The sequence below is a fragment of the Musca autumnalis genome, unplaced genomic scaffold (assembly GCF_047663935.1).
Source record: "Musca autumnalis isolate F117 unplaced genomic scaffold, ASM4766393v1 scaffold_5, whole genome shotgun sequence".
NCBI lineage: Eukaryota > Metazoa > Arthropoda > Insecta > Diptera > Muscidae > Musca > Musca autumnalis.
Window position 1 is genome coordinate 205,688,360 of NW_027412088.1, and position 71,523 is coordinate 205,759,882.

General features: G+C 36.1%; 5 protein-coding genes and 1 long non-coding RNA gene across 19 annotated transcripts; 4 read left to right on the forward strand and 2 right to left on the reverse strand.

Moving 5' to 3' along the window:
- Window positions 1-1,341: 1,341 nt before the first annotated feature.
- On the reverse strand, window positions 1,342-10,398 carry LOC141404886 (uncharacterized). 4 transcript variants are annotated; one of them, XR_012413106.1, is made up of 4 exons: window positions 9,777-10,052; window positions 3,935-4,171; window positions 3,778-3,872; window positions 1,342-1,656 (listed from the first exon to the last, which is right to left on the reverse strand). It is a non-coding gene; the product is annotated as an uncharacterized lncRNA (long non-coding RNA). The 4 variants fall into 4 exon arrangements; XR_012413105.1 differs by lacking the exon at window positions 9,777-10,052 and adding an exon at window positions 4,820-5,216; XR_012413104.1 differs by lacking the exon at window positions 9,777-10,052 and adding an exon at window positions 6,865-7,271 and having other exon boundaries at window positions 1,343-1,656.
- Window positions 10,399-22,063: 11,665 nt separating this feature from the next.
- On the forward strand, window positions 22,064-26,086 carry LOC141404675 (tubulin beta-1 chain). Its single transcript, XM_073988250.1, has 2 exons — window positions 22,064-22,367; window positions 24,686-26,086. The coding sequence occupies exons 1-2, from the start codon at window positions 22,311-22,313 to the stop codon at window positions 25,970-25,972; spliced, it is 1,344 nt and encodes a 447-aa protein (XP_073844351.1). The 5' UTR covers window positions 22,064-22,310; the 3' UTR covers window positions 25,973-26,086.
- Window positions 26,087-36,683: 10,597 nt separating this feature from the next.
- Window positions 36,684-37,743, forward strand: LOC141386498 (uncharacterized). The gene is made up of 3 exons (XM_073955075.1): window positions 36,684-36,794; window positions 36,851-37,025; window positions 37,082-37,743. Exon 3 carries the CDS (start codon window positions 37,096-37,098, stop codon window positions 37,711-37,713), a length of 618 nt encoding a protein of 205 aa, XP_073811176.1. The 5' UTR covers window positions 36,684-36,794; window positions 36,851-37,025; window positions 37,082-37,095; the 3' UTR covers window positions 37,714-37,743.
- A 3,524-nt stretch (window positions 37,744-41,267) lies between these two features.
- Cpes (Ceramide phosphoethanolamine synthase) lies at window positions 41,268-50,849 on the forward strand. 6 transcript variants are annotated; one of them, XM_073992895.1, is made up of 6 exons: window positions 41,300-41,777; window positions 42,362-42,504; window positions 44,376-44,507; window positions 44,578-45,184; window positions 45,251-45,580; window positions 50,151-50,849. In XM_073992895.1, the coding sequence occupies exons 1-6, from the start codon at window positions 41,744-41,746 to the stop codon at window positions 50,828-50,830; spliced, it is 1,926 nt and encodes a 641-aa protein (XP_073848996.1). In that variant the 5' UTR covers window positions 41,300-41,743; the 3' UTR covers window positions 50,831-50,849. The 6 variants fall into 6 exon arrangements, with proteins under 6 accessions (XP_073849000.1, XP_073849001.1, XP_073848996.1 ...); XM_073992897.1 differs by lacking the exon at window positions 41,300-41,777 and adding an exon at window positions 41,964-42,184; XM_073992896.1 differs by lacking the exon at window positions 41,300-41,777 and adding an exon at window positions 42,072-42,306.
- Window positions 50,850-52,708: 1,859 nt separating this feature from the next.
- p120ctn (adherens junction protein p120) lies at window positions 52,709-56,901 on the reverse strand. Of its 5 annotated transcripts, none has more exons than XM_073992902.1 (7): window positions 56,710-56,901; window positions 56,005-56,055; window positions 55,001-55,942; window positions 54,792-54,931; window positions 54,310-54,723; window positions 53,280-54,241; window positions 52,709-53,212 (listed from the first exon to the last, which is right to left on the reverse strand). In XM_073992902.1, exons 3-7 carry the CDS (start codon window positions 55,876-55,878, stop codon window positions 53,084-53,086), a joined length of 2,523 nt encoding a protein of 840 aa, XP_073849003.1. In that variant the 5' UTR covers window positions 55,879-55,942; window positions 56,005-56,055; window positions 56,710-56,901; the 3' UTR covers window positions 52,709-53,083. The 5 variants fall into 5 exon arrangements, with proteins under 5 accessions (XP_073849003.1, XP_073849005.1, XP_073849004.1 ...); XM_073992904.1 differs by having other exon boundaries at window positions 56,584-56,845; XM_073992903.1 differs by having other exon boundaries at window positions 56,539-56,842.
- Window positions 56,902-65,646: 8,745 nt separating this feature from the next.
- On the forward strand, window positions 65,647-69,730 carry LOC141404679 (protein BCL9 homolog). Of its 2 annotated transcripts, none has more exons than XM_073988270.1 (2): window positions 65,647-65,843; window positions 65,912-69,730. In XM_073988270.1, the coding sequence occupies exon 2, from the start codon at window positions 65,952-65,954 to the stop codon at window positions 69,369-69,371; it is 3,420 nt and encodes a 1,139-aa protein (XP_073844371.1). In that variant the 5' UTR covers window positions 65,647-65,843; window positions 65,912-65,951; the 3' UTR covers window positions 69,372-69,730. The 2 variants fall into 2 exon arrangements, with proteins under 2 accessions (XP_073844371.1, XP_073844372.1); XM_073988271.1 differs by having other exon boundaries at window positions 65,657-65,843; window positions 65,917-69,730.
- The last annotated feature ends 1,793 nt before the right edge of the window (window positions 69,731-71,523 follow it).

Below are 71,523 nucleotides of genomic sequence, written 5' to 3' on the forward strand. Positions count from 1 at the left end.
GTTTTGTGGGTTGGATTCACGGTAGGACATATTATTGGACAAGAAATTGTTATGGGCTGTCCCACTTGATTTTACCTCCAATCCAAGCTTTATTCGGGGTAGTTGGCCTTTCCGTTGGCTTGATGGTCAACCTTTTTGGTGGACAGGCTATTTATGTACATGGCCCGGCTTTTGAGTGAGTGGCCGGTTTTATTCATTGCCCGTACCAATTATAGTTTATTTTTTAGTTTTCTCCATAGGAAAAGCTTGTATTTCTTTAGATTTTGTTGAATTGTTTGTTCTTTTTTTTTTGTTTTCGGGAGAAAATACAAAACGTGTTGATACCTCCAGTGCCAAGTGGAGGTATGAGATCAGCTGTTTTGTGGAACTCGTTTGGTTGACAAGGCAGGGCTGGAAAAGTGTAATCGTATGTTCAGGGTTGTATTTAAGAGTGCACCGTAAGAGAGTTTTACGCTCGTTAAAGGAGCGTAAAATGAATGTTTTTCAAGGCCAGGCGTACAATGAACCTGACCGTTGTTCAAGCATGGATATTTTGTTGGTAGTAGAGAGACAAGTTTAAAGGTACCGGAGAACAACTGCAGGCTAATGAAATGATTGGTGGATGAACATATTATGAGAGCCATGACGTTTATTTCTGATGTTAATGGTATTAGAATGATTAAAAGTGTTTCAGCGATGAAGAGTGTCTCACATACAGTGTATTTCTTTTAAGTAAAATAAAGCTCAAAGTTCAGACTTTATAATTTGAAAATTTATAACCGAAGTTTTTTTTTCGGATTATAAAAGAAAGGATATAAGTGATAAAAATTAAGTTAATTGCTTTGTCTCCTTGAACGATAATTGCCGATAAATAAGTTTTAATAAAAAACTGATGAAATTCAAAAATTCTTTTTGCTGAAGTTTGGTACAATAGCAGTCGAATGTAAGTTTGTGCGTGTGTGTGTTTTAACAAAAAAGTGGTACTAATGGTTTTCTTTATTATAGTGCTCTTTGATTTCCAATTAACTTGGCTATTTTGAAAATCGTACGTGGTGTTTTGCAAAAGTGGTCGGCGACGTGTCGTAATATTTACGTAAGGCGCATTTGCCATTTAGCCACCGACACCGGATCAGCCTGTACAGTAGTTGTGGAATTTTTGTGGGACTTCGTTAGTGAAGACTCAAATCGCCATCCAATTCCCACTTGACATCCAACTCTGTGGAACTCGTGTGGAAACAGATCAAACATCAAGCTAAGTTGTAGCATAAGCTAAGGAGCTGTCCAGAAATTGAATTTTGTGTTTGTCTGTGTGTTGTAGCTAGTTTTTAGTAATAAGTTTTTTTAGTTCTTTATTTAAATATGTATTTTTTTCATTGTTAGGGGTCTATCCTAAGCAAACGACCAAGGTATTAGTCCGGTAGGGATTCCTGCTAGAAAGAGCTCAATCTAGGTAGGGGTTTCTGATCTTTAAGGACAATAGTTGTACCAAAGATAATACCCTGAGGCTAGATCCTAATAGTATTTTCACTTTTGATAATTTTTTCTAATTTTTTTTTTGTTTTCCATTTTAAGTAAAACGTAACAAAGGTTAATTTAATAGTTTTTTTATTATATTTATTACTTTTTTTTTATAAGTTAAATTTTTTTTATTGTATTTAAGGAATAATTTTAAAGAAGCTGAAAAGAGAAGAGAAAAAAAATTTAAAATATTAATTAGTTTTTTTTTTATAATTTTAATTATGTTTTTTATATAATATGTAATAAATGTTAAGTTGTTAAATGAATATGTTGTGCTAAGATTATTTGGAGGGAAGGGGAAGAAGGATAAGGGGGATATGTCGGGAAGGTAAAATGTAATAATGGTTGGTGGCGTTGTAAAAGGGGTTCCTGGTAACCCAGGAGCGTAAGGATGGGAGGGTAATGAAGGGGACCGGTATCCCGGAGTCCCCGAATCAAGTGTTGGTTGCTTAATCCCATTGTCAGTGTTATTAGTCCCTGTATGTATCCGTTGAATTTACTTGTTGTGCCCTCAGGTGACATAGGGTTGAGAAACCACGACCCATACCAGAGTAGCCAGGGCGGTCACGGTGTGAAGGGGGTAACACAACAGTAATGGCGCCCAATAAAATATATCCAGAGCCTTAATCACTATGTGATTTTGGCAATATAATAGAAAATTAGAAGTTTTTGTAATGACCGTCAATATGATCAAAATTATGACGAGATAACATGAGACAAAATCGTATAAAGTACACTTTTAATTGTTTTGTTTATGTTAATTACAAAAGCTACTATTAATTGTGATCCAGTGAGAGAAATCGAGACCCATTTATACATAATGAGACTGTTGCTCGATTTCTGTCCATGAAACAGTAAAATGAAGCCCAAATAGTTTTAGTTTTGGATGTTCGTTGATACTTGTGTATATATGTAGTATAGAATGGGGATGAATAACCAACACTTAGCCACCAACGAAACGACATATCCTCAGAAAACTTACCCTTTGAAACCTTCCTAAATGTTTATTGTTGTAGTGTGTGTATACATTTGGCTATATTGTGTATCCAACCTTATCGATTTTTTTATATTACCACAAGTTAAATTGATCTTGGTCATTCTATATCGATTTACATTCGCCAATCATTTTGCTATACAGTTTTGAAACCCATTTTGAATCAGGTCAATTAGTATTGTTGTTTCTCTTTACCAACAAGATGCCCCTTGACCGGTCTCCCCCATGCACGTCTGGGGCAGGAAAAAACTTGGCTCAAAAACCAAGTTTGTCCGGTCCTTTTAATGCAGCATCAGGACATTCTGCAGAGGAAAATCGGTCAGCCATAAACAGCCCAATGTTTGATTTTTCACATCCACCACCATCTTTTTCCACAACATCACAACGACAGAAAAGTAGTCCAGAGAAGTATGCTTCAATGGTAACAGCTTTAATCAAAGATGCTAATAATGAATATAGGTCTCAGTTGGAAGAAAAGATGGAAAGGAAAATCGAAAAGAGTATTCAGGTAGGATTTGAGAAGATCATAAGGGAACTAAACAGGCTAGACATTGGAAATAGGCAGTCGGAATCAGAATTGGAGAATTCTACTTTAGGTTCCCCTAGACTAGATGGTTTAGTGGGGGGTAAAGACAACGTTAGCGGAGCCCCAACCAAGTCCAAGTCAAAGTCTGAGAATAAAGCTCAGAAGAAGTTGGACTTTGGTATACCCACTCAGGAAAGTAACCATCCAGTACCAAATTTTCATCCCGAATCTAGCAATAGGCACCGTATTGTTGTAGACAAATGGAACCTATGCTTCGATGGGAAATCTGATGGGTTAGACGTAGAAGATTTTGTCTTTAGAATTGAGCATCTTCAGCGTATGTATGGTTGTCCATGGAGTGAGGTCATTAGGGACTTTCAACTTCTTCTTAAGGGAGATGCCAAAGAGTGGTTTTGGGTGTTAATTGGAACCCATCAAATTAATCATTGGACAGATCTTAAAGAAGCCCTAATCCAGCAATATAGATCCAGCCGAAGTGAATATGAATACCTTCGTGATCTGGAAGAGAGGAAACAGCGGAATGGGGAATCAATTGATGAGTATTTTCACTCGATGAAAAAACTAAGGGCCAAATTAAGAACACCATTGCCCGAACCGGAAATGATCAGAATAGTTAAGAGGAATTTAAGGCCAGACCTGTCCCACATAATTTATTCCATGAAGATATATACCATTGACCAGTTAAGAGATGAGTGTAAAGAACTGGAGAGAAACTACTTAAAGAAGGAAACATACTCACATCCGCCAGCTAGACCTCCACAGCCAACTCGTCGTCAGTATCCAGTCCATGAGGCTTATCTAGAACCTCCTCCTGATGATCCCATAGATGAAGACCTATTGGTAGTAGAAGAAGTGCATCAGAAAAGGCATAATGAAAGGAAGCAAATAGTACTTACATGTTGGAACTGTCAAGCTTCCGGGCACACATTTATTGAATGCCCAGTTCCACAACGGGCCTTATTCTGCTACCGATGCGGCTGTCCAGGAGTGACTTGTCCCACATGCCAGAAGTGCCTGGGAAATGGCCGGAAGAGTGTGTCGAAATCGGGAGAGGCACGCTCTGCTCCACCTCCCGAACAGTAACAGATGTTTCAGGATCAGGTTCTATCGACTCCGGAAGTGAGGTGAAGATTCTGAAAAGAGATGGGCAAATTAGTGAACAGGTTGTTAGGAGGGTAATTCCAGTCAATAAATTAAGTTATGAGGAAAGGCTGGAAAACTATAAGAGAGTTAGGAGCAGGATTTTTGGGAATGAAAGTAGTGGTATAGAAAATGAGGATATTCCGATCGGTGAGAACGTTGAGTATAGGCAGGAAAAGGAAGATAAAGTGAATAAAGAAAAAGCCAATAGTATGGGAAAAGTTCAAGAAAAATTAGGAGAGATGGTCAATAAGATAGATGAAGGTACAATTGTTTGTAGGAATAATGGTAAATTAAATAGAATTAGGAAAGTTAGAAATAAGTTCAGAAATAAGAAGCAATTGTGTAATCTAGTTAAGCGTTCCGTTTTAAGTTGTTCCACTGTAATGTTAGATTCCTTAGATAATAGAGCGTATGTTAATTTCTTGATAGGTGGTATAAATTTGAAAGGCCTTTTAGATTCGGGAGCTTCGGTCAGTATATTGGGAAAGGATTGTGACCATATAGTGGACCAATTACAGACGAAAGTGGAACCTTTCTGTACCTCTATAGGGACAGCTGGAGGAAACCACTTTTCGGTTGTAGGTAAAATAAAAGTTTTCGTAAAATATGAAGACATGGAGAAAGAAATGGTTTTCTACCTGTGCCCCGACTTGGTCCAAACGGCTTACTTAGGAGTTGACTTTTTCAAAGCCTTTCAGCTGGCTCCTAGAATATTTGGAATAGATGAGATAAGTCAGGAAGTACTGGAAGAACATCCGGCCCTAATATGCGAAAATTCAGAACATGAGCTGTCGGATGAAATGCGCCACAAACTAGAACAGGTCAAACGGTTATTTAGGTCATACGAAGAGCATGGATTAGGTAGGACCAGATTAGAGAAACATACTATCGAGCTTGTGGACGGTGCTCAGCCGGTGAAGGAGCGGTACTACCCCGTGTCCCCAGCCGTTCAAGAGCTTATTTATGCCGAGGTCGATAATATGCTTAAGTTAGGAGTAATCGAGGAATGTTCTAGCCCATGGAGCAATAGATCCACTTTAGTGAGGAAACCGGGAAAAAATCGTCTATGCCTGGATGCGAGGAAATTGAATGAGAGGACCATAAAAGACGCATACCCCATCCAGAATATAGAGGGAATCTTGAGCCGACTTGAGGACACCTACTTTATTAGTAGTGTGGACCTCAAGTTCGCATTCTGGCAAATAGAATTAGACCCGAAATCCAGACCCTACACCGCATTCACAGTACCTGGACGGCCTCTTTACCAGTACGTGGTGATGCCGTTCGGGCTGTGCAATGCGGCACAAAGGCTTTGTAGGCTCATGGATAGGGTAATACCAGAGGAACTCAAGACAAATGTCTTTGTCTATTTAGACGACTTACTGGTCATTTCTTCCGAGTTCGAGTCCCACATGAAGCTCTTAGCAAAGGTAGCCGAATGCTTGAAGCAGGCTAATCTTACTATAGGCTTGAAAAAGTCAAAGTTTTGCCACAAAGAACTCCATTATTTAGGTTTCATAGTTGGAGGCGGAATAATGAGACCAGATCCGGCAAAGGTTGAAGCCATCCGCAAGATTCCATTGCCTAAGAACGTAAGGGAAGTACGAAGTTTCATAGGAGTTGCCGGTTGGTACCGGCGATTCATCAAAAACTTCTCCGAATTGACGGCACCACTTACAAATCTCATTAAAAAGGACAGGAAGTTTGTGATAAATAACGAGGCTCAAGAAGCATTCAACAAAATCAAACATGCTCTTACCCATGCCCCTGTGCTAGTACACCCGGACTTCAAAAAACGTTTTTACATCCAGTGTGATGCGTCCAATGTGGGCATAGGAGCCGTGTTGTTCCAAAAGAACAGTGAGGGAAACGAAAGGCCTATAGCATTCTTCTCTCAGAAGCTAAATAGTGCTCAGATGAACTATAGCGTCACTGAGAAAGAATGCTTGGCGGCGATAATGGCAGTTAAGCGCTTCAGGCCGTACGTGGAGTTGATGCCCTTCACGATCATCACTGACCACGCGAGCCTGAAGTGGCTGATGTCACTTCGGGACCTTAATGGCAGACTGGCGAGGTGGGCACTTCAGCTACAAATGTTTGACTTCGAGATAGAGCACAAAAAAGGGTCTGAAAACATTGTAGCGGACACGCTGTCAAGGGCCGTGGAAGAAATTGTGATGCCAGAAGATATAGTGGGATTTGAAACTATAGAATTTGAGTCGGAAATGTATCTGGAATTGATAAAAACAGTCGAAGAGAATAGGGAGAAATTTCCAGACGTTAAAATCGAAAACGGCATGGTTTTTAAACGCACTACGTCCCGGACTAATATGGAATTGGAAGAGTTCGAATGGAAGTTATGGGTTCCAGAGAGCCTAACAAATACGCTAATACAAATGGCTCACGAACCTGAGGATAAATCACACGGAGGTATTAGAAAAACTTTAGCGCACTTACGCCTCAAATATTATTGGCCAAATATGGCAGTTCAGGTCCGTAATTTCATACGAAACTGTAACACCTGTAAAGAGTGTAAGAGTTCTAATCAGCACCTTATGCCGGAAATAGGAAACGAAGTTATTACCGACCGCCCATTTCAAAAACTTTACGTAGATTTTTTGGGTAAATATCCACGCTCGGGTAAAGGTAATGCCTACGTGTTAGTTGTGGTAGATCATTTTACCAAATTCGTATTTTTGAAGCCTATGAAGGAAGCAACCAGCAACAATGTCATTAAGTTTTTAGTAGAACAGGTTTTCCAGCAGTTTGGGGTCCCCGAAACTATACATACGGACAACGGCAAGCAGTTTGTGTCCAAAGATTTTCAGAAGATGATGAATGCCTATAAGATAGACCACTTAAAGACAGCTTTTTACTCGCCCCAATCAAACGCTGCCGAAAGGGTGAATCAGAGTGTCCTTAATGCCATCAGGTCCTATTTGGACAATGACCATACGAACTGGGATATAAATTTGTCCAAAATTGAAATGGCATTGAGGACTTCAGTCCATTCAGCTATTGGGGTGACACCATTTTTTGCCCTATTTGGACATAATATATTCACATGTGGAAAGGACTACAAGCTGGCTAGGAAACTAAAGGCATTGAGCGATGGGGAGCTGATGCTACTAGATAAAAACGATAGAATCAGTATTATTAGAGACTTGATTAAGAAAAATTTGCATAGTGCTTATGAGAGAAGTGCCCTCAGATACAACAGGCGAGCCAGGGTAGTACGTTTCACTCCAGGCCAAGAGGTCTACAAAAGAAATTTCGTCCTGAGCAAGTTCCAAGATAATCGAAATGCTAAGTTCTGTAAGAAATTTACTAAGTGTAGAGTCGCAGAGGTTCTTGGCAATAATATGTACCGTCTAGAGTCCTTGAAAGGTGACCCTCTTGGAGTATATCACTCAAAAGACATAAAACAATAGAGGCGTAATAAGGCTTGTAACCGAGTTCTTACTCAATAGTGCAATATGTTTTTTTTACTAGGTGCAATATTAGAGTAAGGTAGTGTCTCGGTCTTGATTTATTTTATATATGAATTATTTGCCTTATAATATGCGTCCAATGTTATATGTCTCATCTGTGATATAGGTTTACGTATATGGGGTAAGAACATCTGTGATATTTACCGTCTTTTCTTTACTCAAAGTAGCAAAGTAATATACGAACAAGTTGCGGTCTTAAGTCTTTAGTTTATTGCCCGGCTAACTCGGTCGTACATGATACAAATGTCCACTCAAATGAGAAATAAATGGTGGGTGTAGCCTACGTTGGGCGCGTTAAAAACAAGTATATGACAGAGATCAAAGTTGTTACTCAATTTCTAGATGGGGAAGATAGAGGTTATTTTGGAACTTATTATTTTAATAAGCTCAAAATAGCCATATTATTCTCATGATGACCTTGGACGTTCTTGCAAATACCGTAATCATTGATAATATGAATATCCTTATAAAGGATTAGATTTAGTTTAGTGAATTAATTAACTGTGATATTAGTTAATAGATTTGTAAATCTACCGGTGTAGAGTACAGTGAAGACGTCGGGACTTTATGACGATAGAAGAAAAATAAAGAAAATTGTTATTAAATAATAGTGTTACTTCCAGTTGAAGATACGTTAATGAAATTGTTTGCGAAATCCGCTGTTGCCCTATCGGGCTATCGTTTTTTATATGTTCCTGGTCTAGAGACGAGGAAGGTCTAAAAAAAAAAAAAAAAAAAAAAAAATAAAAGAAAAAATAATGGATCTAATTTTATTAGTCAATCCTATATCGAGGAAAATCCGTCATAGATTAGTGTTAAAATATAAAAAAAATACGGTTTGGAACAGTACAAGGTGTAAGATTTAGGAATTGAGTATAAACAGAACAGGTATTTTATTGATATTAACAATTTGACGAACCAACAAATCTATCCCTCACACTGGTGTTTCAGCGGTGACCCTTGAAACGCCAGAGTTTTGTTGAGGGATGCGACCCATCGCTAGATAGGACGGTGTCGGAATCGGAATTACGTAGGCATAGTCACCTGTGTAGTTCCGTTACCAAGTCGCCGCAATGGGAAATTAAACGTTTCGGCCTACGAGTGGCCAGTTAAGGAGTGGTGGTAGAGTTTAATAACCCTCACCTTTATGGACAAGTATGTGTTGGTTATATTCGGGGCGGGTTCAAATATGTGCAACCTGTCGTCACTTCGCCTAGGAATCAACCTGACGTGGAACAACGTTTAGGCTCCAACCTCTAGTTCGATCAAACTAAGGGAAATGAAAACATTACATAAAGGCACATGAGTCACTACCAAACTATAGATGCTAGAAGGCGTTAGGAACTGGGCCAGTAATTTTGCCACAATCCGTATTAAATTAAAGATGAAGGGCTATGGTTAATAAGTATAAGGTTGCACAAGGATTAAAGCCTACTGGTTGATGTTTCATTGCTGTTAATGGAGTGCAATTATAGGCTGCGTCTCAGTTATTAGAATGTACACCGTTATAAAGTCTTCCCGATGCATATATCAAGCCTATTCTGCGTTGCAAATGCGCAACAGCAATGATTTGGGATGACGTACTGGGTATTAATGTGGTATCATTGTGATATGGAATGGGATGTCTAAGACAGTTGCAAAGCAAATGACGTTTCGAGAGTCAGCCCTATAATAGCCTAGGGGATGAGCAAGGAAAGTACAGCAAGGAGATAGTAGGCTTCTTGCGCACTTTGGTTCTGACTTGACCACCATCAGCAACCTACATGGTACTGATTTAAGGCTCGGCTAGTCGTCTTGATTAGTAGGTGGTACATTTTATGACAGCATATAAAATCAGCACATAAGAACAAAACTAACCGGCCCATTACGACCTAGTGTCCGGCTATCACCGAATTCAATATGTTTCATCCACTAGGGGAACCACATCTTCACCAGGAACTTCGTGATAATACTATGGCAATAGCGACCGGTGGCGTGATTACAAGTTTTGGATTGACGGACGGACGGCCAGGTCGACTTAGCTCGTCGACAGATTAATGTTGGTCTGTAGCCAACGTTTCGATATGATATCACTTATTAACTAGAGATATTTTGTAATACACACCTACGTCGTGGTGTGGACCGGATGACATCACAACGGAAAAGATAATCAGATTTGGTGGTCGGGTGCATGGAATGTGGGTCTTTTACAGACGCGGTGGAATTTCTTGCGCAAAAACCAGATACATTTGGCATGCATCTGTCACTCAGGACTTTAATTTCAGTTTCTAGGATGAACATTCGTTGGCATTGTTACCGGCCAATATGTTTGGGCAGCATACAAAGTATGTATAATAGCCCCACGATATCATATGACAAGTTCATTTGATAGGTAGAGTTTTGTGGGTTGGATTCACGGTAGGACATATTATTGGACAAGAAATTGTTATGGGCTGTCCCACTTGATTTTACCTCCAATCCAAGCTTTATTCGGGGTAGTTGGCCTTTCCGTTGGCTTGATGGTCAACCTTTTTGGTGGACAGGCTATTTATGTACATGGCCCGGCTTTTGAGTGAGTGGCCGGTTTTATTCATTGCCCGTACCAATTATAGTTTATTTTTTAGTTTTCTCCATAGGAAAAGCTTGTATTTCTTTAGATTTTGTTGAATTGTTTGTTCTTTTTTTTTTGTTTTCGGGAGAAAATACAAAACGTGTTGATACCTCCAGTGCCAAGTGGAGGTATGAGATCAGCTGTTTTGTGGAACTCGTTTGGTTGACAAGGCAGGGCTGGAAAAGTGTAATCGTATGTTCAGGGTTGTATTTAAGAGTGCACCGTAAGAGAGTTTTACGCTCGTTAAAGGAGCGTAAAATGAATGTTTTTCAAGGCCAGGCGTACAATGAACCTGACCGTTGTTCAAGCATGGATATTTTGTTGGTAGTAGAGAGACAAGTTTAAAGGTACCGGAGAACAACTGCAGGCTAATGAAATGATTGGTGGATGAACATATTATGAGAGCCATGACGTTTATTTCTGATGTTAATGGTATTAGAATGATTAAAAGTGTTTCAGCGATGAAGAGTGTCTCACATACAGTGTATTTCTTTTAAGTAAAATAAAGCTCAAAGTTCAGACTTTATAATTTGAAAATTTATAACCGAAGTTTTTTTTTCGGATTATAAAAGAAAGGATATAAGTGATAAAAATTAAGTTAATTCCTTTGTCTCCTTGAACGATAATTGCCGATAAATAAGTTTTAATAAAAAACTGATGAAATTCAAAAATTCTTTTTGCTGAAGTTTGGTACAATAGCAGTCGAATGTAAGTTTGTGCGTGTGTGTGTTTTAACAAAAAAGTGGTACTAATGGTTTTCTTTATTATAGTGCTCTTTGATTTCCAATTAACTTGGCTATTTTGAAAATCGTACGTGGTGTTTTGCAAAAGTGGTCGGCGACGTGTCGTAATATTTACGTAAGGCGCATTTGCCATTTAGCCACCGACACCGGATCAGCCTGTACAGTAGTTGTGGAATTTTTGTGGGACTTCGTTAGTGAAGACTCAAATCGCCATCCAATTCCCACTTGACATCCAACTCTGTGGAACTCGTGTGGAAACAGATCAAACATCAAGCTAAGTTGTAGCATAAGCTAAGGAGCTGTCCAGAAATTGAATTTTGTGTTTGTCTGTGTGTTGTAGCTAGTTTTTAGTAATAAGTTTTTTTAGTTCTTTATTTAAATATGTATTTTTTTCATTGTTAGGGGTCTATCCTAAGCAAACGACCAAGGTATTAGTCCGGTAGGGATTCCTGCTAGAAAGAGCTCAATCTAGGTAGGGGTTTCTGATCTTTAAGGACAATAGTTGTACCAAAGATAATACCCTGAGGCTAGATCCTAATAGTATTTTCACTTTTGATAATTTTTTCTAATTTTTTTTTTGTTTTCCATTTTAAGTAAAACGTAACAAAGGTTAATTTAATAGTTTTTTTATTATATTTATTACTTTTTTTTTATAAGTTAAATTTTTTTTATTGTATTTAAGGAATAATTTTAAAGAAGCTGAAAAGAGAAGAGAAAAAAAATTTAAAATATTAATTAGTTTTTTTTTTATAATTTTAATTATGTTTTTTATATAATATGTAATAAATGTTAAGTTGTTAAATGAATATGTTGTGCTAAGATTATTTGGAGGGAAGGGGAAGAAGGATAAGGGGGATATGTCGGGAAGGTAAAATGTAATAATGGTTGGTGGCGTTGTAAAAGGGGTTCCTGGTAACCCAGGAGCGTAAGGATGGGAGGGTAATGAAGGGGACCGGTATCCCGGAGTCCCCGAATCAAGTGTTGGTTGCTTAATCCCATTGTCAGTGTTATTAGTCCCTGTATGTATCCGTTGAATTTACTTGTTGTGCCCTCAGGTGACATAGGGTTGAGAAACCACGACCCATACCAGAGTAGCCAGGGCGGTCACGGTGTGAAGGGGGTAACACAACAAAACATATACTGGTGTAATAGCAAAAATTATAAATCCTATGTAAAATGTAATTTTTCGCACACACAAAGAATTACACGAGGACAAAAAAATTCAAAACATACACATGAAATACACGTAATGTAATATACCCAACAAAAAGTTTGCATCCGCGGATGCAGTTGAATCACTACAAGTGTACAGTACATTTGCCGTTGGAGTACATCTTTTCCTATGAATTCACTTATGAATTTTACAAGAGAGCGAGCATCTAGGATGCACTCCATTTCGCTTCCACAGCACACAGCTAGGATGCAATCCGTTTTCGATCCAAATCACAGCTTTTTATGTAGCGTTTTGGATTGAATTTAAAGGCACGCTTCGGATTGCATTTTTAGTCAGTCTAAAGATGCAATAAAAATGCAAGCCATTGCGAAATATCCCAGAATAAATAAAATGCATTTATTATTTGTGTAAAACAATAATACAAAGAGCTTTATTATATAGACACAAATTAAAAAAAGTTTCCATTAAATTCAATCGCGTTTGAGTTTACTTTCTCCGTTCTCCAATTAATTCAAGCGCATCTGATTTTGCTTCATCATCCTAAAGGTTTTTTATGTTGCCTTCCCATCACTAGTTCAGCTTTCGACATGGACTCCAAATGGACTCCACTCCATTAAAAATTTCCGTCCGTGAATTACCGCAAAAATGTTCGCAACTTAAGTTTTTATTTCTTTATTTTATAACAAATTCTTAGAAATGTATACACTCTCTCTTATTTTTACAATAAATGATTTCGCCAGCGGTGGGTAGGAATCAACCAACTGTTTTTTATTTTGTAGGGATCTCTAAAGCAACTGCTTATAAATTGTATCCAACGGAGTGCATTTTTCATAACTCCGTGTGGACTGCATCGAAGGATGTTGTGAAATCATAACTCCACATGCACAATTTCAAAAATTTTTTGCTGGGCACATACATACATTTGTTGTTTGTCTCCCAGCTGTCCATCATTTTTTCACAGACAGTCGGGTTGACAAATTTTTGACATTTTTGTAAAAAAGAAGTGAAGGCCTGCGTACATAAGCTGCCCTTCCTGATTGCCTTGCTTTCCTGCTTCATTTTTGACATAATAAAAATAAAAGAATAAAGAAGGCCGAGCAAATTTCGAACTAGGGATAGGTAATGGAAAGAAATAATCGATTTTTCGACTTTTCGATTTTGGTCTAAAACTAAAAATGCGATTTTTCGGTCTTGCGATTATTTCAGTTGTTTTAAAACTCGACTTTCGACTTTTTCATAACCGCAGAAAATCGATTATAATCGACTATTCGTCGATTTTCGAGTTTTCTTTTGAAACTGTAAAACCGCCAAAAGTGTAAAACCGCCAAGTCCACAATCTATGGGCAAACTCGAAAATCGATCACAAGATAATCGATTATGCGATTTTCCCTCCAGACAGAAGTCGACTACGATTTTTAGATTTTTGACTGCAAAAAGTCGATTAATCGATTAACCGAAAGTCGACTTACCTATCCCTATTTCGAACTGGGTTGCTCTTTTCTTTTTTTATTCTTTTATCAGAAGCAAGCAAGGTAAGCGGCCAAGGCAGCTTATGTACTCACCCCTTAAGATAATAATTCAAACGAAAAGGAATCTATGATTTTCAATCATAATTTTACAACTGTTTTTGCAGTTGTCTGGACGCCTACGTCACACAGGCAAGTTTTTTGACAATCAATACATGTCCTGTCATTTGTAAATGCAGGGTAAGCTGCCTCGCCTGCGTGTATGGCCATAGTCCCGGTCCACACTAGCGAAATTTAATAAAAAAATTTCATGAAATTAGGTGTTCTTAAATCGAATTCCCACTACAGAAATTTTATGATTTTAGACTATGTTTACATTTACGAAATCCACTCGATTTCATCTGTCAATTCCTTTGTGTATACGTCAAATGAAAACTCGTCTGAAATCGATTGGATTTCATTTGACGTTTGAGCAATGGAATTGACAGTTGAAATCGAGTGGATTTCGTAAATGTAAACATAGTATTACTCTACTATGGACGCCATGGAACAGAGCACAAGTATAAATCGATGGTCACACTAGAGTGGTTTCATTGAAACTTTAAGGCATTTATAGATCGAGTTCCCCTCTACAGCAAATTCATGATATTACTCTACTGTGGAACTCAACCTAGGAACCCTTGTTTTCAAGAAATTGTTTCAATGAAACACTCGAGTGTGACTAAGTCCCGGTCCACACTAGAGTTATTTCATTAAAAATTGCATGAAATTATGCGTAAAATCATAAAATTTCTGTAGTGTGGAATTCGATTTAAGAACGCCTAATTTCATGAAAATTCTTAATGAAATTCACGCTAGTGTGGACCGGGACTAAGGTAGGCCACAGCTAACAGCTAATTACAATTTTTTTTGTTATGACCTATTCTGTTAAACGCAGGGTTGACATTTTTTACTGTTGTTGACATTATGCAATTATAAAGGTAGATGCATCGGTGCTTTAACACTATCAGGGCAATCATGAATAATTCCCTCGGAATTTTCCGCACGGAAAATAACTTTGAAAAGTTAAATTATTTTAAAAATCAATATTTTAAGACGTATAAAAAGTTACTTGTTCAAGAAGTTATTGAAAAATAACTTCGGTGGAGAATATCCACAAACAAGAAACAAGAGAACTGATGAGATCCAGTGGCGTGGATCGAAACTAGTCTTCCCTGCCTTACCTTAGTTGCCTTAAAGGCCAGAACAGAATCATTCTTCGCTTGCTTCCCCAAATGTCAAATTATAAAGGAATGCCAGAGCCTCTTTGCAAATTCGCCCTTAGGAGGATCCTTTATAATTTGACATTTGGGAAGCAAGCAAATCAAGCGACGATTGATTCTGTTCTAGCCTTAAATTAGTTGTTTTAAAATAATAAAACAACAGCAATGGGATTAAGTCAGTCAGACAAAAAACATTTTTAAATATGTATAGAGAAAAGTATGAATGTATTGGTGAAAATGGTTTCTAACTTTGCTATTGTCTTGCCAATACTGTCTGTGTGTAAACGCCTAGTTAAAATGGTAAACAAGAAAAAGAAATTTTTTTCGCGTAGCTAAATAAAATTTTTTATGTTTTAATATGCAGTAATACTTTCGAATGAACGACTTGTCAAGTATTGACATTTATTGAAATTTTTTCTTAAAGTACGGGAACGGAAAAATTGCAAATATTTTAAAATTTCTAGCTGAAATGTCGACGTATCTGCAAATCGGATGCCAGCAATCACGATGTTAGATCAGCCAAACTTTTCAACTAAAAGATAAGAGAATGGCATTTTTGTTTTCACTGTCTTAAGTTTTGGGTACAACTTTTGCTATTTTTGGAACACTTATCTAGCAATAATATTCTGGAGCATAACTGAAGTGATTTTTATTTTTTACTTTATTTTGGTACTTTTAAAATAAACAGTGATGTTCTAAATTTCATATGTTTTTGTAAAACCGACTAACTATGCACATACATCTACGTTTATTATTGCTCCATGTCCTTTGACGTTTTAAGCCATGGCTACAGGGTTGTATTTTTCAGCGATTTTCATACCTGGTCTATCTCTACTTTATTATACCATGGTTCACACCATGTGTACAAAATTCAGATCTGTAAAAAGTGACATTCGTTCTTGGTTTAATAAGAAAGGTTGGCTAAAGCTTCCTGTCAAATTATCTTTTTCTTTCGACTGTTCCCATGGTACAATAATACAGGTAAAAGCAAGTCCCAGCTGATTAGATTCACCCGTAATACTAGTGTCAAAATTTATATGACGCTTTGTCATTGTTTGTCATTGTGTATTCTTTTTTGTTGTTGTTTTCAAAATAAAAATAAATCATCCACATACAGATTGAAATTAAAAATAAAAAATGAATAGAAACGAAGGACAAAGGTGCTTATTTCAACATTTTATTAGATCCACATCGCAGACGTGACTGGGAAGGAAAGGATTTCAAGAAGAGTGACTGTATATGTTGGGATCACTTTTTACAAGAGGATACGAGAAGAGTAGGAAAAAAATGGAAGCTAGTGCCACATGCAGAACCATTTGTTGTGCATTCGCCGAACGTTGTGACAATGTAATGGTAATTAATTACATGTATTTAAGAATTGAAAATGTATGTTATATGTATTTTGTTCAGTTCCACAGATATAAATATGGAATGCAATATTCCGTTCAAGAACTTTGTGAGGAAAAGGAAATAGATATACTACAGGAGAAAGTCAGTCATACATAAATACTTCATATTATGTATTCACCTCAGCCCTAAATTAACAAATAAAAAAATCATTATAATGAAATGTTATGTTAACAAATGCTTTACATATATTTGTTCTCAGAACATCCCAAAAGGAAAAGGGAGACTTTTCTCATATCACTAAATGCAAGCCAATTTATATTAGCTCAATGACATGGAAACTATTTTTTTTATCGTCGCTCCTGTAGAGAAGTTTTTCATGGCTGAAATAATCTGGAAATGAAAGCCAAAATCACTCTGAGGAGATTTGCCGCCGGCAAAATTCAGATGTTCTGGTTAGGAATTGAGCCGCAGACCTCCTGAGTCCAAGGCGGGAGTGCTTACAACTGCACCACGGCAGCTCCCATTGTTAGTACACAATAAACGAACATAAACATCTAATTTCACAGTTTTACTACAGCTTTGCACGTCATATTCACTCGACAGACATAATAGCCACACGGATAGCTAAAATAAAGCTCACTCTGAATGTATTGGTGGATGGAGCCCAGGATCTCATTACCAATTAGGTGCAAGCGTTGATAGTAAGGTGCAGAAAAGACCGCCGTACTCTTTCAAAGCAATTGGTTTTGATGACCTCATTCTAAGATCCAACAACAACACAGGGCAGTAACATGAAGCGCACTTTATTTCTTTTTGATACAAGTTTTAATGTAGTATTTGGAATTAAATCAATTAGAATATTCAAAATTCAACCACAAAAATCTTGTCCGTTGCGATATAAATAACCCCTTCTTGGCTTTGTTTTGTCATCCTTCGTCGCTTTTTCTTCATAATTCCATCTGAAAAATAATCAATTATTATTGATTTTAAATATTTTATTAAGACAAATACATACCGCTAAAAACTTTTTGTTAAGATGAAATGTAGTTGAAACGTTCAAATTGAAAATCTAACGTTTTTTCTTCAACTCTTTTTAATTAAAAACCCATGACATTTTTCAAAACAATATTTATGAACCTTCCTTCAAAATGTGTTTATATTTTTTTATATTTGTTTACATTTTTGCCAATATGGCTCTGACACTAGTACTACGTACAACAACAAATTTCTATGTGGTTGTTGTATCGATTGTTGTACAACAACACTTGCTTTTACCTGTAATAATTGTACCATGGTAAAATAAAGTAAAGGCAGGCCACAGCTAACAGCTGATTACAATTTTTTTCTTTTTATGGCCTAATCTGTCAAAAGCAGGGTTGACATTTTGTACTGTTTTTGACATTATGCAATCATAAAGGTAGATGTATCGCTGAATTGTTCCAACAAAAAACTTCTATATCTTAAAAAAAACACTATATCTTAAAATTGAAAACAAGGACAAAAAATGTGTATTCGCGTGGCAAAATAAAATTTTTGATTTTTTTTACCAAAACTTACGAATGAACGATTTATCAAATATTGATATTAATTTAAATTTGTTCCAAAAGTACGGGAATGTAAAAATTACAATTTTTGTAAAAATTCTGCTGACATTTATCTGCAAATCGGATGCCAGCAATCACGATGAAAGATTAGCCAAACTTGTCAAGTAGAAAAAAAGTGAATGACATTTTTTCACTGTCATAAGTTTGGGAAGAACTTTTGCTATTTTTTGAACACTTTTCCAACGAGAATATTCTGGAGCCTAGCTAAAGAAATGTTTTTACACTATATGGCACTTTTAACAAATAAAAAGTGAAGCTCTAAGTTCCATATGTTTTTGTAATACGGGATAGCTATGCAGGTACATCTACCATTATTATTGTACCATGCCATTTGACGTTTTAAGCCATGGCTGCAGGGTGACATTTCTCAGTGATTTTCATACCTGGCCTACCTCCACTTTATTGTACCATGAATTGTACCATGGACTGTTCCTGAAACGTCAACACAATAGCTCTGTTCCAGAACTAAAAAGTTTTTAAAATTTTTACCACTTTTACACATTTTGCGTTCCCGTACACAAAATTTATATGAAAATCGTTTACGACTTTTACCACTTTATAAATTACGGGAACAGGCCAAATATAAACAATCTTAAGCTCTGTTCCAGAACTAAACAGTTTTTACAATTTTTACCACTTTTACACATTTTGCGTTCCCGTACCCAAAATTTATATGAAAATCGTTTACGACTTTTACAACTTTTACGACTTTTACCACTTTATAAAGTACGGGAACAGGCCATTTATGTGTGTGTGCTGTTTGAATAATATGCCAAACAATTTTAAAAGCAATCGAATTCAATGCTTTTTAAAATTGTTTTTAGAACATTTGTATGGAAGAAATTTGCCAGCTTTTCATTGAAATAAACATTTTATCATATTTACAACTCGATTATGTGGAGAAACCTTGGCCCTTCATTCATTTTTCGTGTTTTTTATAAAACGCTCAACATTGGTATTATAAACAAACCCAGCAAAAAGTTTGCATCCGCGGATGCAGTTGAATCACTACAAGTGTACGGTACATTTGCCGTTGGAGTACATCTTTTCCTATGAATTCACTTATGAATTTTACAAGAGAGCGCGCAGCTAGGATGGACTCCATTTTGCTTCCACAGCACCGCTTTTGATGTAGTGTTTTGGATTGAATTTAAAGGCACTCTTCGGATTGCGTTTTTAATCAGTCTAAAGATGCAATTAAAAAGCATACCATTGCGAAATATCCCAAAATAAATAAAACGCATTTATTATTTGTGTAAAACAAGAACACAAAGAACTTTATTATATAAACACAAATTAAAAAAAAGGTTCCATTAAATTCAATCACATTTGAGCTTACTTCCTCCGTTCTCGATTTAATCCAAGCGCATCTGATTTTCTTTCATCATCCTAAAGTTGTTATATGTTGCCTTCCCATCACTAGTTCAGCTTTTGACATGGACTCCACCTCTCCATTAAAAATTTCCGTCTCGTGAATTATCGCAAAAATGTTCGCAACTTAAGTTGTTATTTCTTCATTTTATAACAAATTCTTCGAAATGTATACACTCTTGTGAAGAAATGTGTAGGGATCAACCAACTGTTTTTCCTGTAGGAATCTCTACAGCAACTGCTAAAAAAGCTCTGTTCCTTTACGTGCAAGAATCTTCAAGTTTTGCCACTTTTTACTCGAAAAGCGTTCCTTTAGTTCAGACATATACAACACAAAGAACTTTATTATATAAACACAAATTAAAAAAAAGGTTCCATTAAATTCAATCACATTTGAGCTTACTTCCTCCGTTCTCGATTTAATCCAAGCGCATCTGATTTTCTTTCATCATCCTAAAGTTGTTATATGTTGCCTTCCCATCACTAGTTCAGCTTTTGACATGGACTCCACCTCTCCATTAAAAATTTCCGTCTCGTGAATTATCGCAAAAATGTTCGCAACTTAAGTTGTTATTTCTTCATTTTATAACAAATTCTTCGAAATGTATACACTCTTGTGAAGAAATGTGTAGGGATCAACCAACTGTTTTTCCTGTAGGAATCTCTACAGCAACTGCTAAAAAAGCTCTGTTCCTTTACGTGCAAGAATCTTCAAGTTTTGCCACTTTTTACTCGAAAAGCGTTCCTTTAGTTCAGACATCATACCATTCATATGGGAGAAGCTTACAACTTTTGCTACTTTTGCCGGTTTTACCACTTTCAAAAGTAAAGGAACAGACAAAAAATGTATCGAACGGAGTGCATTTTTCATAACTCTATTGGACTACATCGAAAGATGTTGTGAAATGATAACTCCAATTGCACAACTTAAAAAATTTTTTGCTGGGAAGTATTAACTGGCCTTTAAATTACTTGAAATTGAGCGTGAAGCAAGCAACAAAAGGCGTTGTGTTTCTACTTTTATTAAGAAATAAAGAAACACAAACTAAAGTTATGAACATTGCTGTAATTCACGAGACGCTAATTATTTTTGAAGTGGAGTTGGTGTTTTTTGGAAATCTGAACAGAAGTAGGAGGAAAAATGAAAAACCATTTCGTTGATGAAGCAATATCAATTTCGATGTCATAAAAAGCAGAGTAGAGGAAGTAAACTTAGTTACGATCAAATTTAATGGACAGTTTTTATAATTAGTATTAGTGTAATAAAGTTAATATTCTTGTTTTACACGAATAAGCAATGTATTTTATTTATTTTGGGATATTTGCAATGGCTTGCATTTTATAGCATCTTTAGATTGCATTTAAATTCAATCCAAAACACTACATCAAAGGCTGTGATTTGGATCGAAAATAGAGTGCATCCTAGCTGTGTGCCGTGGAAGCAAAATGGAGTGCATCCCAGCTGCGCGCTCTCTTGTAAAATTCATAGGTGAATTAATAGGAAAAGATGTATTCCAGCGGCAATTGTTCTAGTGATTAACCTGCATCAGCGGTTGCAAACTTTTTGCTGGGATGGTGCTCTTTTATTCTTTCATCAGATATGAAGACCTATGCTTAGTTTACTTTCGGCGTCGTTTCGTGGTTTCGAAGGCGTTTCGTGATTTCGCGCGGAATCAAGCAAAAATTATCATGATTTCGCATACAAAAATGAAATCATCTCATTTCGTGATTTCAGCGAAATCAACATCGAAATCACAGTACACATGATATACAACCCTGTTTTTGCTTAAAATGAGAAAAATTGCAACACTTTTCACGTATCACAATAAACAAGGTAGATGGTCAATTGCTGCAACAAAAAATTTTAGTATCAAAATTTTTAAACAATGTAAAAAAAATATTAAATTACTTTGTTACAATGCTATTTTTCATTGTGTTCCCGTACTTTATAATGGTAATATTAGAAAAAAAGAGCGAATTGTCAGAAATCGTTTCCCCATACAAATTTCTTAAAAAATACGGGAACGGAAAAATGACGGAAATTGCAAAAACTCCAGCATAAATGTCAAAATCAACGTATCAGCTATCATATTAAATGCCAATGAACATGCTTACTGCTATTTTCTACTAGGCCAGAATTGTATGGCAGAAAACAGGAGAAGAGGGTGTTTGTTATTCGGCGCTATTTTTGCTTAAGTAGAAGTGCAAGTCTTGTTTGATTTCGGAGTGCGGGAACGCATTTTTAGCACTAAACGGGAAAACTACTGCAAGTACTAATATTGTGCAGGACCTGCGCACAACTTTTATCTATCAATATTTATTATAACGAAGTCTCAACGATAAAATCATTATTTTTAATTTGTTGGTACTATACACAATTAATACGATATATAGATAATTTTACGATAATTTTCCAAATAAAGTTGTAAAGTTCTATACTGTCGTATATTATTGATGATTAATTCAATTTACAACTTTTTTTGAAAATTCATGTTCGATCAGCTGCGCATATGCATCTACCTTGATCATTGTGATATGTTTGTAAACACCAGGTGTTTATTTCAGGATTTCGTGAAATCCAGTGTATTTTGGAGCGCAAGTGTAAACCTGGCATAAGGGCAAATCCATAACTCTGCATGTTGTGTGTGCGTTCAAAAATACAAAAACAAAATACATGTATTTCAAATAGAAATACATGTATTTTGTTTTATTAAACGCACACGCAACACGCAGAGTTATAGGTTTTGTCCTATAGATGGCAGAGTTGATTTTTCCTTCTCAATAGTTGCCACATTTAAATAACAAAAAATCGTTCCTGCCCGTAGTTGTCTGCAAAGAGTAGCAGAAATTGTTGAAAATACAACTCGGGTTCTGCAAAGCAGAATTCTGCTCTGCAAAGCGTTGGCGTTGGCGCAAATTTTGCTTGGGCGTTGCTGCGTGCATAAAAGCAAATCGCTTCGCGTTCTTCAATTCAGAAAGTGTTTGACAGTTCGCCATTGTGGTTGTGCGTGAAAGTTTTGTCAAATTTGCATTTTTTATTATATATTGTAACTTATTAAATAAACCAAATACTTCAAAATGAGGGAAATTGTACACATTCAAGCCGGTCAATGCGGAAACCAAATCGGAGCTAAGGTAAGTGCAAGAAATAAGATAAAATATCTTTTAAGTTGTGTGTTAAATTTTTATTTTTGCAAAAGTGAAAGGTTGCGGTGTTAGTTTTTCTCTTTAAATTTCCACCTCGGTATGTACAAGAAGCAAAGCAGCAGTCGCCATTTTGTAGCACTATCTTTTGCTAATAATGCCGCTATTTTTATAATTTTGATATATGGTGACGCCGCAATGTGCAAAACTTGTTTTTTGTTTCATCTTTTCTCTCTGCCGACAAATTGTTTGACCGGCATTAAAAAACAATTTAATGTTAGCTAAAGTTTAAAAAAAAATAGTACAAAAAGAAAAAAGCGAATGCCAAGAGCAGCAGCAAATAAGCTCAAGTACAGTTGTAGCGAAAAATTGTAAGATTTGCATTACTCTAACACGAAAGATGGTGTAGAAGGTAGATGGCAAAAATGAATTCAAATTTGCTTAGCAATTACTAACAGCACACGAATGAATCATATCGATAAGAAGAAAAAGCCGGGCGGTGCCGCTTTCCTACTTTCTTTTAGTTTCTCTTATTTTTTTGCAAAACGAATAGCAGCAGCGTTATATTGCAAAAGTAGGTAGCAAAAAGCTGTATACATATTTATGTACTCTTGAAAAAGATGGTCGGTCGGTCGGCCTTTGGGTGCGGTTTATTGATGTAACTGTAAATGTTGAGGGGTAGGTTGAAAAAAGAGCAGCAGTAGTAGTAGGCAACAATAGTAGATAGACAAAAAAGAAACATCTGCACTGGAATGCCAAACAGCCGCAGCAGCAGCAGCAACAACAAACAGACGAAGAACGACAAGAGTGTAGAATATTTCTAAAAGTAGCCTCTTGATAAAGCCAACCAGCCAATGGAATTCTACTTAATTACTTTGTGCCTGTTTTTGCTACTCTAATGCTTTAAATAAACTCAAGAGTCGAGAATAAATGAATGCTAGGCTTCTTTAGCAGTAGAAAAAAAACAACTCCATGAATTAGAGAGTAGTGGTGTGTGTTTTGTTTGGTTATTTTTTCCCTTCTTTTAGGTGATGACATCATTTTGCATAACTTGCTTACTACTGATAATTCTGCTATAGATTTTTTCACAATGATGATTGATGGTGGGGGCAATTATATGTATATTTGTTCCTCATAAAACTGCATTGGGATGGGAAATTTATTGTTTTGTGTAGGGGGTTCTTAGAAGAAAATGCAGAGGAGGAGGTGGAGAAGACCACACCAACATAAGACTGGTTTAAACCGTCGTCGACCATATGGCGTGGTGGTGATCTCAGACTTAGACGACCTTTTTCATTGAAGTCAACCTCCGCAAAAACTGAGTAATTGCTTACGGTTGAATGGTCGGTTAAAGTTGTTTTGATAGACAACAAATGAACAACCAACCAACAAACATATCTAGATTAAAGCTCGACTCCTACGTAAGATGTTGTAGTCGACATCATCATCGCCGCCGCACATCTGTCGTTGTCTCAAGTTGGCTTATTTTATTATTATTTTTATTACTGTAGATTGTTGTTTATGTCGTTGTTGTTGTTGTATTCTATAACAACGATCACCACCATCAACCATCAACCTACATAAATTGGTTGATTGACTGCATTGCTGGTTAACTCTCCATTTATGGCCACATGAAAAGGTGATGTCAGCAGCAGCAGCAGCCAAAGTAGTTTTCTTGAAGTTGTTGTTTTTGTGTCACTTATTGGCTTAACTGTCTCTAGTTTTTTATTATTGTCTTACAATTGGGCCGCCGCCGGGCGTTGTTAAGAAGAGATGATGATGATGATGAACATTTTGTTGTCGTTATTGTTGTATTCTGTATACCAATTTTCTTTTGGTTATTAAGGTCATGTTGCTTGGAAAAAAGAGTAAATCGATAAAAGCCATGAAAAATGTCCTGTGAATGAGTCATTGTTTTTGCAGTTGCCATGTGAACCGTTTCTTTTCAACCCCTGGGCTGACTGCTGCCAGTCTGCAAGGCTGCGTAAGGACATAATTTGGTGACTCATCAGAATTTTCATAGTCTGCAAAGGCGATGATTACTCACCATGTAATGGTGTGTATACCAATTGCACCATTTCTCTATATACTATAGAAAAATAGCCACATATATATACATATGTACCACCCAAGTACATACCTATATACATTTGGTGGGGTAGGGTAGTAACATACATTGCATTACAACATCCTTGCTTTTTATAAGAATCATAGGTACTTTTTTTAAGATAGCTACTATTATGAAACATCTGCCTCCCTATAACTAAATGATTTTCTAATCCTTTTTTTTCTTCTTTTCTTTTTTACAGTTTTGGGAAATCATCTCCGACGAACATGGCATTGATGCCACTGGTGCCTACCATGGCGACAGTGACTTGCAATTGGAACGCATCAATGTATATTATAACGAAGCCTCTGGTGGTAAATATGTACCCCGTGCTGTCTTGGTCGATTTAGAACCCGGTACCATGGATTCAGTTCGTTCAGGACCTTTCGGACAAATTTTCCGCCCAGACAACTTTGTTTTCGGCCAATCTGGTGCCGGTAACAACTGGGCTAAGGGCCATTACACAGAAGGTGCAGAGTTGGTCGACTCTGTCTTAGATGTTGTAAGAAAGGAGGCTGAGTCATGCGATTGCTTACAAGGTTTTCAATTGACACATTCTTTGGGCGGTGGTACCGGCTCCGGTATGGGTACCTTGCTCATTTCCAAAATCCGCGAAGAATACCCCGACAGAATCATGAACACATACTCCGTTGTACCTTCCCCCAAAGTATCTGATACAGTTGTAGAACCCTACAACGCCACACTCTCAGTCCATCAGTTGGTTGAGAATACAGACGAAACATACTGCATTGACAATGAAGCCCTCTATGACATCTGTTTCCGCACCTTGAAACTTACCACACCCACATACGGCGATTTGAACCATTTGGTTTCGCTGACCATGTCTGGCGTAACTACCTGTCTGCGTTTCCCCGGCCAATTGAATGCTGATCTCCGTAAATTGGCCGTCAACATGGTTCCCTTCCCCCGTCTTCACTTTTTCATGCCTGGTTTTGCTCCTCTTACATCTAGAGGTTCGCAACAATACCGTGCTCTCACAGTCCCCGAACTCACACAACAAATGTTCGACGCCAAGAACATGATGGCTGCTTGTGATCCTCGTCATGGCCGTTACTTGACCGTAGCTGCCATCTTCCGTGGCCGTATGTCCATGAAGGAAGTCGACGAACAAATGCTAAACATCCAAAACAAGAACAGCTCCTACTTTGTCGAATGGATCCCCAACAACGTAAAGACAGCCGTGTGTGACATCCCACCCAGAGGCTTGAAAATGTCTGCAACATTCATTGGCAACTCCACCGCCATCCAGGAATTGTTCAAACGTATCTCCGAACAATTCACTGCTATGTTCCGCAGGAAAGCTTTCTTGCATTGGTACACTGGTGAGGGTATGGACGAAATGGAATTCACAGAAGCCGAAAGCAACATGAACGACTTGGTCTCCGAATACCAACAATACCAAGAAGCTACTGCTGACGAAGATGCAGAATTCGAGGAAGAACAAGAGGCTGAAGTGGAAGAAAACTAAACTAAAAAACTCTCTACAAACCACAACAACAAAACCAATCCATCAACAACATCTTAAACAAGAGAAAAGTTTCGAAAATAACAAATAAAAAATAATGTTCTAATCTAACATAAATTCCTAAAACAGACTTCTTATTTAGTAGTTTGGTTGTGGTGGGGTGGTGTTGGAAGAACCCTCCTCTCCTTTCATTTTGTTTTGCAATTAGGAAAACTGTTTTTGGCCGGCCTGTTTCTCAGGTTATGGTAATTGGGCGTAGTCGTCAGAGTCATTAAAGCAAAAATACTCATTCTATTAGTTATCGGCATAGAAGTAATTGGTAGATGATAGAAGGAATAAGCACGAAAACAGACATGCAATTCCGCGTTTTGTTAGCTTGGCTGCTTAGAATGAAAGGCGTATGACTCACCATTTCCCTCTCTCCATCTATCCATCCCATTCATCCATCTATGGCATTTGTTCCGTTTTTAGAGTTGCGTTCAATGAACCTTGTTTTTGCGTACGTACAAAACAAAATATGCCTAAATTCTGATGTCATGGTGGTATTGGCTGGCTGACGGTGCAGAGTGTCTGTCCAAACAAAAATGCAACATAAAAGCGTATCCATTAGAATTTTTATTAGAAGATACAAAAATAGCGCAATTAACATTAATAAAAAGGAGGGTAACACATTTTCAGTTGTTGGATACCACCATGATTATGAGTTTCGGTATAATTTATAAAGCGTCATGACGTCAAAGAGTTTTTAGTGTACAAAAGACACTATTTTTTTTTTGTTTTGTTAAATGCAGCATGAAGAATTTTTCATAGGATTTTCATTATTAGTGCCATAGTGGCGCAATTAACAGTAATGAAAATGACAACCTTTTGAGTTGTGGTACAAATTGTGAAACCATGACGTCATAATTGTGTATTTTGTATCAAATAACCACGATTTTTTTTGTAAACAACATTTGTCATTCAATTTAAACATAAATTGTGATGACATCATGGAAGTCGTCATTTGTTGACGGTATCGAATGCACACGTTTATAATTTAGCAGATCTAGGAAAGTAAAAGTTTTTATTTTTGCCAAAGAATATCAGGTTATTTAAATTAATCAACAAATTAATCTTGAATGGCTGGGGGACAAGTTTATACGTAACTCTCATTTGGTGAGTGAGAAGAAATTTGCCAAGGTGAATTAACAATTAGAAGAGTCAGTCATATATTTCAATACTTTATGATTTCAACAAAAGACCGACCAACAATTGAAAAGACAAGATCAAATTAATGCGACGATGAAAAATAAAACGTCTGAGATTTGCGGGGACAATGTCAAATTTAAGAGGTATGTATTTCATTGGGGAGCTGACCGTGTGTAGGTTGTATGTTTGTGCTTATACATTTGTTATTGAAAAGACAAATTGATTAAAGTACCTACAATATGTAGGAGTTGTGTTGTCTGTCGTGCGTCTCTAGATGAAAAAATAAACAAAGTTGTTTAATATTTAGCTTGCTATAAGTCTGAATCGGACAAAGATGACGTCGTACAGGTCTCAATTTTTGAAAATTGTATACCTATCCAGCAAAAGAAAATTAAGGGGTCGATTATGGATAGCAACCGTTGCCCACAGCAATTTAGTAATATATTTTTTTATTTCCGCATTAAAATTTACACTTTTTTACAATTAAATTAATATCTGAAGGTTCAAAACACTGATATTGATTGGATTTGACAACAATTTCCGTCTTTTCACTCATTTTAATTGCATGATTTTCTCTTCTGGCAACGCAACTACAGTTGAGTTGCTATCCATAATCGACCCCTAAACTACTTCATGATAAAGTAGTACTTTAACGCTTCTTCCCGAAGCAGTTCACAGCGAGTTTGGGGTGATGGCGTCAAGATGATGAAAGGACGTTATTATTTTGCTTGTCATAAATCTGAATCAGATGCAATTCGGGCCTGGTTACTTGCAAGGCATATTTATATAAGGTAGATGCATGAATTGCAACAACTAACAAATTTACAAAACAACATTGTTGTTGTCAAGGAAATTTACATATATATTTATATATTTACATATATATGTAACAGTGGTGGCCAATACATTTGCAACAAAATTGCACGTTTTAGAAAATTTTCTGCTAAATTATTTTTTATACCCTCCACCATATAGAAGGTATAATTAAATTTGTCATTTCGTTTGTAATGCATCGAAATATTCGTCGGAGACCCAATAAAGTATCAGGGCAATCATGAATAAAAATTCCGTGCGGAATTTGTTCCCTTTCCCGAATTTCACAATTTTTTATTTCCATATTTATTTTTTTATTTTATTTTATTTCATTATTCGTAATACAGAAGCCTTCGTGGCCAGATAATGTATTACATAGTAAATAAACCTGATAACGTAACTAAATTAATCTCACGATTAGTGGTATCGGCTCCCCAGCCATATTTCCTTTACAGACTATATTTTGTATTATAGCATAAATGGCCCATTAGCAACAGATGCATTAAAATTACATAAATAAATAATAGAAAATCCTAGTTCGAGGAAAAGTGACGACACAATTTCAAACGAAAAGCAATATTAGTATGCGAAAAAACACGTAATGTAAGAGGAAGATAGTTCCAAGACCTTGCAATGCGTACAACAAAAGAATTTTCATAATAAGAGTTATGAATCAGAGGAATATTAATTTGTATATTCCTAATTGAGTGAAGAAACGTAAATAAATTACACAACGAATGAGGCGAACCGGATTTAATAGTTTTGTAAAAAAACAAAATATTCCTCAAGTCTACATATCTACTAAACGAAGAGCCTAGAAATCTTAATACAAACTCAGATATATGCTCCCGAATTCGAACATTGTAGACAAATCTTACTATTGTGTTCAGAACGTGCTGTAATTTAGTAAGATTCTGCTCAGTTGTACCAGATATGATCTCAAGGGCGTATAATACATGTGGCATTAAAAGTGCATGGGCAAGTTTAACCCTTACCCGTAAGGGCAAGTAAATACCCGTAGTGTACAATCTCCGTAGAATAAGATATATTTTACTTTGCAAACTGTCGATATGGAAACCGAAATCTAATTTGTTGTCCATAATGACACCTAAACATTTATGCCTATCAACAATATCCACTCTTGAATTCCCTATCATAATGCTAATATCATATGAATGAGAACCAAATATAATGGCTTTTGTTTTCAAAGGGTTTATATGTAATGAGTTTCGATTTGTCCATCTCAATATATCGGACAAGCAACAATTTATATTTCTTTCTAAATAGCCCGTATCATCCAGCTCCGAGTGAAAAACCAGCATTACATCATCAGCAAAAATAAATAAAGAGCACACATTAGGATTGATGCATTCTGATAAATCATTAACATAGAGAGTGAAGAGTAAGGGACCCAGGACTGAACCTTGAGGAACACCAGAAGCAAGGGATACAGTGCTAGAACAGACACCATCCATCTCAACAAATTGAGATCTACCAACAACAAACGACATTATCAACCTACAGGCCGAAAAAGAGAAGTTGAAGTTATTTTTTAGTTTCTTTATTAAAATATTATAAGAAATCGAGTTGAAAGCCTTGGAAATATCTAAAGAAACTAGTGTACTAGCTCTTTTACTATTTAGGTGTTGTCTAATAGATTCAGTCAAATGCAAAAGAAGTGATGTCGTACTATGGCCAGTGCGAAATGCATGTTGTCCTTCAAATATTTTTGTCCTAGTATGCATCAGAATCTGATCCTTCAAAAGATGCTCACAGATTTTTGACAAAACTGGAAGCACGGAAATTGGCCTCAAGTCTTCAGGACCTCGAACATTAGATGCTTTCGGAATCGGTATTACTCGGGCTAGTTTCCAAGACCCAGGAAACTCCGAGGTAGTCAAAATTGTATTCATTAAATCCAACATCAAATGAGAGATATGAGGAAAAATTAATTTTAGAAATTCAATGGAAATTTTATCAACGCCAACCGATTTAGATTTTATTTTATTGATTGCATTAACAATATCCTCAATAGTGACACAAGAAAACGAAAATGACATTTCATTGTCATCAAAAGGTTCCAAGGCATCGCCAATACTAGTAGGAGGTGTAACACTCCGCACAAAAAAATCACTAACAGTTTCAACATCGCAATTGTTATAAATATTATTGCCATCAACACAACCATGTCTCCTAAGCAACCTCCGCATATCTCTGGAACCAAGGTTACGGAAATGTCTCATATAATACCTACGTCTTTCAGAGCGAATAATCCTCTTAGCTCTATTTCTGTATCTACAAAAAGTAGACCACCTAGTAGGACAACGATCTTCCAAATATGCCTTGTATGCTAAATCCCTTAAACTTTTGGCAGATTGAATATTCCTGCATTTCATCCAATTATCCTCATCTAAAGTTAATCGTCTCCGCACAAGTGGAACATTAGCGTACAGGTCATTAAATAAGTTACAAATCATAACATAATCATTTATGTCTAAACAGGGAATATTTTTGCCAATTCAGATGGAATATTCCATAATTAAGGGATTCTAGTAGTTTCCAACGTTTTAAAATATTAATATTGAAAGAATTTCACTTTTTTAAATTATTTTCCGTGCGGAAAATTCCGAGGGAAATATTCATGATTACCCTGTATATATATTAGGTCTGTACGGTAACCCAAAAGTTTGTACAAATTTGTAAAAACTTTTACAAAATGCTGTTCGATAACAAACTTGTTCAGTTAAAGAGAAATGAGAATCACTTGCAAGTAGTTGCAAGAACTTACAAATACTTTTTACTTGCGAAGTTATCGAACAGGCCTATTATTGATCAGCATAAAATTCTATGTCGATTTAACCATGTCCATCTGTCATGTCCATGCGGCATATAGGGACAATCCGTAGCAACGCGTAGCGCACGAGAGAGATACAGGGAGAAAAGGAGAGAGGAGAAACGTCTTTTCCGCAGGAAAAAGAGAGAGATGGAAAAGCGGGAGTGTGAAAAAATCGAGATGTACAGGAGCCAGAATGAAGTCCGAAAATTCTACCAAAGAGTCAAGCATCAAACTGATGGCTTTGGTACAGGCACATCCTCCTGTAGAGACCAGCAAGGTAATTTGGTAACTGATACAGATAGTGTACTCAGGATATGGAAAGAACATTTTTCAAAACTGTTGGTATCTAATAGCAGCGAAGACGACGAAGATACCACAGTCCCAATCCCAGAAGATGGTATTGAATGTATACCGCCCAGCCAAGATGAGGTAAAGACAGCAATAAATCGGCTGAAGAATAATAAGGCAGCAGGAGCCGATGGCTTACCAGCCGAGCTGTTCAAAACCGGAGGCGACACGCTGATAAGGTGTATTCATCAGCTAGTTAGCACCATCTGGCAGGAAGAACGTGTACTACCATTGACCAGATATTTACCCTGCGGCAAATCCTGGAGAAGACCCAAGAGATGCAGATCGACACCTACCACCTTTTTGTCAATTATAAAGCAGCCTTCGACAGCCCGCTGCGTTCAAAGGTATTCCAAGCCATGTCTGAATTTGGTATTCCCGCAAAGCTCATCCGGCTTTGCAAAATGACTTTAACTGACACGAGGTCCGCAGTTAAAATAGGAAAGAACCTCTCCGAAGAGTTTGGTACCAAAAGAGGTTTCAGACAAGGAGACAGCCTTTCGTGTGATCTCTTTAACATCCTGCTGGAAAAGGTTATACGAGAGGCAAACGTCAAAAGAAGTGGCACAATCTACACCAATAGTCACATGTTACTTGCTTATGCTGATGATATAGACATCATAGGCCGATCAGTAAAAGAAGTAACTGATACCTTTATGAAGGTCGAAGGAGAATCTGCTAACGTGGGTCTGGCGGTAAACGGTGAGAAGACCAAGTTGATGGTGTCGACGCGCAATGCGTCCATTGATCTCGGACCGACTGTGGAAGTTGGTTTCTATAATATTGAGGTAGTAAAAGACTTCGTCTACCTCGGCACCTCCGTAAACACAACAAACAACATCAGTTGTGAAATAAAAAGAAGAATTGTATTGGCCAACAGATGCTACTTTGGTTTAAGTAAGCAGTTTAAAAACAAAGCCACATCTCGTCAAACAAAAATAACGCTCTACAAAACACTGATACTACCCGTTGATGTATGGCTCCGAAGCCTGGGTACTTGCGCAAGCAGACATGGCAGTGCTTAGTGTGTTTGATAGAACAATTCTACGGACCAATCTGCGTTGACGGTGAATACAGACGTCGCATGAACCACGAGCTGTATCTGCTGTACAACAATATTGTTAAACGTATCGAGATGCAGCGATTGCGTTGGCTAGGCCATATCATAAGAATGAGCGATGGTGACCCCGTTAAAAAGGTGTATAAACACGGACCGCTTGGCGGTGCACGCAGAATTGGCAGGCCAAGGAATAGATGGCGCAAACAAGTGGATGATGAGATGAAAAGGCGCGGTATTCCAGAAAGCGAAGCAACAAATAGAGAGAATTGGAGATCTTTTCTTAGTTCGGCCTATAGAACAAATGTTCTGTAATGGGCCAGCTAAGTAAGTATCTGTCTGTTGAAATCAAGATACAGCTCGCAATTTTAAAGATAGAAAGTCAATATTTGGTACAGAAGTTGTTATTACTTGCAGGATGCTTGGTATTGAAAATAGGATATATCGGTCCACGTTTTGATATAGCCCCCATAGAACGGTACCTCCCGATTTTTGGTATTTTTAAGGTTTTAGCTTCATTATCCTACCAAAATGGCTGAAATTTGGTATTTAATTATCGTTGGGTGTATAAAACTTTCCACCTGAAATTTGTTGGTATAAGTCCACGCATTCATATAGCCCCCATACAACGGTACCTCCCGATATTCGCTATTTTGGAGGTTTTAGCTTCATTATCGCACCAAAATGGCTGAAATTTGGTATTTAGTTATCGTTGGGTGTATAAAACTTTTCACCTGAAATTTGTTGGTATAAGTCCACGCTTTCATATATCTCCATAGAACGGTACCTCCCGATATTCGGTATTTTGGAGGTTTTAAATTCATTTTCCCACCACAATGGTTGAAATTTGGTAATTAGGCGGTGCTAAGTACTTTCGTAGATGAAAGGAAACTAATTATTCCATTCTCTTTCAATTTAATTTTGGTGGAGGGTATAAAAGTTCGGCCGAACTTTGACAATTATCGATAATTGCGAAATATGGACATTCCATGGCAGAACTACCAGGTAGTGGTATCACACCAGCTGATCGAATATGAAAAGTCAAATACCTTTATAAAAAATTATTTTTGTTGCAATTTCCCCAACAACATAAAGAAAGTTTTGACATAACATATTCAAAATTTTACGATGCCACTACCTGGGTAATTGTGCCATGGGACATTCAAAACTGACAATAGGTGTGTTCGTTTACTCAAAATTTGTACAAATTGTTACTGGATGTCGTTCGTGTACTCTACAGTACAATGCAAAATACCTTAGCCGATTACAAGAAGTTACTGAACTTGTACAAATTTGTACAAATTGTTGAGTAAACGAACATACCTAATATGTACCCAGCTTGAGAGAAGTTGCCGAGTAATTATTGCTGGGAAAGTTAGTCCCAATTTACATTAGGCGAGTTTACTTGCGGCAATTGTCAGTTTGTAGGTGAGAGAGGGTGCTGAGAGGCAAAGGGTTACCATGTACCTCACCTCTCTCTCCAACAAACTGACAATTGCCGCAAGTAAACTCGCCCAATGTAAATTGGGACTTATCGTACAGACCTATTGCCTACTTTTAGTCTTAGGGCCAAACCTAAAGCTCTGCGTTTTGCGTGTGCGTTCAAAAATACGAAAACAAAATACACGCAGAGCTATAGGTTTGGCCATGGTACAATAATTCTTAGGTAGGCCACAGCTAACAGCTGATTACAATTTTTTTTGTTATGGCTTAATCTGTCAAAACTGTGTTGACATGCAGAGTTGATATTTATTATTGATCAAAAAATTCAACTCTGTTTTGTTTTCATTTCAACATTTCATGAATGATTTACCTACTATTTTTAACCCACGAATATGCCGCACTTTTATATATGCCGACGATGTTTTTCTGTTATTTACTGGAAGTGGTTCAGGTATTGACATCTTGGAAAGTTCTATAAATTATTACTTGGATAGGCTTTTGCAGTGGACATCTTCAAATTCGTTACAGGTCAACACCTCTAAAACGAAAGCTATGGTATTTAAACCGTCTAAAAGATCAGTGGTTAATTTAGACATTTTTGTGGGAACTGACCTGGTTGAGATTGTCGAGAAACACAAATGCCTTGGTTTATTGCTGGATGCCAGGCTTACATTCAAGCCACACATTGATGTTATTTATGGTCGAGTTTGGGGAACTCTACGCAGGATCAGATCTACTAATTTGTTCTTTCCACCTCGAGTGAAAACTATTTTAGCCCATTCGCTATTATTGTCGCAAGTTATATACGGGATAGAAGTCATTTCTGGTACAACAGGTACTCTTATTCGTAAACTCAAACGGATTGTTAACACTATTGTTAGATTTGTTTATAATGTCCGTGTACGAGATCACATATCAGACTATGTTAAGGAGTTTCTGGGTTGCTCATTCCATAATTTTTTGAAATATCGGAATTTGATTCTCTTCTACAACGTTATTAAAACTGGCAAACCTATTCCATTATGCTCTTCCTTTATATTTTCGAGATCTACGAGAAATCCCCAGTTATTTATAGCTCGTGTTGTACGGTCTGAATATTCCAGATCCTTTACAGTTAGAATAGCACGCATTTGGAACAGATTACCTCATGAGCTTAGGATATTTTCGCATTCCAATAATGTGTTTCGTCTCAAATTGCGTTCATACCTTTCACAACCTACTCAATCAGAAATATAGCTTCTGCTGCCTTGACCATTTACTCACCTATTTTGAAATTCTTTTTATTATTGGGAACAAATACGAATTTTGAGTGCACTATTTTGCACAAATAATTTTTTATATGTATGTATTTTTAAATATTCTCAGGTTAAACATTAGTACTGTGTAATATATTATTGGCCTTTAAGGCTTCCATATTACTGAATAAAGAAATTGAAATTGAAATTTCGTTCTTCTTCTTCTTCTTTGTATACTCATCCGTTATCATTCATCAAAACAATTTTGACGTTTTAAGCCATATAGGACAGGGTTGTATTTTTTTGGCGATTCTCATACCTGGCCTACCTATGAATTATTGTACCATGGGTTTGGCCATGGTAGAATAATTTAGAGGTAGGCCACAGCTGATAACAATTTTTTTTATTATGGCCTATTCTGTCAAAAGCAGGGTTGACATTTTTTACTGTTGTTGACATTATGCAATAATAAAGGTAGATGCGTCATTGAACTGTTGCAACAAAAATTTCTGCTGCAAAACTATTTCATAAAATTGAAAACAAGGACAACACATTTTTTCGCGTGGCAAAATTAAATTGATTTTTTAAAAATAATGATTTGTCAAGTATTGATATTAATTGAAATTTGTTCTAAAAGTACAGGAACGGAAAAATTCAAATATGTATTGTAAAAATTCTAGCTGAAATGTCAACGTATCTGCAATTTGGATGCCAACAATCACCATGTCAGATTAGCCAAACTTGTCAACTAAAAGATATATAAAAGATATAATTTGCCTGTTTGTTTTCAGTGTCATATGTTTAGGTACAACTTTTGCTATTTTTGGAACACTTTTCTAGCAATAATATTCTGGGGCATAGATCAAGTGATTTTTATTTTTATTCTATTTTCTACTTTTAACATAAACAGTGAAGTTCTAAATTCCATATGTTTTTGTAAAACCGACTAACCATGTAGGTACATCTACCTTTATTGCTGCTTCATGGCAGTTGACGTTTTAAGCCATGGCTACGGGGTTGTATTTTTTAGTGATTTTCATACCTGACCTAAACCATGTTTATATTATAGCCTTTTGCAGGGTTACCCTTCTTTATGAGGATTTGTTTGACGTATATGTAATGGAATTGACATTTAAAACCCAGTTGGTTTGTTAAATCCGGTTATATATAAACGTACTACTAACTCTACTTTATTGTACCATGGGTTTGGCCTTTATGCCAGACTATGAACGTTTTCACACGATAAGGTTTGACTGCTCAAAAACGTGGTTTCCGTTTTGACTCTCATTCGTAATTTTCACATCTAGTGTTGCGTTTTTGAAGTCATTGTATACAAGCGTACTTTTTGAACAAAAAGAAGTACGGTTTTACATAAATGTACCAAAAAGGTTTATGTGTGTATTGTATTTGAAAATTAAAAAAGTAATTCTTGTTAATCCCATAAAATTGGGTAAAATGTATGCTTTGTTAAAATTGTTGCCTCATGCGCGCATGCCATGTAAAAAATAATAGCGGTATTCACTCATCGTTGTAAAGTGGCATTGTAGATCTTGTACATGTTGTTAACATTGTAGATCTACAAGTGTTTACAACACCACAACAACAAAATACATGAAAGTTTAATTTACCACAGGGTTGTTAATTTACTCGACCTAAAAGTCTTGTAAACATTTCACTGTACTTTACAAGGGTGTAGAGAACAGCTGATTGTTTTGCCGCCACTTCGTTACGAGTTTTGTTTTGTGTCGGTGTTTTTTTGTAGCGCAGAAATTAAACACATAAAAGAATGGAGACCAAAAAAAGCAAGTTTTAGAAAAAACACGTAAAAGAGCAGAAAATAAAAGATGGACTGACGAGGAGGTTAAGATATTGCTGGAATATTTACAGGAGCATCACGAGTTTGAGGTAAGTTTGTTGCTTAAACAATTTATGCATGTTCTAATTTTACCCTTTTGTTTTAGAAACCGACAGCCCAAATTTTCTATAGGAAGCTAATAGAATCCACAGGATTAAATACGACCTGGGACCTCATTCGCTGGAAAATAAAAAATCTTAAAAGGACCTACATCAAAGCGGAGAATTGGAGAAAATCTACAGGAGCAGGATTAGTTGAAAATGATGCTTCATCTGTACAAGGTTAGTATTATCGTATTAAAAGTTTATGGAAACTGAAGTTTAAACATTTGTTTCAGAAAAATTAAAAAAAATGTGCAGATATTATGAGGAACTTCACAACATTTTCGGGGCCAAAAATTCTGAATGTCAGTTTCCGGTTTACGATAGTGCTGTTACTACAAACATGATAATTAGTAGTACTCCAGAACACGAAAGTTCCTTGAATGAACAATCTGATTTCTGTGGTTTTGAAAATAGCTCTACGATTGATGACTGCCCTTTAACTTCTATTCGTGAATATATGATATTAGAAGAGGAACCAGCACTAAGTTCTTCAGAAGGCGACTGCGTTGAGGTTCAGCCAACAACTTCTCGATCTCCACCAACAACTTCGTCATCTACGTCAGGACAAAAAAATAAACCCGTGCAGGAATTTGCTTCTAAATTAAAAAGATGTGCTCCTAAAAATGCATTGGACAAACTTTCAGCTATACAAAGCGAAAGAAATGATTTTTTAAGAACAAAAATTGAATTTGAAAGAGAAAAATTTAAGATGGAATTTGATTTAAAAACACGACAATTTGAAGATAGCATCAAGGAAAGGAAGGAACAACATGAACTGAAGAAAATGGAAATTGAAAAAGAAGAACGTTTACGGGCTTTAGAATTGGAATTAAAATATAAAAGTACATCCCAAAACGGGTTATGAATTATAAAGCTTTGGTGATATTTTAATCACAATGGACTATTTATGTTTAATGCTATGTACCTATACGTTATTTTTTATTTTGTTTTTACTTGATCTCATACTTATAAAAAATGAATTATTTTTTGTTTTTTTTTAATGAAATGGTTTTTATTTTGTTATTTTTGTGTAAAAGTTATGTTGGCAATTAATGAAATAAATTAATCGAACATCAAACTATATATAGCTTGTCTTTTAAGTTCATTTTTTGAAGAACTATTTTCGTCGACTGCTTCAAGATCTTCGTTAATATCTTCGTCTTCAATAAGAAGTTCAGATTCGCCTGCTACTCTTGGACTTAACAAAATGTTGTGCAAAATGCAGCAAACAACGATCCATTGACAGCAAAATGTGTGGTTTTCGGGAGAATTAATCCGCATTTTTAAGTTTTTTAGGCTGCTAAATTTTTCTTTTAGAATACCAAAGACATGCTCTATTCTTACCCTATAAGAGCTATGTCTTCTATTGAATCTTTTTCGTTTTTGTATATCCATTTGGTTTGAATTGCTTCTGTAGGGTGTTATAACATTTGACGAAAGAGAGTAAGCTGAGTCTCCTGCTATCCATTGGTGAGAAGAAAAATATGTTTGCGGTTGTTTATAGATTTCACAATTTTTAAATATTTTGGAATCGTGAACACTGCCTGGGTTCCCAACAACAACATGACGAATACGTAGCTTATAATCGCAAATAACTTGCGCTTTAATCGAGTATATATGTGTTCGCGAAAAAAATGATGTTCCGTCAAGTACAGGAGCTTCTGATAGGGGTATTTCAGTACCGTCTACATAGCCTATACAGAAGGGAAGTTCGTTATATGTTTCTGCAACAATAGATGTTCTTTCTTCCTCATCCGGCCAATATATAAACTGTGCTTGTAAGTTTAAAAATCCATTAAAAACTCTTCGGGTTATCTTGTCAATGGTTCCACCATCACCAACTCAAAAAAACGCTGCAATTTTTTTTATACATGCTCCTTGTCCATATGACCCAAGTCTAAACAGCACAATTGCCAATTGATACTCTATTGGAAATTGCTGACATGAGCGAGGTTGGTTGAATTCTGAATAATCAGAAATCATGCCGACAAGTTTGTAAAACTCAACACGACTAACTCTTAGGATTTCTAAAAATCGATTATCATCTATTTGGGTTAAGATATCAACAGACCACTTCATTGACTTTGGAACTGTGTTATACACTCCTCGGCGGTATGATGAGACCAAGATTAAGTCCTCCATAACTTCATCCATAATATGGTCAATAATATCTTGATCACAAATAGCTGCAGAAAGTTCAGAGCATTTTACATTTGTTTCATATAATCTCAAAATTATACATACCATGGCATTCTTTTATCTCTTCAAATTCAATTTGATCAATTGCATTTTCAACGAGAAAATTTATAATCTTATCTTTCTCTGATTGTTTAGGCATTTTATGGTGTAATATTTTTTAATTTATTTCAAAAATTCAATAGCACAATGTTTTGTACACAATTACAAATTGGCGGCTAAAACAAAAATCAGCTGTTTTGATTTGTTTACAATATTCACAAAAAGGCGTTCACGATTCGTTGTAAAAAACCGTAGTATATATACAAGAGTTGTAAATCTACAACTATGAGTGAATACCGCTAATGTAATAATTCTTACCACCTGAAGGTAAGATGATACCTGCATTACCAGCGTAAATTTTTCAAGAAAGATTTTTTTTCAGTTTCCATCTATAATAAAGCTATAGATGTTGTAAGCAAGTTAAATTGCTTGGGAATTATGTTGGACAATAAATTAACATTTGAGGCTCATGTAAGTTTAGTTTCGTCTAAAGTTAACTTTGCTCTGCGAAAGTTGTACTCGTTGGACATCGTCTTGCCTCGAAATATAAAAACTCGTGTGGTTCATGCACTTATAATGCCTATTTTTCTGTATGGCCTCGAAGTGTATAGTGGTAGTTGTGGTTATGTGTTGCGTAGATTGCGGTTGCTGTTCAATAGAGTTATACGTTATGTTTACTCTTTAGGTTGGCGTCAGCATGTTTCGTCCTTTGTAGGAGAATTTCTTGGTTGTAGTTTTAAATATTTTGTAAATGTTAGGAATTTTTGTTTCTTTTATAAAATGTTTAAATTGCAAGTGCCTAAGACTGTTGTGAATTTATTCTCTGTTGGTAGATCGGTCAGAAACTTACAATTTGTGATTCCAAGGATGACACCGATTTTGGAAAAGACTTTTTTTTGTAAGAATTGCGCGTGTATTTAATGTCCTACCGCCTGAGCTTAAAACGTTTAGTTTTTCTTCCTGTACTTTTAAGAGGAAGTTTGTTGCTTATGTTCGAGCTAATGAAATTCAAATGTAACTGTGTTTTTATATTTTTCTTTACGTTGCAAAACTGGGATTTTAAAGTTAACATTTTTATTGCGTTGTAATGTTAGGGAAATCGTATAAGTCTGAATTGTTTCAATTTTCATTAATGAATATTGTGAGTAGTTTAAGTGAAATACTGGGATTATATCCCCTTTTTATTTTTGCTAATATTTCATAATTTTCAATGCAATTTACTCTTATTATATTTTATAATTTTATTATTTATTTTACTATTAAGTTTCATTATTTTCAATTCAATTTATTAGTAGCATATTTCTAAATTTTATTTTTTATTATATTATTAAGTTTTTTGATCTCAGAGTAGTATAATTTCTGTTGTTTTGTGTAACTAGATGGCAAAATGTGCTTTGTTACTATAACGTTAAATAAATAAATAGGGAAATACCTTTGTTATTAACAGGTACATAGAAGTCATGTTTTATAGAACACCTTTATTTGTAAAAAATATGATGAAACAGGTAGATAATATCTTACATGCTAGTGTTGTATGTATGGTACTTTATGTACGTTTTCGTTCACTTACTTCCACATTTTGTTTCAACACTGACACAATTTACGAATGACAATCAAAAAGGACAACGCATTTTTGAGCAGGCAAACCTTATCGTGTGAAAACGTTCTATGAAAATTCATTCATCAAAAACGTTTTTCCATTTTCTTCCTAATACAATGTTTACATTTACGAAATCCACTCGATGTCAACTGTCAATTCCATTGCTCAAACGTCAAATGAAATCGAATCGATTTCAGATGAAAGATGTCAAACGAATTGACAGTCGAAATCGAGTGGATTTCGTAAGTGTAAACATAGTATAATCTTCATTGACGCCTACACATATATATGAAATCCTATGAAAATTTTGATATTTTCATTGCTTTGCATTGGTTTGGGTGCTACGAATTTAAACACAAAGAATAAGTTTCACCCCCTTCACACCTCTTGGCTATAAACTCATTTTCACGAACATGAAAATTTTCATTGTCTGGCATAAGACTTAGGTGAATATAGTATGTTATCATTTCCTGGTGGTTAATTCACACCCACCGTCAAGTGTTGCCATATTGTAATAACGAAAAATAGTCTGTTTCGTACATTATACATAAACAGCTGATTTCAGTGTTGCATTGTAATGTAATATTCTGTTTATTCTACACACCAGAAACGTAGTAGAAGAGAGGGTATTATAGAGAACAATTTTTTCTGTTTACATTTTATTTTCTTAATGCTATAAAAGAGGAAAGTATAATAATTTTTTTACTAATTATAAATAAACAGATACATTTCTCATAATTATTAACCTATGAACAAATAATTAAAATTAGTGTTTTGAGTTCAATATTTTTCCCTCTCTCAAATATTGATAACCTAACGCCTCTGTCATGCTTCTTCTTGTCATTATTTTTAATATGGCGAAGTTTTTTGTTGAAGCACGATTCTTTTATTCGTAGTTTTTTTGTTACAATTAATAAGATAATAAATATTATCTTGCAAATAAAAAATAAAATACAAAGTCGATTCGCGTTAACAGAGAAGGAGACATCTGTCGTGATTGTGGTGAGACATTCAGCACATAGCCTGTTGAAATGTGTCAGCATTTTAGCAACTAGTAATGAATCCATTTAATGAAAGAGCAAAGTATTCAGGTAAGAAAGATTCTAATTGATATCAAAATTAAGAACACAAATTAATAAAAATAGAAACAAGAAGATAACTCCCACAACAAAAATACAACTGTTGCATTTGGCTTGAATCGAAACATTTCATCATAAAGAAAAGGAGGAACGAACATTTTTTGAAGAGTGACCAATCATTTATTTGTGTGTTTACAGAGGGGTCTGTTTAATAGTGATTTGTTGAAATGAAATTGTCTGGATTTTGTTGAAATTTTGCTGTCAATAGTATTATTAACTTGGGGTCAAATATTATACCTCTTATCCAGAATCTACTGCGCTACGTTAGAGAACGCAGCAAAATGCTTGCAGATAGTACTTCGGTGTTGCTGCTGGTTGATTGGTCTGTTTGCAGCCTTAGTTGATTAAATTAATTAGTGGTAATAAACGTCTTTTTATCGACCAATTGACCCCCTTTCGTTTCGTGTAGATTACGTACGAATAAGGGAGTTATTTCTGTTACAACATGTTCCCTTAAGATTTGTAATACCTATGACGACAAGTAGATAGATTGCCATTAATGATTCTATAAATACCCTGCTTGCTACATATTACAGATTTTCAAGCAAAAGAAGCAATAATGGACATTTCTTCAAGCAAAGTCAATCCCATCAACAACATACTCTATTGTTTGGAGAAATTTCAAATTACCATTATAGCCACAGACAGTGGAGGTCTAGGAAATATTGAGTTAATGCAGGTAACAATAGATATTTTGTCAGTCAGGACTATTAACTGCCAAAGAAAATAAGCACAACCGAATTCTATAGCTTTGGTTAAGATGACATTTGCCATTATTCATGTATTAACCAAATACTTGTTTCTACTTACTATGTGATAATCCCTCTTATCTGTTACAGATACCATTGGACATTGTTGTTTAGTGACATTGTCGTCATATTTCAAAGGATTCATTGTGTATATAGAAGGAAGAAAAATAATACTGACAACAACGCTGCAATTATCATAACTACAAGTCTTGTTGCTGCTGCTGCTGTTGTAGCTGTGTTGAACTGAGTTTTGGAGAAACAAAGAAGCTTTTGTATATTACCCCCCACTCACAAAGATGGTTGGCCCAAGTAGTAAAATCAGTAAAATATTACTGGGACTGCTGATACTACTCATCATTTTCTATATATATATGGATGTCCAGTTGTACCTGCGTATACAAAATTATCCCCTAGAAAGAAATTATCACTTCAACACAACCACCGATATACCTCAACGTGATGTAGTGACGTACGAATCACAGACTTGGCTGCGTTGTGATCTCAATCCCTTGTGCCATGTTACTGTGAAAGCCATCCTTTTAGATCACACAAACCATTATATTTTTGCACCATTGGCCACCATATTTGACAATGTTATTGGATTCTCGCGGTCCTCGTTTATAACAGCGAATATGATATCATTTTTCCATGTGGGCGTGGCATGTGTGGCGGGTAAATTGGTGGCGTCCGATAGCCTGGGCTATAGACGTTTGGGTGTGGTGTTATTCCAGTTCCGTACCTTCCTCGATGACCTGGATGGTCATGTGGCGCGAGTTAAAAAAAACATACGTGGTGAACGCTCCGAGGTGGGAACAACTGGTTACTATGTTGATGGCATATGTGATGGCTTGGGTTGCATTGCCCTTTTGCTGGGAATATTTTTCTATTTGAAAAATAATCCACCACGCCGTGGTTATCTGCAATTGCCAATGGTCGATACGCGAGCCGATGTTTCAACCAAGGCCAAGATCAAGCCCACCACACGCAAGGTTGCAAAGAAAGTTATCAGTTTCACCGGCCAGCTGTTGCTTAGCTCCACAGCATGGAATCGTTATATAGCCGTATATCAAAACATGCTGGAGCGAACCGATGTTACACCCGCCCAAATGTCCTATCAACAAATTGTCTTCAAATCAACGTGGTTCTTCTGTGTGGCATGGCTGTGGCGCATTGTCAATGTCCATTCGCTAATGCACTGTGTCTTGCTGAGCATATTTTGTGACAAACTCTTTGAATTCCTTAAGGCCATTCAGTACAGTGGCTACATAATACTCCTGGTGTGCATTTGTATAACGGAAATGCATCTGTTGGAGGCGCATAATTTTATATACAATACGATGAGCAGTGCTAATATAACGTCTTTCTGATAAAACCAACAACAACAACAACAAAAAGAAAAGAAAAACAAAAAACGATTTTATCTATTTTTATTAATTTTTAATATTTTTTTTCTTTACTATTAATGATGATTATGATGATGATGATGATGTTTTTTCTTATTGCAATTGATGTGTTATAAAATGAATGTATATGTATGTAAATGTTGTAAAATATATACTATATGATATTTTGGATAATTAACCTACAAAAAATGTAAAGATTGTGATGGTTTTGTATATCTGCCCAATATAGACGCGGCGGCGCGTGGGGAAATTTAAAGTCCCCATATCTGGGGGAGCATGGAAAGCTTTTCTTTTGGAGTGTTAATGGGCGAATAAGGAATTCGGTTGTCTTTTTTTCCTTGGCGGAACAGTAGTTCGAATACAATCGTATTGCGATTAATAGTGTTTTGTTGTTTTAGTACTTGGAGGAATTGGGTTGGAACTCCAAAGGTGTTATTGGTTTTGTTGAGTCCAGCAATCACCCGTTCTTATCGGCAGCCGAAAAATATTGCTTTGGCATCAAATCCCTGAACAGTTATGCCAAAATTATTGTAAGTTTTTGTTTCTTGTAGTATTGATTCCAACAACACATATATAATATAAAACATTTTTTTACTCAAGAGTATAACAGAGGAATGTTTGCTTAAGGAACTTCTCAACGATCCCTTGCTAACCAATTATGGTCTCATCATAATGAATGATGCCTTAAAGAGATCTGCCCTGTCCGATACCATACTATCAATATTGAAGAAAATCATTAGAAAACGTTCCACCCTCAAATTGCTGCTAGTGGCCATGTCAAAAGAGGCGCATTTCTTTCAGGAATACTTTAATGCCATCAAAGGCAAAGAACACAAGGAATTGAGGAATGTTATTCTCTCAATTGATGAACAAAGTAAAGCGGCGGGTGTGGTGCAAGATATTTTGTACTTGAAAGAACCTTGTGCCGATTATGTACAAAAAACCATTCACACCATTTTAAGTATACACACCCAACGGCCGCTAGATGGTGATGTAATAGCTTACATGGCAAGTGAAGAGGACATTAGCAGTGCTATGGCTCTACTGCGCGAGGCGGAAAGTACTCAAAATTTGAATTACTTTAAATTGTCTCAGATGAAAAATGAAAGGGAAACGGTATTCTTTCCCACAACCAAAGGCAAACGGAACGTTGTCTTTACCATAGAGCTGTATCAAAATTTCGTAACACAAGATCGTATCTATTATGGTGGGTATTCAAATGCGATACACAAACATCCGAATTAAAAAAAGTCTGTCTATTGTCTAATTTCAGTTATTGATTGCGGTTTTATGCAGCTCAACTGGTTTGAGTCGGTTCAAAGTCGTTATCATTGCCTAACAGTGCCAGTTTGTAAGCACACCGCAACACTGCGTAGTAATTGGAAAAGTAAACATAGAATGGCAAAGGTATTTCGTCTATATACCAAAGAAGATTTCCAAGCATTGGCCGACAGAACTGTTGTGGAAATGCGTCGAAGTGAATTGAGTTCGATTATTTTATATCTAAAGGCTTTGGCGGTTAATAATATTCTGAGATTTGATTTTCCATCGGCACCACCGGCAAAAAATGTACTCTCTACATTAGAGACTTTGTATGCTTTAGGTATGGAATACTATTTTGTTGTTTGTGGTGGGGTTTAAGTACAGGTTAAGGCCTGATTTTTGATGAGTTGGGATGTCTTACATAACTATTCCTTTGTGGTCTGATGCATATTGCATATTTTCAAAATTAATTTAAGAAGAAAGGATTTTGTAGATCTTTCGTATTGGTATATTTTCTTTTCTTTGGAAATTCTATACTCCTGATAATTGTGATTTTTATACCCTCAGCCTTTAATCTTATGAGGGTATATACACTTTAATATGATGAAAATGTGCCTCATCGAAATAATGGACGAAATCCGTTCCAGACAATTTGAAGCCGATGTAGCCGCCATGTCCGCCTGTCTGGCTGGAGCGGACGATAACTCTCGAACGAGTCAACAGATTTGGTAAAATATTTGGCTTTCGTAGTATTTCCACTGCTTCGTTTACATTTTCTTATGAAAAAGTCAATTCAGCTAACTATTTCTTAAAAGAAAGTCAATTCATCTATTTTTTCCTTTTAAAAAGTCAACTGAGCTAACTTTTTCTTAAAAAAGTCAATTCAGCTAACTTTTTCTTAAAAAAAGTCGATTCAGCTAATTTTTTTCCTATGAAAAACTCAATTCAGCTAACTTGTTTTTAAAGAAAAATTCGATTTAGCTAACGTTTTCTCATAAAAATCCAATCCAGCTAACTTTTTCTCAAGAAAATGTGAATTCAGCTAACTTTTTCTTATGAAATTCAATTCAGCTAACTTTACCTTTAGGAAAATTCAATTAAGCTATCTTTTTCTTATGAAAAATCAATTCAGCCAAATTTTTCTCAAGAAAAAATGATTTAGCTACCAATTTCTCATAAAAATCCAATTCAGCCAACTTTTACTCAACAAAAAGCCAATTCAGCTAGGTGAATTCAGCTAACTTTTTCTTATGAAAAATCAATTCAGCCAAATTTTTCTTAAGAAAAAATGATTTAGCTAACAATTTCTCATAAAAATCCAATTCAGCCAACTTTTACTCAACAAAAAGCCAATTCAGCTAAGTTTTTCCTATGAAAAAGTCAATTAAGCTAACTTTTTCTCAAGAAAATGTGAATTCACCTAACTTTTTCTTATGAAATTCTTTACCTATAACTTTACCTTTAGGAAAATTCAATTAAGCTATATTTTTCTTATGAAAAATCAATTCAGCCAAATTTTTCTTAAGAAACAAAATGATTTAGCTAACAATTTTTCATAAAAATTCAATTCAGCCAATTTTTACTCAACAAAAAGCCAATTCAGCTAAGTTTTTCCTATGAAAAAGTCAATTCAGCTAACTTTGCTTAAGAATAATTCGATTTAGCTAACGTTTTCTCATAAAAATCCAATTCAGCCAAATTTTTCTTATGAAAACGTCAATTCAGCTGACTTTTTTTCAAGAAAATGTAAATTCAGCTAACTTTTTCTTATGAAATTCAATTCAGCTAACTTTACCTTTAGGAAAATTCAATTAAGCTATCTTTTTCTTATGAAAAATCAATTCAGCCAAATTTTTCTTAAGAAAAAAATGATTTAGCTAATAATTTCTCATAAAAATCCAATTCAGCCAACTTTTACTCAACAAAAAGCCAATTCAGCTAAGTTTTTCTTATGAAAAAACCAATTCAGCTAAGCTTAGATTCAGAAAAATCAATTCAGTTAACTTTTTATGAAAAAGTCAATACAGCTTACTTTTTTCTTAAGAAAAAAGTGAATTCATCTATATTTTACTTAAGAAAAAGAAATTCACCTAACTTTTCTTATGAAAAAGACAATTCAGCAAACTTTTCTTTTGAAAAACACAATTAAGCCATTTTTTTCTTAAGAATGATATTTTTCTTTGCAAAAAGTTAGCTGAATTTTCTTTTTCATAAGAAAAAGGTAAGTTTTTTTTTTGTTTTGTTTTGTTTTGTCTTTCATAAAGAACAACTTAGCTGAATTGGCTTTTTCATTAGAAAAAGTTGGGTAAATTGACATTTTAATAGAAAACGTTAGCTGAATTGACTTTTTTTCTACAGAAAAAGTTAGCTAAATTGATGTTTTCATAAGAAAAAAGTTATGGGGGTTATCATGAACGCAATTCCCCGTGAATTTTTTCACTTTCTCCCTTAAGTTGAAACTGCGGAAAGACAAAACTCACGGGGAAATTTCATTCATGATAAACCCATATGTGAATTGACTTTTTCTTAAGAAAACGTATGCTGTATTCACTTTTTCTACAATAAAAATTAGCTAAATTGACGTTTTAATAAGGAAAAAGTGAGCTGAAATGGCTTTTTCATAAGAAAAAGAATTGACTTTTCAGAAGAAAAAGCTAGCTGAATTGATTTTTTCTTAAGAAAACGTATGCTGAATTCCCTTTTTCTACAATAAAAATTAGCTAAATTGACGTTTTAATAAGAAAAAAGTGGGCTGAAATGGCTTTTTCTTAAGAAAAGTTTGGCTGAATTGACTTTTTCAGAAGAAAAAGTTAGCTGAATTGATTTTTTCTTAAGAAAACATATGCTGAATTCACTTTTTCTACAATAAAAATTAGCTAAATTGACGTTTTAATAAGAAAAAAGTGAGCTAAAATGGCTTTTTCTTAGGAAAAGTTTGGCAGAATTGACTTTTTCAGAAGAAAAAGTTAGCTGAATTGATTTTTTCTTAAGAAAACATATGCTGAATTCACTTTTTCTACAATAAAAATTAGCTAAATTGACGTTTTAATAAGAAAAAAGTGAGCTAAAATGGCTTTTTCTTAGGAAAAGTTTGGCAGAATTGACTTTTTCAGAAGAAAAAGTTAGCTGAATTAATTTTTTCTTAAGAAAACATATGCTGAATTCTCTTTTTCTACAATAAATTTAGCTAAATTGACGTTTTAATAAGAAAAAAGTGAGCTGAAATGGCTTTTTCTTAAGAAAAGTTTGGGTGAATTGACTTTTTCAGAAGAAAAAGTTAGTTGAATTGATTTTTTCTTAAGAAAACATATGCTGAACTCACTTTTTCTACAATAAAAATTAGCTAAATTGACGTTTTAATAAGAAAAAAGTGAGCTGAAATGGCTTTTTCTTAAGAAAAGTTTGGCAGAATTGACTTTTTCAGAAGAAAAAGTTAGCTGAATGGATTTTTTCTTAAGAAAATATATGCTGAATTCACTTTTTCTACAATAAAAATTAGCTAAATTGACGTTTTAATAAGAAAAAAGTGGGCTGAAATGGCTTTTTCTTAAGAAAAGTTTGGCTGAATTGACTTTTTCAGAAGAAAAAGTTAGCTGAATTGATTTTTTCTTAAGAAAACATATGCTGAATTCACTTTTTCTACAATAAAAATGAGCTAAATTGACGTTTTAATAGGAAAAAAGTGAGCTGAAATGGCTTTTTCTTTAGAAAAGTTTGGCTGAATTGACTTTTTCAGAAGAAAAAGTTAGCTGAATTTTCAGAAGAAAAAGTTAGCCGAATTGATTTTTACTTAAGAAAATATATGCTGAATTCACTTTTTCTACAATAAAAATTAGCTAAATTGACGTTTTAATAAGAAAAAAAGTGAGCTGAAATGGCTTTTTCTTAAGAAAAGTTTGGCAGAATTGACTTTTTCAGAAGAAAAAGTTAGCTGAATTGATTTTTACTTAAGAAAACATATGCTGAATTCAATTTTTCTACAATAAAAATTAGCTAAATTGACGTTTTAATAAGAAAAAAGTGAGCTGAAATGGCTTTTTCTTAAGAAAAGTTTGGCTGAATTGACTTTTTCAGAAGAAAAAGTTAGCTGAATTGCTTTTTTCTTAAGAAAACATATGCTGAATTCACTTTTTCTACAATAAAAATTAGCTAAATTGACGTTTTAATAAGAAAAAAGTGAGCTGAAATGGCTTTTTCTTAAGAAAAGTTTGGCAGAATTGACTTTTTCAGAAGAAAAAGTTAGCTGAATTGAGTTTTTCTTAAGAAAACATATGCTGAATTCACTTTTTTTACAATAAAAGTTAGCTAAATTGACCTTTTAATAAGAAAAAAGTGAGCTGAATTGACTTTTTCTTAACAAAAGTTTGGCTGAATTGACTTTTTCGTAAAATTTCTTCCAAACGTACATCAAGTTCTAACAAGAAAACATCGTCGGACACGTCATTCACAAAATCTTCCTGTTTAAGGTCTTTTCGAGGATCGTGTAAAATTTATTTATTTATTATTTTAGTAAAATTTTTACCGAAATTACTTCTTGTGGTCCTGTTTACAGTGGTATGAGCAAGTCCACGCTTCCCGATATAATGGTTGAAAAGCTCTAAAAAAACACGTTGACCAACTAAAGTGCCTGATGGGCACGACCAAATATTGTAATATATCATTCACACTTAAATCATGTTCAAAGGTACCAGTCCTTCCGATACCTTTCAAATGTCGTTTATGTCTCAGGCTGAGGGTTTATCTCTGTCGGCAAAGCCAACTGATACTTTTTTACTTGTTTAAATTAAATTCAGAAAAGAGGGATTTGATTGATTTCAGAAAAAACCCAATAACACAGGCCCACTAAACTCAACTTGTTCCGCATTGCACATCTTCCAAACAAACTTATTTTACATTTTACAAACTTTCAGGTGGCCTTGATGATCAAGGCCAATTAACCGACCCCGTGGGATATTTCATGTCCGAATCTCCTCTATCTCCCGAATTAAGTCGTTGCTTGTTCAATTCCTCAGAAATGTTGTGTTCCGAAGAAATGGTAACCATTGTTTGTATGCTGCAGATTGAACCGATTTTCATTATTACCACGAATAGCGTTGCTGATCGTCACAAACAAATTGCCAGAAGGAAATTTGAAGCTGCCGAAGGAGATCTAATCACACTACTAAATGTGTACAATGCCTTTATGGAAAATATGCTTAGCAAGGATTTCTGTCGTCGTTATTATTTGAATTATTACAGTTTAATGCGTGTCCACAAGTTACGGGAACACCTCATAGCGAGTCTCTTCAATAAATACAAGATACGCTTGCATTCCTCAAAATCGGTGGATCAAATCTTGAGATGCATTACATCGGGCCTATTTATGAAAGTGGCCTATTTACATCCATCGGGAGCATACAAGACGCTGCGTTGTGGCTCTGAGGTGTATATCGATCGTGAATCTTCGATTTTTTCAATTACCCAACCAAAATATGTTGTCTATTTGGATTTGTACGACAAGTCGAAAATATTTATGCGTAACATCAGTGTCATCAAAGAGGAGTGGTTAGAAGAACTTGCTCCACACTATTACAAGAAACTTTTGAAATAAAGAAACAAGTCCGGTTTTACGGTAAATCGTTTTAATTTTGGTGGTAAATGGGATTAGAGACATTCAAATGTAATTTATATCGTCAAACTAATGGCTTCGAGTGGAGCCAATCCTTAATTTTTTGGTTATTCAGCCCAATCATGAATATCAACTACCCGTGAGTTTTCTCACCTTCTCCCTTAAATTGAAACGGCCGAAAGACAAAACTCACGGTGAGTTGACATTCATGATTACCCTGATTATGATTTTAATGGGTCTATCTTGCATTGCCACTTAACTTGAGTTGAGTTGTCAGTTGTCTGCGCGACTGAGATGAAATGTTGTACCATTAATGTCAACTCAACTGGGTGGTCGATAAACATGTTATCGATCAGTGTTTTTTCAAACTTGTGACCTCTATTCGCCAAAAAAAAAAAAACTATTTAAAATAATTTGCGCTTTGGATAACTCTTTTGTGTATTCTGGACAATATTTTAATATTTTGGCTGAGTAAAGCAAATTTGGAAAACAACCCAAGATTGGAATATAACCTGGCCATTGAATCTTCGGATCGTCAAGTTTTATTTGCAAAAATGATAAGTTCGGTGGAATTATTTTTTGATTCCCTGGTGTAGTTGGCTGTATAGATGGAACACATGTGACATTATGGGTCCAAAGGAGGATGTTCGTCATTTGTACTTAAACAGGAAAGGTTATTTTAGCTTAAATGTTCATCCGCTGTGGCTTTGGTTTCACCAAAAACCCGAACTCTTCGGGCTAAGTTTGGATTTTCACTCAGCTTATCAATTAATATTTCGAACTGTTGCTTTGTCGTTATTTTTACCATATTGATACACAAAATTAATTAATGATGCAAAGAATCAATAATTTTTAATTTATTTTTCCTTCTATTTTACTTCTTGTTTCTTCGAAAATGTTCACTGCAACTGAAAATTTGTGGTTGCTGAAAAACAGCCGCTTCGTCAACTGAGATTCGCAACTTCAGTTGAGAGTTGCCTCAACGATAATTGTTATCGATGATCGACCCCTAAAGCTGAGTACACATTGCCAGTTTTGAATGACAGCTTTGTTGCTGCTTGCTAGTGTGGCCGTTCATTTTTGTCATTCATCATGCAACCACAAAATGTTTTGTGGTTGCTGGACGGTTTGACAGTTATCGATAATTGCGAAATATCGACATTCAAAACTGACAATGTGTACCCAGCTTTAATCTGGGTACACATTGTCAGTTTTGAATGACAGCTTTGTTGTTGCTTGCTAGTGTGGCTGTTAATTTTTGTCATTCATCATGCAACCACAAAATGTTTTGTGGTTGCTGGACGGTTTGACAGTTATCGATAATTGCGAAATATCGACATTCCAAACTGACAATGTGTACTCAGCTTTAGAGACATTCATGGGCTGTTCTAAGCTAAAAGAAAAGCACAATGATAAATACGCACGTAGTCCGATTATTCTTCTTTTCCGTTAACCCCTTGTGGAGCATGGGACCTCCTCCACTTTGAGTGAGTCTTGATAGTCCTCGAAAATCTTCTTAAATTTATCGTTGCAAGTCACTCGTTTATAGCGATCTGAAGCCTTTTGTTGTTCAAATGGATATCCGAGAGGTCATTCCATTCGCATTCAACCAACATTCTCATGCAACTTGGGACAGTTAATGTTCACTATCATGACAGTTCCTACAGAGACGTACTGTTTTATCATCCTAACGGAATGTTTGTCGTTGTGATTAACACATTTAGATCTAGCTTTGCTTTCAATTCAAAATCGAACGGTTTGGCGAAAACTAAATGAAGAAAGAAAAACTCACAGCAATTCGTGTTTTTTGTTTGTTTTTGTTTTTAGAATTTATGGGTGTTTTATTAAATGCAATGGTAATGATTTCTGTTTTGTTTTTTTATTAATTATACGGTTCTTCTCTTTTACTCTGTTGTAGATGTCAACTCTTCGTCTTTCAACTATTTTGAAAATACCGTCGTGTGTACCGTACGTTATTTATTATTATTTTTTTTTTTATATATTATGCAATAAATTGTGTGTTGTTTTAATAAAATTTGACAAATACTTTGTTGTTTGCTGATGTTGTTGGTTGGTTGGTTTGCTTCACCTTCTTCCTTCATCGTCGTCCGTCTTTTACTTTGAAAGCGTTTATGTTTTTGTTTTGTTATGTTCTCTATATATGCCATATGTGCGCACTTTTAAAGTAAAAATGTGTGTGTGTGTGTGTTTATATACATAATAAGTGATGTTCCATTAATTAGGCGGATTTCGAGGATTTTCGCTTGGTATATACATGGGCATAGGTACAGCAGAGTTATAAGCATTGGACCGTTGATAGGTACCATCCTCAACCACTCCACCGTTCATGGCATATTCGTCCACCTTGAAAATTTGTTAAAAATGAATAATGAGGTACGAGTTAAAAGAAGAATATCAAGGATGCGCTTACCATTTGTCGTAACATTTGAGTGTCTTGGCAAGATCTTGCTTGGGACTGATGTGACTGTTGTTGCTGCTGCTGCTGTTGTTCGTCTTTATTTCGACCAGAACTACTGGTACCTCTCTGTATTGTTCGGTCCTCGTAGCGTGTACGTCCTTGTGAAGCCATTGGCCGATTTAATGTACTATTCGAATTGTTGGGCGAATGGGCCGATGCACTGTGAGAGTCAATGAATTTTGTTAGGAAATCCTGTTCCTTCCAGCCATGCTTTTTGTAGACATCCCGCAGTTCATGGTGCTGCCACATTGTAAACAATACCTGACTAGCAAATTTGTTGACACACGAAGTGTACTTTTGACGCTGATTGGTAATATTCATGAGACGTTCCACACCACCGGCATCCAACAGAGATCTGGAGAATTCGGCATTCTTCTTAATGACCTCATTAATGGTGGCCAGAACAGCAGTGATCGTGTCATCGGAGGTATTTTGATCGTGCTGGGGATTACCGGAAGGCAATTTTTGTACTAAGTCCCGCATAGCATATTTGCCTATCAGCTCCTTATTACGCTGATCAATGGCCAAATTCCTTAAAGCTGTGGCAACGGCACATACTACACGATCCACTTCCATACGCAACAATTCAACTAAGATGGGTAAGCCTTTCTCTTTGCGAACGGCTGCCCGTATGTCTATACTGGGCTGCCAATAGCAGGCCGATAAATTTTGTATTGCACCAGCTGCCGCCTCAAGGGTTTCTGGATTTGAGCAACTTTGCAACAGAGCTAAATAATATTGCACTACTTCGGGCTGCCACAAGTGCTCGTAGCCCTTTAGTGGCCCTCGATTGGTTTGATCGCTGCCATTGTTCTTTGAACCTGAACCAGACTGACCGCCACCGCCATCCAATTGTTCACTTTGGGCTTGAGCTTTCTTCTTTTTGCTGGTACCAAAGCAGCCCAAATTTTCGCCTATTAAAGAAGCCAAAAAGCAATAAGTTTTTCTGTATAAATTTCCAATAATTTTTGCTACCACTTACCCTTGCTGGACGATAAAGCTCTTGTTGGAACTGATATGGGCTGCTTATCATAGTTGGGATCTTCCACCTCCTGGCAGCGATACGATAGGTTGCGTAATATGCACACACAATTCTCTACTGTCTTATTGCTAATGTTATTCTTTTCAATTGCCTGGCGCACAACGTACAGCAGGCATTCCACCAAATGGTCGCAGTTACGCAATTGAGTGCGGGCATATTCGCCAGCGGAACTGACATTGCGCAGAACACCAGATGCATTTCGAAATACTGTGGAAAAACATGTGTCGCCGGGACAAGCTGGGTCCCAGCCGGAATGTGGATGTATAATATTACTAACGACTGCCGACAAGCATTCATCGATGATAAAGCGTTTAATATCTTCACATGAAGACATGTTCCAGAGAACTCCAGTCACTAAAGTGGAAGAAAACAGGTAATTTTAATTATTTAAATCCAAAAACTGACCGCAAGAATTATCTTACCCAGTTCTCTAACTTCAGACTCTTGTGTACGACATAATAAATTGACCAAGGCTGCCAAACCGCCAGCGTTTTTAATTTCCCTTTTGTTTTCATCGTTTTGTCTACCATAGGATAGATTTCTCAGGGCTCCACATGCATTTCTGAAAAGAAGAACATTTCCAATGAATAATAAACTCTTTTCAGTTTGATATGTACAATTGTATCCTCACTTGTAAATCTCAGGTGCTTCATAGGAAAGCAATCTTATCAGTGGAGGGATGCCACCCAAGATACGTGTTCGTTGTTTTATTGGATCATCCATGTAGCACAAATGCTGCAAATATGCCGCAGCATTGGCCTTAATTGCATTATTTGGATTGTTGAGAAAGCTTATGACTTCAGACAAGTTGGGATCTCGCCATCGCATGGTGGAACAAATGTCACTGCAAGATCCATCTACAATTTCATCCTTGCCGCCATTGCGCATGTGTTGCGACACAATACCAAATGAACTAATCGTCAGCTGGGACATTTTATTTTGAAAGTCGTGAGCATCATCAAAACCCGGTTGAGGCAGACCTATGGCACTAGCGACCTCAGCACCATTTCGGTTATCATCGAACATAGGTGGTCTTGTGACATAGGGATTAGATTTGGCACTTACCGAAGGCATAACATAGTTAGCTTCAGATACATAGCCATAAGCCACAGGAGCATCTTCGCCATACTGAGATTCCGGCGGAGGAAATTGCATTACTGGATTCATGCCATATTCCGCCATCTCTTCATATTGCGAAGGCTGTAGATATCGAAGATTCGGGGCTGGCATCATGCCTCCTTGATCCGGTTGCATTGCTGCTGAACTATTGAGTTCTTGTACCGAACTTGTCAAATTACTTTGAGACCCAATTACTTTTCCTGAGCCATGGTCAGGACGATATGAGCACTGGGAGCCCATACGTCCCGGCAGACCAATGCCAGCTGAGGATTTGGTTGTGGCATATAGCGAAGCATTTGGATATACTGTGGTATATTGCCCGTATTCTTGTAGAACAGCATTCTGTGCTTCAAAGTCGGCCTCATCGTTCAAACATGCCGAAGGCTCCATTCTAGATGGAAATTATCTCTTGCCTTAGAATTCCGTGTTCCTCAGTGCGACGTTATTTGATGTCCTGCAAATAAAAATAAATGAATTATGTATGTTCACTTGGACTTTTCATTCATTCCTACATACCTAAACTTGATTAAACTCGTTTGCCATTAAGAACTGTCCTTTACAGATTTCCTAGAATAAAAAAATATCTTTAAATTTTCTGCCAATTTCAACTATCATCCATTCACTAAATTTATTATCTTTTATACGACTTAACATTTTCCAACAATTGGAATTGGGCGTAAAACGCCGAAGAAAAAAAAAACACTGAGCAAAAGTAGACGCAGAAGTCGGTGAGTGCGAGTAAAATTGTATCTTTACATACATATACGTATGTTTCGTTGTACATTATTGATTTTTTTCAAAAGGCTGAGAACTTTTTTTACATTGGCTGGTACATACAGACATTTTAACATTCTTGTTATACATATGAAGATGCGGCTTAGCACTACAACGAAATTGCCGAATTAATTTTGTTATGCTATGAGAGTAGGCCAGGGGAAGATTTATAGTGATAGAGATTAGTTAAAAATGATTTTCAAATAAAATTTCGGAATTTGCAAGCAACTTTCTCCACAAACAATTGTTTTGACCGCACCTGATTTTTACACATACACTTCTTCATTCATTAAGGGGTAGATATCGATATCTCTCGCTTACGACAAAGAATTAGGACGACGAAGAGAATATTTTCATTTATCACGCTTATATACTTTTATGCACTTTGTGTTCGTTCATTTTCAAATAATTATTTGCAAATGCAATAGGCGATTATTATTTATATACTTTTTCTGTAATTTTTCCTTTAGAAACTCAGTTAAGCTATGTTGTATTGAAATTAAAATACAAAGAAATTGAAATTTTTCAGAGACGCCAGTCAAATAAGTTATAGAGATATATAAATTGAATTATAAACAGTGACAATAGGGTTGACAAATCCTGTAAAAAGTCCGCCTATATAACCCTAAAATCAAGACTGAACGCTAGAGCTGGCAAACCATCGATATTCCCAACATTAGATATTTTCAATATAATATTTTAAAATATCGATTGCTATCGATATTATCGTTAAGTTGTCAACACCATTACTAGGCGTTTACACCAGACAGTTTGTCTTCAAATACAACTCTGATTTACTGACATTTTTGTGAAAAAGAAGTGAGATGATAATTTATATGTGTTGAAAACAAAAGAATATGTACAAAAACAAAATATGTGAACGGAGAACAAAAATAAATCTATGGTTTTCATTCATAATTTTATAACTGTTTTTGCAGTTGTCTGGACGCCTACGGCACAGAGGCAAGTTTTGGGTTTTTGACAATCAATACATGAAGCCAACTGCCCTGTCTTTTGTAAACGCAGGGTTAATTTGGAGATGAAAATGGCGGAAATGTCAATGCTTTTCTTGACATTTTGCACAAGTAGTTCACAAAAATACATTTTACTTTTCCGAAAAATGTGTACGTGTGACTACGGACTTACTTTCTCACATAAAAAAAAACAGAAAAACAACGAAATGTCTATTTATTTCAATGAATTTTAGGTTGGGGGTTTTTGTTCCGATAATATCGATAGGCAAAATCATCTATCGATATTTAATTTTAAAAAAATAATCGATTTTATCGATAATGCCATCGATTTTTTCCAGCTCTATACTGAACGACTTGGTACTAGAGCTGGCAAAAAGCCGATGACACTATCAATAATATCGATTATTTTTTTTAAAATTCAATATCGATAGATGGTTTTGTCCAAGACCTATAGAAGAGAACATAGCAGTAGTTCTCAGGAGAAAAAACATTACTTACATTTAATAAAAACACCAAAAAGTACAGTTCATTTTACGGAAAATTTTGTTCGTGTGAATATGGGCTTACTTACGTCCACAAAACCGAAAAGCCGCGAAATTTCTATTTATTTTCATGAATTTCGGGTTAGGGGTTTTTAATCCGATAATATCGATAGACAAAACCACAGTTTGTCGAAGGTCACACTAGAGTGATTCATTGAAACAATTTCATGAAAACAAGGGTTCCTAGGTCGAGTTTCACAGCAGAGTGAAATCATAAAGTTGCTGCAGTGTGGAACTCGATCTATAAATACCTAAAAGTTTCAATGAAACCGCTCTAGTGTGACCTTCGACTTTATACAGTTCGACACTAAAGGCCAGAACAGAATCAATCGTCGCTTGCTTTGCTTGCTTCCCCAAATGTCAAATTATAAAGGAATGCCAGAGCCTCTTTGCAAATCCGCCTGCGTTCTCCTTTAGGGGGCTCTGGCATTCCTTTATAATTTGACATTTCAATTTCAATTTCAATTTATTTCCATTTTATAATGCCCAGTCTTTCAACCTTAGGGCTGTATACTACATTTGTGTTTAAAATAACAAATTTCATGACTTAATATAGTAGCTTAAAATTAATAAGGAAAGGCTGTTAAACTACTCCAATCAAAACAGAATACTCATCATAATAAAGGGTAAAAAAATACATATAAATTTGCATCTCCTTACAGAAAACTTTTGATTTAAATGCATGAATTGAAACTACTCCAGCAAGGAGTGGGAGGGATGTTCAACTACTCAAAACAAAACATACAAGGTTTAAGATTTGATTGTATTAAAATAGTAAAAAATATAAGTTATATAAAAAAATCCTATTAAAAAAAAAAAAAAGTTTTGATTGAGTTGAGACTACTCCAGAACAATATTCAAAATAAAAAAAAGGAAAACAGTTAATGGAATTTGAACTACTCCAATAAAAAAAAATACGTTTTGATATATGAATGTATAAGTTTATCATTGCAATGCAAATATGAGCAATAAAAGGGCAATAAAAATATATATAATTGGGCAAAACTAAGAGTAATTTGAAATAAAATACTCTAGCATCTTTTCCCGAAATAAAATAGATGAAAGATTAAAAGTTTTTAAGGGCTGTGGCAATGAATTATAAACCCGAGCAACACGTACATGAAAAGATCGTTCTAGAGAAGATGATAGCATTGGGATACGAATTTGACGATTTCGCGAAGACCTCATGAAATTAAACATTTTGAGAAAGTGAAGTGGAGTCTGCTTCTTAAAACATTTATAAAAAAGGAGGTACATCCGTAGCTTTATAAAATCATGAAACTTGCAACCTAAGAAATCAACAACGAATGAAGTAACGCGCTGCCAACATCTGATTGAATAAACGTACCTTATTACTCTGTTAAAAGCTACTATTAGTTTTTTAAGAATGTAACCAAAAGTTCCTGAAAAAACTTCAATACAGTACATAACTAACGGCATAATCAAGGCTTTAACGACATATTTTTTTGTATCAACCGAAAGACTTAGCTCCGTGCTATACAGCTTCCTTAACATGAAGTTCAATTTTGACACTAATGAGTTGATGTGAGCCTCGAAAGTCAATCCAGTATCCACAATAACTCCAAGGCACTTTATAGACTCAACGAACTCAATTTGTGTGTTGTTATATCTAACAACAATATCAGACCTAGCAGCTATACCAAACGCCATAGCTTTAGTTTTATTAACATTAATTGTCAATCTATTTAGGGACATCCAACTAGCCATAACTAAATTAGCATGATCAATAACACTTTGCATGACATCAGGGAAATCGGCATCACACTTGAACAACAACTGAATGTCATCGGCGTAGGCAAAGGGAACACAATTGTGGGAAGAAATAGAAGCAAAGAAATCATTCAGGAACATAATGAACAATAAGGGCCCAAGAACAGACCCTTGGGGCACGCCGCTAAAGACTGGCAACAAGCCCGAATGATTACCTCCAGCACAAACATATTGATATCTACCAGCGAGATACGATGCGATTAGAGAACACGATTCGAAGGAAAATCCAAATTGACTGCTCAATTTAAATACAAGCAAATTATGGTCAAGCCTATCAAAAGCTTTCTCTAAGTCAACAGAGAGAAGAACACATAAACCATGGTTACTCGTGACATGACGAATTGAATCAGTAAGACCAACCAGGAGGGACGCGGTGTTTCTATCACGCCTAAAACCATATTGGGAGTCATGGAGGAGACAAGGAAAAGATATATAATCCAAAATTTGCTTTTTAATTATGTGCTCCGCCATCTTGGAAAGTATAGGCATTATTGATATGGGCCGAAAATCATTAACAGCATCAGACTTACGAATAGAGATTACTTTGGCTACTTTCCATAATGAAGGGAACACAGAAGTCATAATTATAGTATTAATTGTGTGAAGAATATGGTTACCAACTACCGGCAACATTATTTTAAGAAATTTTAGTGTTAGACCATCTGAGCCAACTGCATTAGATTTTATCAAAGAAAACGAATCACACATCTCCCCAAGTCCAACAGTTCGAAACGAATATTCACCAAAGGAGCTGCGAATAGGCGAACCACTGCAGCTACCTCTCTGGAAAGAGGCAAATAATGAATTTGGAAAGCAAGCAAAGCAAGCGACGATTGATTCTGTACTGGCCTTAAGTGTCCAACTGTATAAACTGTTGTCTATCGATATTATCGATTAAAAACCCCTAACCGAAAATTCATGAAAATAAATACTCAGCCAAAACTCAATGGATTTTTGGAAGAGAGCGGAAGTGAAGGAGCTCCTTCACTTCCGCTCTCTCCTAAGGGCGTGGGTACATAGGCTGCCTCACCTGCTTGCCTTGCTTTTCTGCTTCATTTCTGACATAACATAAATAAAAGAATAAAGGCCTGCGTACATAAGCTGCCTAGCCTGGTTGCCTTGCTTTCCTACTTCATTTCTGACGTAATAAAAATAAAAGAATAAAGAAGGCCGATCAGAAGCAAGCAAGGCAGGCAAGGCAGCTTATGTACCCAGGGCTTATGTACATAAGCTGCCTTGTCTGCTTGCCTTGCTTGCTTCTGATAAAAAATAAAAAAGAAAAGGGCAACCTAGTTTATTTTTATGTCAGAAATGAAGCAGGAAAGCAAGACAAGCAGGCGAGGCAGCTTATGTACCAAGGACTTAAAAGCTATAAAAGTTTCAACCCGTGGCTTTAGAGTTATATTCCCCCTTGCTTCCTTGGCTAACAGGATAGTTGAGTTCAAGTATTGATTGTCAAAAACCTAAAACTTGCCCGTGTGTCGGAGGCGACCCGACAACTGCAAAACCAGAGGCCGGATTCTTGTTCTATGTAAATTTGAAATGAAAAATATTTCCTTTATACTTTTTTTCATTTGACAGTTTTTTCCTTTATAAAAGTTTTCATTTCAAATTTTCATAGAACAAGAATTGGGCCCCAGTTGTAAAATTATGAATGAAACTCATCTATTTCTTTTTGTTTTCCTTTCACATATTTTGTTTTTTGTTCACGTCCCTTTGTTTTCAACACATTTCAATTATTATTTCACTCATTTCTACAAAAATGTCAAAAATATATTAACCCGACTGTCTATGAAAAAATGATGGACAGCTGCGAGACAGCCGATAAATATAACTGTGTTCCAGAACTAAAAAGTTTTTACAATTTTTACGACTTTTATAGCACGGTTACACTACAGCTTTTTGCCGGGTTAACCCACTTCATGAGGATTTATTGCTTAATCTGGTCAAATCTGACCAGATTTGCCATACAAAAATTAAATCCTCACACGACTGGGTTTATTTTAAATCCGGCACAAATCCACCAAAAATACAGTGTTGTATTCGGTATTTGTGCAAAAAAAATCCAACTCTACTCAAAAAGTACCAAAAGTTGCAACTGCTTTTGCAACAGAGTTTGTCGTGTTTTACACGTTTACGATTGGTCGCATGAGATTTTATGGAGTTAATAAATCTAAAGTTATTTGAAAATCATAAAATTATTTAATTTTTATACCCTATACCACAATGTGGAAAAGGGTATAATAAGTTTGTTTTCCCAAAAATTCATGTAACGCCGCGAAATATTCGTCGTAGACCCCTCATGTGGTATACCAAACTTCATATCTCGACGAGATAAAGCGATTTAGCTATGTGTGTCCGTCCGTCCGTCCGTCCGTCTGTCCGTCCATTAAAAATTGTAATCAAGCTACAGGCCGCAATTATGGACCGATTGTCATGAAATTTAGTATGAAGGTCGGGGTTGTACCAGAATAGAACTGATTAGTTTTTGGCGATGATCGTGAAATATTAAAGGGATGAAATGGACCAAAAACAAAATTTTTGGTCGATTTTGTAGCCGCTCTGTAGGTCGCAATAATAGTTCGATCGCCGCGAAATTTTACACAAAAGTTAAGTTTATGATGGAGAAGGCGTGTGAAAAGCAACATGAATATCGGATAATATTTAGCGGGTTAAATGGACCAAAACTTTTGTGTGAAAATTGGTAAAATTTGTAATGTACAGGTTATATTTATCCATGGAGGAAAGATATTGCAAATCTATAGTGGTATAGGGTATCACATGGTCGGCCCTGTCCGACTATAGCCTGCTCTTACTTGTTTTATTAGACACTTTTTTAACAAAAAGTACGTTTGATACCATGATACAAAAATGTATCAAAAAATGTGTGTAAAATATACCAATATGAGCAAAGAGGGGACGATATCTCATACGAGAAATTGTAAAAGTGTAACACACGACTTTATTAGTTATTTTGTATGTATACGTAAACAAACATCAGCTGACAGTTTATATCCTCGAAAAGCTAAGTGTAACCAGCAAAGATTAACCCACTGGATCTATTAAACCCAGTGGGTTAACCTTCAATAGTGTAACCGGGGTATTACACATTTTACTCGAAAAAGCGTTCCCGTACACGAAAAAGTTGTAAAATGTTCACTTCTCTTTAAACAAAAATGGCGCTGAATGACGCTCTCTTTAAAAACTTTTTACACGACAAATTTGGGCGAGTAAAAAATAGTAACATGGTTTGCCGGCGTCTGATTGGCTGATACGCCGACTTTGACATTTGTTCCAGTTTTTTTTGACGTATTTTCCGTTCCCGAACTATTTCAAAAAACTTGTGTGTGAGAACAAATTTTTTGCAGTTCTCTCTTTTACGAGTTTTACCATTAAAAAGTACGGGAACGAAGCTTATGCTATGTTTACATTTACGAAATCCACTCGATTTCATCTGTCAAATCCATAGGTTAAACGTCAAATGAAATCCAATGGATTTCAGATGAGATTTCATTTGACGTTTGAGCTATGGAATTGACAGATGAAATCGAGTGGATTTCGTAAATGTAAACTTAGCATTATATGTATGTGTTAGTAAATCAGAGTTGTATTTGAAGAGAAACTGTCTGATGTAAACGCCTAGTTATAGCACGTTTACATATAATCGGACTTATTGAACACACTGTGTTTCAAATGTTAATTACATGGTACAATAATGGTTAATTAAATAAATCTTCTTAAAAGGCGTCATTTATGATAAAAGAATTAAAATTCGATCTATATTGACCTTGTTATTTTATTCTTTATTCAGATATGACGCCGAACTTTACTGAAACGTTGGATGTATTTTCGGTATTAAGTTTTTAATTCCGGAGAATATCTGCCAAATAAATGGCTTAATTTCCAAAAATAGCTGTTTTATGTGCTGTTTAGGTCATTATGTGTGTTCGTTTACTCAAAATTTGTACGAATTATTACTGGATGTTGTTATGAGTTTAAATACCGAAACTCAATGGATTTTTTGTCTAGCCTTATTTCTGGTATAATGCTAAAATTACATTTACGAAATCCACGCGATTTCAACTGTCAATTCCAGAGCTCAAACGTCAATTGAAATCTCATGTGGATTTCAATTGACAGTTCAAATCGAGTGGATTTCGTAAATGTAAACCAAGCATAAGAATAAAGAACGGCTAAGGCCATGTTTATATTATAGCCTTTTGCGAGGTTAACCCTAAGGATTTATTTGAAATATAAGCAATGCAAATGACATTTAAAACCCAGTGGGTTTGTTAAATTCGGTTATATATAAAAGTACTATAATACCCCGGTTACACTTAACCGGGTTTGGGTTTCAAATCCTTATGAAGTGGGTTAACCCAGCAAAAAACTCTAATAGTATAGTGCCGGGTTAACCCATTTAATGAGGATTTATTTGACGTTTGCGCTATGGAATTGACATTTGAAACCCAACCCCACTGGGTTAATCCGGTTAAGTGTAACCGGGGTATAACGTAACCGTACTGTAAAACTATAAAGGCCTGCGTACATAAGCTGCCTCGCCTGCTTACCTTGCTTGCTTCTGATAAAAGAATAAAAAAGAAAAGGGCAACCCAGTTCGAAATTTCTTCGGCCTTCTTTATTCTTTTATTTTTATTATGTCAAAAATGAAGCAGGAAAGCAAGGCAATCAGGCAGAGCAGCTTATGTACGCAGGCCTTAACTCTGCCTTTAGTCCCAAGTTACATTAGGCGAGTTTACTTGCGGCAATTGTCAGTTTGTAGGTGAGGGAGGGTGCTGAGAGGCAAAGGGTTACCATATGCCTCACCTCTCTCTCCTACAAAATGACAATTGCCGCAAGTAAACTCGCCCAATGTAAATTGGGACTTACAAATGCCAGTATTGGCAAGACAATAGCAAAAATACAAACCTTTTTCACAAATACATTTGTCCCGTCCACACTAGCGTGAATTTCATTAAAAAATTTCATGAAATTAGGTGTTCTTAAATCGAATTCCCCACTACAGCAATTTTATGATTTTACTCTACTATGGACGTCGATCTAGAGACGCATAATTCATATCAAAATTTCAGTGAAATTACTGTAGTGTGGCCCGGGACTTTAAAAATTTTTAAATATGTATAGAGAAAAGTATGAATGTTTTGGTGAAAATGGTTTGTAATAGCCCGTTTCCACGGTACGTCGTTCGTTCTCTATTCGTTGTTCGACCCATAACTACGAATAAATTACTTATTTCCCCACACAAAAATCTATGAACGAACGACGATTTTTCTACGTTGTTCGATTAGAAATACTCTCTGAACGGCGAATAAGTATGTTCCATCCCTAACAAATGAGAGAATTTATCGAAAAAATTAATTATGACATGTCTAAATTCAAAATTAAAGAATTTATTGAAAACACAAAAATTTTTAGAAAAAAGGAAAAAGATGAATGAAAATTAATGAACTAAACATTTTATATATATGCAGAAGGAAGATGGTTGTGTTTCCTTCTTAATTCCACACACATTGCTTGTCCATTAGTTCAAAATCGCGTAAAAAATTAGAAACAAAAAGGAAACAAATAACTGAAAGTCTGTATACACAAACATTGTTTTGACATGTCTCTCTCTCTCTCTTTAATTTTGAAAACAGAAACATAAAAAAATATATTGAAAATACAAAATTATTCGGAATTTATGGAAAAAATGAATGAAATGTGTATAGTTAAATGTAGAAGATACATTTGAAGGAAAGTCTATTGCTTTTCCTATTCATTTAATGTATATTTTATGTGTTTTCGGTTCACATTTTCGTGAAAACAAGGACTCAAAAATGAAGGAAATTTTGTTTATGTTTCTCTTAATTACGAATTGTGTCGTGGAAACGGGTTAATTCGTGTACGTCGTTCGACAGGCGAACAACGTAATTGAAACGCTCGTGTGAACATGACATAACTTTGCAAGCACTTTCTTTCGTTGTCAAACATGAAATCCGCGTTGCCACTTCACTGGTTACTAATTACCAAGTAACCACATTGTCATTTTTTTCGATCTGTAGATCCCATCTGGTGGCGTTATTTTTCGGACTATAGATCCATCTGGCTATAGATAGATGATAGATTTATTTTGGATGTAATGGGATCACGAAAATAAAAAAGTAAATTATTTATTTAAAAAAGTAAACTTTTCCACAAACTAAGCAGTGAAATTTCGATAAAATTTTGTGATCTTTTTTACATTCGTTCGTTTGTGCTGTAGTATGTTGTGAAGGTGAGCGTTGATTTTTTGGAAGTTGTTTGTTGTAGTGGCTTTTGTTAGTTTGACACATATATTTTTAGAATAGAATAGTTGGCGAAGACACAACACAAGAAACACACAATGATGGACATCAACAAAAGAATGCAAGGATTAGACGAGTCAAATGTAAGGCAAACATCCGAAATGCCAAATTTTCCTGAATCACAATTTTCTGACACGTCCAACAACAGCGGAAACAGCGGACTACAGCAATCAACTGGCAGTAATAATAATAACAACAACAACAGCCCATGCGAAGAGGAGTCTGTATCTTTTCCCAAAACAGAAAGTAGTCCAATGGTACCCACATCCGATGGTGATGTTGACAACTTAGGTAACTCCAATAGTTCAGGGCACAATATCACATCGCCAAATTCCAAAAACATGAATAAAACAAATCCCAACGCACCCATGACTAAAGCGGGTAGTGATGAGAAAGACATCAAGGAGGAAACAACATTATCGCCTCCACATACGTCACCACTGGCTAAGAACAACGATGACAACGACGAAAGCCAAGAACGTGCGAAAAGTGTTGGAGCCGCAATGACTGGCAGCGTGAATCCTAACATGGAGGGTGTTAACACTAATATGAGCCCCAAATCTAATCCTGATGTATTTAATGCCGGTCCCAATATGCAAAATTTACCTCGAGGATTGAATCCATACAATAATGCGAACAACAACAAATTCAATTATCCAAATCAAGGAGGACCAGGTGGAGTAGTTGGTGGCGGCGAAAATCAAGGACCAATGAATCCTGCCAATAATAATGGACTTAGTGGAGGCAGTGGTGGTGGTGGTGGCGATTACCTACAGCATCAGAATCACGTTTTTGTATTTTCCACTCAGCTAGCCAACAAAGGTGCCGAGGCTGTTGTAAGTGGACAGTTCCCAACTATCATAGCATATCATTGTATGCAGCCATCGACAAAGTTGTTTCTTGAAGACTTTTTGAAAAATCCCGCAAAAGCTTCAAAAATGCAAAAACAGATTCCCCCGAACATAATGAATCTCATGCAATCGGGAATGATGGGAAATCGACCAGGTGCTCAACCGTTTTGGCTAAATGATGGCGGTAATAATCCAGGCAAAATGTCACACAGACCGCCAGGATCATTGCGCAATGCAGGTGTTAACAAAAACAGTCCTGGCTGGGAGCAAACAGCTGGCTTGGATAGTAAGATGGGGCCATCGGCAAATCCTTTGGACTTATTGGGCAACCCTGACGGCTTTGACAGTGCCCAAATGTGTGGCGGCGGTGGTCTTAAGGATGACGATAAGTCCCAAATACCTTCATTACAAGGTGTGAAGGTGCCAGATGAAAATTTAACACCACAGCAACGACAGCATCGCGAAGAGCAGCTTGCAAAACTCAAGAAAATGAATAAATTTTTGTTTCCCGAGAATGAAGGTAACGATTTTCAACCTCCACCTTTAATGAATAGCAGCGGTGGACCGGAGGGTTCTGCATGTACAAACAATCCGGCAAATCCCATAGACAGTATGAATAACCCGATGAATACAGGAAAGCTTGCCACACCCGGATCCGGGACAAATATGGGTGACGATGTACCGCCGACTGGAGTTAACAGCGGTGACCCTATGGCTCTGGGAGGACCTGGACAAAATTCAAAGCAGGGATGTGCTTCGAAGCTGAATCCAAACATGAATTCTTTAAAACCAAACACAACAGGTCCCGATTCTAATCCAGATATGCCGTCTTCCTTCAATATGAATAACTGCCCGCCACTGGAAGGCGATACAGGAGGTCATGGTGGTGTACCACCTGGAATGAACATGCCAAATGAAGAGTGGTCAAAGTTTCAGAATAATGTTTTCCCAGATGGTTTCAAGTTCAGAGATAATTCAAATCCAATGAATAATCCCAGTGGTTTGCCTGGCAATCAGCTTCCCAATCAACCCCAATCATTACCCCGTCCGCTTTCTACAGGTGTTGGAGGATATGGTATGCCATCCCGACCTAATGCCGGTCCCAGTCCCACAAACCGCAACAACAATGGGCCTCCACCCCCTTATCATCAAACACAACGCTCAGCGTCAGTGCCAATATCCACACAATCTCCAACACAACCTAATCTTAACAATCCCAATGCAGATATAGGTTTAACCTCCCCTCATGGGGGACGTGTTCCCTTCGGAATGTCTTCAACACCGCCACATATGGACTCGTCCAACACTTCCAGTACCGTAACTAATCCATCACATTCAACAGCCACATCGTTCCCCGGCCTAAACAGTGGCAATGCAAAGAATATGTACTCATCAAATCTAAATTCATCACAGGGTTTCGGAGGTCCTCAGAACCCGGCAGCCCTAAATAATATGTCTAATTCGCCCGGTTCACTTTCACTGCCTCACATGCCCCATGGCGAAATGGATCCCATGAACTCTGGTAATAAAATGAAGAGGGGTAGTCCGCAGAAAAGCAAGAGCCCCATGATCAATGAAATGCCGGGTAATATGGGCATGGACTCAAAGTATGGAAATTTCGGCTTAAATTATAACATGTGCGGAGGTGGCGGCGTCGGTGGCGGCAATATGCCACACGTTGGTCCCCAGAATATGCGTCAAAATATGGGACAGATGCCACCACAGTTTTGTCGTCGGATCGACAATATACCGCTTAATCCAAATTGTAATAGGCTGAACCAGAACAAGCCTGTGGGCAATTTTGATCCGATTGCATCGTTGGCACAAATGTCGCAGCAATTGACGGGTAGCGCAATGGGATTGGGCTCCTTGGGTGGTGGTGGGGGCAGCGGTGGCAACAGTTCAGCGTCTGGCCTAATGGATGTTAATAGCGGCGATATGATGGGAGGTCCTTCAGGTCGCGGTGACCACCCACTCGATCATTGCAATCAAATGCCTAACAACAACATGGGCATGCCCGGCTTAGGTGGCGGTGGTGGTCGTCCAGGTCCATATGGCTCCGATCCGATGAACAGCATGGATGCAATGGATCAACGAATGCTGAATGGAAAAATGTGTCTGCCGGGACACTTTAATCACAATCCCTTGACCGGTGTCGGCTTAAGAGATGGAAATATGGGTGGCAACGACATGATGTCTGCGAATCGAGCTATGAATCGTCGAATGCCAAATAATTTTGATAATTTCAACATGTCATCAAATGTGCATGTTCGAGCAAGTGCTCCCAATACCATCCAGTATATGCCTGCCGCCAGATCTCAAAATATGAATAATATGCGAATGCCAATGGAATTTTTCCAACGTTATGGTAATCCCCATGGCAATCAGATGGGCGGGGGAGGAATGGGAAATGCCCCCGGTGGTGGTGGAATGCCCAACAATGATATGTCAAATCCCAATATGATGAATTTATTTGGTAATTGTGGCCAAATGCCGCCTAACGGTAGGGGAGGAGGACCGGGCGGACCAGTTGGTTTTGAACCAAATGATTTGGGAGTGGAAGGCAATTTAATGCACAATGATGCACCCTATATGAATGTACCATGAATCTCAAGGAGTACATTAATCACCAATGTGTCGTCATCATCCTGAGCATCATCCGCATCAACTTTGTATTCCTGTTTTCTGTGTCGCCACATGCCTCCTCATGTATCCATAAAGTCTGTAGCAAAATTGATGTAGTGCCATTTCTATGAGCCACCAACACCCACTTACCCACTTGTCTATCGTGAATGTTACGTTCGTTCGTGCTGCTGCTGCTAATCGATCCGTAAACGAAGTTTGTTCGTGTATATTATTACAACAAAAGAAAAATATTAGATATAATTAGTTTAAGAAAATTGAATTTCTTTAATACATGTTAATTATAAATACAGTACAGTTTTGTTTTTGGCTAATCCCGAAAAGAATTTGGTTTTTTCAAATGTTTAGTATGGCTTTGCACTGGATATTTTAAGAGAACGCATTAAAACACACTTTAGGTAATTTTCGTAATGTCTTCTGAGCGTAGCTCTGATGACTTTCCCTTTAAAACAGCGTTTACGATTCTTATAATGTTTTATAAATATTCTACTGTGAGGATTTAATTGACAATGTTTTTGCAAGCAGACAAGCCATAGATGTAATGGCGCAATCATGATTTAGTATCTTGTGGTTTGCACTTGACAATGATCATCGTAATAATGTTTAGAAGATTTGAATAAGGTCTTTATAATTAAGAGTTAATGTATATGTTCATCAGTGTCGTGGTATTTTTATTGAAACTCTATTTTTAAGTGCATCTCCATTCTATGGTATTAAAAATTAGCCGATGGACAAATTGGGGGTTATCATGAATAAAATTTCCCCGTGAATTTTGTCTTTCCGCCGTTACAACTTAAGGGAGAAAGTGAAAAAATTCACGGGGAATTGCCGTTCATGATAACCCCCATTATGTTCATTTTTTTTTTTAGCATTGTAGGTAACACTTTAATATGTTTAAAGTTCTCAATGATTGTAAATTATATTGTTGTAGTTTACACTACCATTTATGTATATATTAATAACAAACATATACTTTGTAAGTAATTTTGTATATTGTAATATCCGCAAAACATTTCAAATTGTATTTCTGTTCATTTTTGTTTAATTTTAAAAACTCTTCTTTTTAGTATTTCTTTTAATGAGCTAATAATAACCATTTTTTTAACTCGTTAGCCTGTAGGTTATTTCACTTTGCATCACTCTAATAAAGGATTGGTAATTATATAAATATGTATGTAGATAATGAGTTTGGGTTTTCTTATTTATTACGAAATTGAAAAGTTATCTTTATTCCATTTGGGATATGGTCCCTTATGTGTTTATCAATAACGAATTCCCCTCTATAACGAATTCCCCTCTATAACGAGGTTGCTTTTAAAGCAAAATTGGAAATTCTCACACAAACGAATCTCTCTACAACGTAGTAATTCGTCGCCCACCAAATGCTACGTTAAAGAAAGTTCGACTGTATTTTTCTTTACAATGGTTTCTACTCGAAAAGAAAGATAATAGCAAATTTGTTCGTTCGGGAACAAGTCGATTTTTCGCACTACACGAACAAAGTTTTCTTTAAAAATTTAAATTTTTCGATTGCTTGAGTGGAGTATTCCCCCATTGGCTCAACTTCATTTATTACCCTCTATTACAGAGAGTAATGTTTTTTAAAACGAACTGACAGTGTTGCAAAATTTTACTGATCGCTATCATACATAATTTCAGAACGAAATGTCGGATCGATTTCGTTCAGAATTTGGAACGAAATCGGAAGAAAATCCTTGGGAAACCCGGAATGCGATTTTTTTTCCTCTGAATTTTCGTACAGATTTCTGAACGTGTTTGGAATATTAGTTGTGTCTTTTTACTTTTTCAGTAATAATTATTCAGTAACTTCTTTTCAGAGAGTAAGAGAGATTTTGCTCTTTGATACGAAAATAGAGAAAAAAGTAAAAAGACAGCATTTAGTAAATTTTAGCAAGATTGTTATCTGATAACCAAAGCAAAAACATTTGCGCCAATGCATGAACGAAGAAATAACTCCAAAGTAACGAAAAAGTTATTAAATTTTAAGCAAAATAAATAAAAAATATATTTATAAAATAGTCAATAAATAAACCAGAATCGTAATATTTATAGTATTTTCCCACAAAAATAAGATAAACATTGAGCAGCTGACCAT

Coding starts and splice junctions, on each gene's coding strand:
- LOC141404675 (XM_073988250.1), top strand. CDS start 22,311: ATGAGGGAAATTGTACACATTCAAGCCGGTCAATGCGGAAACCAAATC. Junction 22,368..24,685: donor GAAACCAAATCGGAGCTAAG/GTAAGTGCAAGA, acceptor TCTTTTTTACAG/TTTTGGGAAATCATCTCCGA.
- LOC141386498 (XM_073955075.1), top strand. CDS start 37,096: ATGTGCAGATATTATGAGGAACTTCACAACATTTTCGGGGCCAAAAAT.
- Cpes (XM_073992895.1), top strand. CDS start 41,744: ATGAATCCATTTAATGAAAGAGCAAAGTATTCAG. Junction 44,508..44,577: donor ACAGTTATGCCAAAATTATT/GTAAGTTTTTGT, acceptor TTTTTACTCAAG/AGTATAACAGAGGAATGTTT. Junction 45,581..50,150: donor AGAGACTTTGTATGCTTTAG/GTATGGAATACT, acceptor ACAAACTTTCAG/GTGGCCTTGATGATCAAGGC.
- LOC141404679 (XM_073988270.1), top strand. CDS start 65,952: ATGATGGACATCAACAAAAGAATGCAAGGATTAGACGAGTCAAATGTA.
- p120ctn (XM_073992902.1), bottom strand. CDS start 55,878: ATGGAGCCTTCGGCATGTTTGAACGATGAGGCCGACTTTGAAGCACAG. Junction 54,932..55,000: donor GAAGCACCTGAGATTTACAA/GTGAGGATACAA, acceptor TCTTCTTTTCAG/AAATGCATGTGGAGCCCTGA. Junction 54,242..54,309: donor AGCTTTATCGTCCAGCAAGG/GTAAGTGGTAGC, acceptor CTTCTTTAATAG/GCGAAAATTTGGGCTGCTTT.